The sequence below is a fragment of the Ambystoma mexicanum genome, chromosome 5q (genome assembly GCF_040938575.1).
Source record: "Ambystoma mexicanum isolate Mex_15411 chromosome 5q, UKY_AmexF1_1, whole genome shotgun sequence".
Taxonomy (NCBI): Eukaryota; Metazoa; Chordata; class Amphibia; order Caudata; family Ambystomatidae; genus Ambystoma; species Ambystoma mexicanum.
The window spans coordinates 615425235-615497323 of NC_090933.1; the positions used below are offsets into that span (position 1 = coordinate 615425235).

General features: G+C 44.5%; 1 protein-coding gene across 1 annotated transcript; it reads left to right on the forward strand.

Moving 5' to 3' along the window:
- The first annotated feature begins 26135 nt into the window (after positions 1–26135).
- CYP7A1 (cytochrome P450 family 7 subfamily A member 1) lies at positions 26136–43768 on the forward strand. The gene is made up of 6 exons (XM_069622336.1): positions 26136–26215; positions 31385–31625; positions 37793–38403; positions 40108–40238; positions 43171–43349; positions 43469–43768. The coding sequence occupies exons 1-6, from the start codon at positions 26136–26138 to the stop codon at positions 43766–43768; spliced, it is 1542 nt and encodes a 513-aa protein (XP_069478437.1).
- Positions 43769–72089: the final 28321 nt, after the last annotated feature.

Sequence of the window (72089 nt, forward strand, 5' to 3'; positions counted from 1 at the left end):
GTGCACCACCAAAGACTATGAGAGTGCTCGTTCTCATCATGCAACACTCAGCTTCTTCTGTAACGACTTTGTTGCAACCCTCTGTCTGGATATGTGAGACTGCTCCTCTTTCCCAGCTGCTAGTTCTGGTCCATTATCATCTTGGCCTAGTCACGGGCTCAGAGACCGTGTTTTGGAGCTCTGCAGCTCTGATTTGTGAGGAATTATGAAGACTTGTACATATTTACTTTGCTGGTGTTACTGCAGTTCAGGGAAAGGAATGTCACTTGTATCTTGGTGGCCTTTGCTGCAGGCCCTGTCCCACATGGTTGCCCTCCTGTTCGTGCTGAATTCAGCTCAGTTCAGCCTTTACTGAGATGGTTGTGGCCTACTGTAATTTCCCTAAGCCATATCATGGCTTTTAACTTGGTTGCGCTGTTCTATAGTATCCATAGGTTAGTTGTTTATGGCTCTGTCAGGTCCCTTATATGCTCCTGCAGTTTCATAGGGTTATTTGCATATAAGCATCTATATAATGCATAGAAGTATCTGCAAGCTTTGCACAGGATCTCTTGCTTCTCGCGGTTTCTGTGTTGCTGCAGTGAAGCCTATGGCAAAATAATAAAGGCAAAGACACAGCACTGCACGCATGTGTTCTTCGTGTATTCGGGTGCATGATTGTGTTCCGATGAGCGGATGGCACATGTGCTTCATGTCTAATGCTGCTATGTCGTGGTGTCTCTAACGACATTGAGCACGTCTTCTTGGCACTTTAGTGGAGGCTGTCAATTGAAGTGTCCTTAATGGCATCAAGAGGCTCTTTATTCACTCTGGATAATGTTGGTACTGCTTCTGGGCTATAGGGTTGGCTGGGTGGGTAGCTTTCAATGTATTTGTCTATCATGGGAGCGCTGGGAATGGGTCCAAAATGGTAAGAGCGATCATGGTTCCTTCGGTTCTTCTTTCGGGCTATGTGTCTGGTAGGACCATATCTCGAAAGGCCCAATTCTTTTCTCTGAGTCGCCAAATCTTTGTTACTCTTCTGAGGTGTCCATAATAATTTGTGTGATCATCGAAATACCAATACATGTAACAGTATACCCCTTCTGGGTTGCACCAGACCCACTTCCCTTCATAGGCTCTCAGATCTTGGGGATTGTCCACCTTTGTCCCTGCCGGAAATAAGTCACACTGCACAATTCTCTGCCTTAGTCTGTCTCTCTCTCACAATGTCATCTGTCACTCCTCCGAGGTTCACGTTCATCAGTATCTGCATTCCAATTGCTTCTTCTGCTGTCTTCTTATACCTTCCAATGCATAGCTTGATCCCACACAGGGATGCTGCTCCAAACACGAGTGATCCAGTTAACACTTTCAGTCCATCTGACAGCCATGATGGCATCCACGAGCAGAGGTATGCCAGCCAACTCTTGTCTTTCCCTGTCCCACATGCTTCATCCTCCATCTTCGCATGCATTTATGCCAATTGTGCAACTGCATCTGAGAGAGTTCCATTATCTTCATTGTTAGCTGGTGTGAATGTGCAACATGAACTCCTGATCTCAGCGCAAACTCCTCCTTCCATTGCTGTGAGGGGATACAGAACATATCTATTATGTAGCACCATCAACCTTATTGCTCTGAGCTCTTCCTTTATGGAGTTGAACCCATTCACAGTCAAAGCTTTTGTTACCATCAGCTCCTAGCGAGTGATCTGCAACCCTTTGGTGTTTGTATATGTCTGTATTCCTGGTATTAGCGAGGCAAAGAACATTTGTGTTCTGCTGACAGCCTGTGTTCTTCTGGCACTTGGTCCAATGCTGCTTCTGATTTGCCTGAGAAGTAATTCCCCCCTCTTTTCATCCTGCTCAATCCTTCTTGCTCATCAGCCTCCTTGATTTGAACAGGTGGGACTACCTCTAGTGACCTTTTCTTCCACTTGTTGTTTTCCATCTTCTGGAAGTCATCAAGCTTCACGTCTTTCTTGGGTACCACCAATGAAGGCATGTTGATGTGTACCAGGGAGCATACACCACCCCAGTTATGTGGCAGTTTCTCGTATGCTTTAGACCTGCATACCCAATAGTGATCCATCAGCACTGCCGTTCTTGCTCCGATTGCTGGGATATTCTCAATCGTCTTGCACTCCACATTCTCACCAACGTCCACATCGCCATTGTGCTGGTAACACAGAACTGGTGTCTTCAGGGGAATTATTGGCATCCGTCCAGCTTTGTTCTCTACCCATACAGAATCTTTACATTCCTGTCCCATGCCTTCAGACACTTGTCATTCTCTTCTTGCACCTTGTTTACTGCCGATTTGGCTAAGGTCAGTGCCTTGCTTCCCACCACCCCATCTTCCCAGCCATCGTTAGTGTAAATACATCCGTAGACCAATATATGTGGCATTTCCCAACATCCAGGCTCTCCTCCTATCTCCTTCACTCTCAACCAAGGACCAAGTAGTTCCTTCAGCGTGATTGTCTTTGTCTCTCCTGTCTCAGGCCCATCAGTTATGCACAGTAGCCCTTCATCAAGCTCCCAGTAATTATTCATCATGTATAATGTCTTGATGTAACTATTCTCATATGGAAACATTGCCTTGGGCATCCATCTCAATGTTTCTGTCTTCCCTTGGAATCTTCCTCGTGTCTGCATCATTGTGAGATACATCAGGCACTGTGCTCTGGCTGCAGGTATTTCAGTTGCAACAAACGTCCTAGTAGCACTCATAGCGTAGGGGATTAAGGAACCGACATAACAGCTCTCCCCAGTTGAATCCGTACCTACTTTATACATGTGTTTATACAACATGTTGTTTGTGACTTGTGCTGTGTCTGTGAGATACATGTCCACTCCCTTCATGTCTGCATCAACACTGCGCTTAACTCTCCTTACCTTATCCGCAGTGACTTCTCTTCCAACTGCTTGGGTTGGGGTAATGGTAGAAGGGGATACAGCAGTAATACTTAGTGCAAAATAAACTTGCCATGTTATAATCCCCATTATCCCACTTGGAATCAATAGACACGCCATAATTGTAAGTATCTTTATTGTCTCGACCATGACCACTCATGCTGCTTGATCCTTGCAGCTGGGGAGATGATAAAGTTGCCCGCCTGAAAATCACACAGAAAAGCGTTATTGTGTTAGTATTGGTCAGTACCTTCAAGCTCCATGAACTAAATAGTCACCTATGGCGAAAGCAAAGACCTCCTTCCAAACTGACCTTATCGAGGAATCCCTTAATGTGGGTAGGACTGCGTAGGCGCTGTGTTCAAGTTGTGGGTATGCCTGGGCCAAATATTCTATGACTACATGGAAATATACTGCAGGGCATCGGGCTCTGAATCGTCTGAGTCTGATATAGTGTAGACATTGGTTGGAAAAGGCTTCTGGGTGGTCAGTGGGAGCTAGCAACAGGATAACCCTCAATACGGTTCTGATAACATTTGCATCAACCTGCATGTGCGAGAAAAGGAGAACAAAACAGTGTTTCAGGTGTCATGTGCACCAATGTTTCAGTTGCTACGTCACAACCTCTGTGTGCTGAGGAAAGAGAGAAAACAACAGACTGTATTTTAGCTGTCAATATACATAAGCATTTTCATCGCTGCATCAGCTGCTTGGGATCGACAGACCATTGGATGGCCAGGTCTCCCTAACTCAGTGAGATCTGCACGCACTTGTAGTTCATCAAGATCTCAATGTTGGCCCTGTCGATTACTGTTGCTCTGTTACCAGGAAAGGCCACAGCTTTGTAGGGTTTCACGTCCTGGATATAATTCCACGCTGTCTTTCCCTCAAGTCTAACTGCTCTGTCAGACACGGCTTCTACTATATGAGGTCCCATGAACCTGGGCGCATTCCAGCGTCGGATAAAGTTTTTCAGGAGAACTATGTTTAACACCTGCACTAAATGTTTGTTCCCAGTTTTTTGCTCTGAGTCATCCAACTCTGGCTGTTCGTTGTCTTCATGCCTTCCCTGTGTCCTTTGTATCTGGCGAGAGATAAAAGAAGCACTAGAAACCAAGGAATTTATGTATTCAAACATTTCTTGACCCAACACTTCTGCACTGTTTTCACAGTCCTTCTATGCCCTAGTGGGAGGAGCCAGGGGAAGATGGATGCGCCGTTCTGTCACCACCTTGTGTGGTGTTAAATGGTGGTCAGACCCTGGCTTGTTGCGCAATTCAAAGAGTTCCAGAGGCAAACAGTGAAGCCAGTTGTTCTTGGTGCTCTGCTGAGTTTTAGCAATGCACTCCTTCAGGAGTCCAGTGAGGTGTTCACACACCCAGTTTTCTTGTGGGTGGTATGCACAGGCAAATTTGTGCTTGATGCCTAACAGGGTCGTCATGTGTTGAAACAGTCCATTGGCAAAGTGAGGGCCACTGTCAGACCGAAGGACCTCACATCCGCCCCATTGTGGGAAGACTTCCCAGACTAGAAATGTGGATGCTCTAAGGCCGTCAGCATGTGAACAGGGTCCAGCCTCCATTCACCTAGAAAATGGGCAGACAACCACTATCATATAGCAGTATCCTTGACACACTTAGATCATGTCCACGTAATGCAAATGTTCCAAAGCTGTCTTCAATAAGGCTAATGGCATGACCACCTTCCCAGTGTTGTTCTGTCGCCATAAGGTGTCTGTGGGAGACAGAGAGCACCCTCTCCTCTCGTGGTGCAGCTCCCTGCAATTCCTTAATCTGGGTTTCTGATAGACAGTTGTAACCGTCCCTCATCACCATATCTTCACTCCTCCAGGAACCTTGGGTCTCTCCTTCAGTTCCCACAGTTCGCCAAAATATGCTGCACATTTTTCCTTATAGTCTGCTGCTTCGTTCCCCCTTGAGATAGCATCTTCTCCTTTTGTGTGTGCCTGGCATTTCACTAGTGCCAACTCTCTTGGGTATGCAATTACCTCGATCAATTTACCTAACAAGAGCGCATGCTGTACTGGGGTCCCATCTGCTCTTCTGTACCCCTTCCTGAGCCATTGCGCCAATCCTGAATGGACTGTTGATGTGACATAAGCACTGTCAGAATATATTGTCACCCTTTTGTCCTCGCTGTGTTCTAGTGCCAATATAAGAGCCACTAGTTCAACTGCTTGTGCTGATTAATGAGATGGTAATCATGCACTCACAACAACCTCGCTTATCCGGTCCTCTTTCATTCTTACTACAGCAGCTCCAGTCCTTTTGATCCCATCTGTCTGATCAATAGTCGATGAACCATCATTGTAAAGCATGTCTCCCCCCTCAAGTGCCTTTTCCTCCACCTTGCGTGTCCCACTGAATTGCTCTATGTTCTTTGTGCAGTCATGAGCACAGTCACCTGGCTGAAGCACGTCTGCCAAAAATATTGCTGGATCTACTGTCTTACAGCGCCATCTTCAGTGCCACATTTGATAGTATGACCTCATATCCTGATGCCCTCTGTATTGTCAATGTGCTCTTTGGCTTATGCAGTATCGCAAACAGGGCATACTCAAAATAAAGAGTGGTGGTGCAACCCATAGTTACTACTGATGACCTCTCCACTGCGAAGGCTGCAGCTGCCAAGGATTGTTCGCAAGGGTAGTGTCCTCTCATCACTGGCTCAAGCTGTCCACTGTAGTAAGCAATTGGCTCATGGCCCATGCTTGTTTTCTGAGTCAGTGCCACCTTCATCACTACACTGTCAGTGTTGGAAAACAGGAAGATTCCTTTTTGTAGTCTGGGGTCCCTAGCACAGGAGCACTAAATATGGCCAACTTCAGGTCCTCAAAAGTGTCAGTCATATTTTTGGTCCATGTTAGTGTCTTTGTTCCCCTTTGGGCCTCTTTCCGTGCAGTCAAGAGTGTCCTGATGTATGTGCTATAGTCAAAGACCCATGCTCTGCAGTGATTGCATAACCCCAGGAATCGTTGCCTTTCCCTCACTGTTTTGTGCTGTGGTGTGGCAAATATCACTCCTGCTCTCTTTCAGCAATGTGCCTGCCATCTTAAGATATCATCTGTCCAATGTAGAGCACCTCCTTCTGACAGTACTGCAATTTGACCTTGTCCACCTTGTCAGCTAGCTCTGTCAGCATGTGTACTGAGTCCATCCTGCATTCATCTTCGGTCTCACTGCAGATAAAAAGGTTGTCAACATACGGTAAGACTGTGCTCTCTGTCTCTATGTTGCTTAGATCCATCTGAATCAATCTGTTGAAGATGGATGATGATGGGGACTCGTAGTACCCCTGTGGAAAACGAGTATGTTTCCACTTCTGGTTTTGGTACATAAAGCTTGACAAGTCTTGTGAGTCTGGGTGTATTGGTACTGTTACGCTCACCTGATATCCCCGGGGGTGTCAGGAAGGCTCTGAGATCTGGAACCCTGGATGCGTAGTTGCCCAGTGCTGAATAATGAATCTGCAATTACAGAAGGGAGAATTTGTGATAACTGTCTCTAATGGGTGAATCTCCCACCTCCCTCTGACCGATTCCCTTCCCACTGGGTTCTTTTCTCACCTTAGTTATTTGTAGGGTAAGCTATCCGTCCTGCGTTTCTTGTGCAGGGGCACTCGACGTTTGTTGGCGAGCTGCCCGAGTTGCTTCACTGGTCCAGTACGCCTTCCTTGGACCCAGGCCTGCTGTGACCCCGAATCTGCTGGTAGGCAGGTAGGTTTGTTAATTGTAAGTCTTTGTTCTGTTTATGGTGGGAATTCATTAATGTCTTTATCTCCTTCTTTTCAGGTGTGAAGGTCTTGATGTTGGCGTGCCGGATGGAGAGGCACGTTTCTAGGTAAGAGAAAGCACGAAATGCAACACCTTTATTGTCTTTTAAAGCTAACCTGTGTTTTCTTCTTCTTCTCTTCACAGGCCGCTGTGGTGCTGCGAGTGGATGAGAGCGCAATGAAAACCAGGCCCCTGGAATCCGTTAAGGTAAGTACAGCACTGTGCGGTTGTTTAATATTGAAAGCGAACCTGAATATGTCTCTTTTCCTTTGCAGATATTGCTGTGGTGCTCCGGATGGAAGCGTGGCGTAGCGCGATGGAATTCGGGTAAGACTTATGGAATTCGATGTTTTGGAAGTACGCGTTCTAATATTGTTTTTCCCTTTCTTGTTATTGCAGGTTGCAATGTTCGAACAGCAGCTCTGGTAGCGGTTCGCCAGAAGTCCTTCAGCTAGTACTCACAGGTGCAGGTGAGTGATGTTTCTTCTTCTCTCGGTTTCCACAGATTGCAGCCCAGTTGAGATGCTGAGTGCTGGATGGTGTTTTCTCAGGTAAGACAGAATAATCTTGTTCTTGTTCTTGTTCTTGCAGGATTGCAGGAAGATGCTGAAGACCAGGAGCTGGACACGGTGAGCGTCACGCTGCTGGTTGCAGAATAACACAAAGCGTGTTCTGCAGTCAAGGTATGGTTTATATAGCCCAGGTAAAGTAGTACCAGGAAAAGTAGTTCCAGGCCTGCCACACCCAAAACACTGGACCGCATGGCTTGGTTCTTAGAACTAGACTGTGTGGGTGCTTCCATGTTGGATTTAAAGTCCCATGTACATAAATGGGACCTAGTTTGAACAGCCCTTCCTTCCTGCAACTGAGCCTGGTGCCAAAGGCGCCAGGACTGGCTCCAGGAGCCCTTTTGCAGTGGTTTTAAGGCCCTCAGGGTTCTGTTGGGAGCCTGCTTGTGGCACAACTTGCGCCCCCTCACAGTGGTCATGACAGGACTCCCCCCCAATCCCCGTCTCATGGTATCCTTCCTGTCTGGTCCGGGTTTGGTGGGGTTATCCAGGTGAAACCTCTTAATCAGACGTGGTGTGTGAATATATTCACTTGGTTCCCAAGTTCTGTCTTGAGGCCTGTACCCTTTCCAGTCCACTAAATAGTACAGCTTAGATCCGGTACGTTTTGAATCCAGGATGTTTGCAACTTCAAATACAGGCTCTCCGTCGACTAACACAGGTTTTGGTGGTGTTAAGACTCGGGTTCCTGGTTTACAGGTTTTACAAGTGACACATGGAACACCGGATGAATTTGCATGCTTGGTGGTAAGGCTAACTTGACGGCCACCAGATTTATCACCGGTTCGATGGTATAGGGTCCTAGATATCTTGAACGAAAGGTCCGGGTACCTTTAATGGACACATGTTTTGATGCCAACCAGATTTCGTCTCCAACTTGGTAATCGTGAGCTTTCATTCGATGCTGGTCTGAGAATTTATTTTGTCTGTCTTTGGCTTGCAGTAAATGTTCATTTACCCTTTTGAAGGCTTGGGTTATGCTTGTGTGTAGGGTCTTTACCGCTGGCATTTCCAAGGTTGTGGGGGAGTCTAGTTCAGAGGTACGTGGTTGTCTTCCGTATATTGTGTAGAACAGGCTTTGTCCCGTTCTGGTGTCTATGGAGTTATTGTATGCGTATTCCGCTATCCATAACAAGTCTTTCCAATTCTCTTCCACTTGATGCAGCATGCAATGTAGATACTGTTCTAATGTCTGGTTTGTTCTTTCTGTTTGTCCATCCGATTGGGGGTGATGGCTAGTGGATAATCAAACATCGATTTGTGCCATGGTACAACAGTTCCTCCAGATGTTGGATGCAAATTGGCTTCCACGATCTGAGATTAGGACTGAGGGGAAACCATGCAGTTTTATATTATGTTCAAGAAATGCTTTTGCCAGACCGGTAGCGTTAGGAAGTCCTTTGAATGGAATGAAATGTGCCATTTTAGAGAACAGGTCTATAACCACCAGAATGGTATTAAAACCTTGGCAGGGAGGTAAGTCCGTAATAAATTCAAGAGAAAGAGTATGCCAGGGAGCCGGTGGAATATCCAGTGGTTGTAGGAGGCCAGCTTGTTTCTGTTTTTGTGATTTATTCTGTGCACATATCCCACAGGATAGAATGAATCGAGCAATGTCCTTATGCCAGGTTGGCCACCAATAATTCTGTTTAACCTTGGCTAGAGTCTTAGCAATTCCGGGATGGCCTTTGATCAGGGAATCGTGATAACCAGACATGACCAATTCTTGCAGATCTTTACTTGGTAGATATAGTCGTTCCCTGAAGTAGGGTAATCCATCCAGAACTGTGTGATGTTCATTTTGGGAATTCCATTTGTGCAAGATCTTGGGGTTCATTAAGGTTCAAATCTTATCTTGAAGTTCACTCAGAGTCAGTGTGGTGGTGAGTCCCAGTAGTTTATCACTTGGGATGATGGCAACAGGGTCCAGGGTACTGTTCGTTTTCTCTTCAACACCCATACAAGACAAGGCATCGGCCTTCCCATTCCGAACTCCCGGTCGGTATGTTATTACGTAATCGTATTCTGCGAAGAATAGAGCCCACCACAACTGTCATGACGATTGGGCTTTTGCTGACTTTAGGTATTGAAGGTTTCGGTGATCTGTGTTACTGTGATGGTATGTCTGGCACCTAATAGATACTGCCGCCGGCTTTGAAGGCTGATTTTATTGCCAACAATTCTTTGTCTATAATTGCATAGTTAAATTCTGGTGGTCAGAATTTACGTGACAAAAAGGCCACAGGGTGTAATTGGCCTGTCTCTGCATCTCTTTGCGAGAGAACTGCTCACATAGCTACGCTGGAAGCATCAGTTTCCACTACATAGGGGAGATTAGGGCGAGGATGTCGTAAAATTGGCGCAGAGGTGAATCTTTTCTTGAGTTCTTGAAAGGCCTCTTCTGTCTCTTCAGTCCATTGGAAATTGTTGTTGTTTTTTCTCAGTAACGATGTGATTGGGTGGACTCTCTGTGAGAAATCTGGAATAAATCGGCGATAAAAATTTGCAAAGCCGAGCATGCTTTGGGTTCCTTTAAGTGAAGAAGGTGACGGCCAATTAAGGATGGCATCTACTTTGTGTAAATCCATCTTGACTCCCTTTGGCGAGAGAACAAAACCGAGGAACTCAACTTTGGTGACATGGAAGGAGCATTTCTCGAGTTTAGCGTACAGTTTGTGCTGGCAAAGTTTTGCATGGACTGAGCAAACATGTTCCACATGATCTCTTTCACAGGGGCAATACACCAGGAAGTCGTCAACATAGACCAGGGCACAGACATCGATTAATTCCCGTAATACATAATTCATGAAGTATTGGAACGCTGCGGGAGCGCTGCACCGCCCGAAAGGCATTACCTGATATTTGTACAGGCCATACTTGGTGCGAAACGCGGTTTTCCATTCATCCCCTTTCTTAACACGTACAAGGTGGTATGCTCCTCTGAGGTCTAGTTTGGTGTAGATTCGGGCATCCTTGACTTGGTCGAACAGTTCCGGGATAAGAGGAAAAGGGTAGCTGTTTTAAACTGTGATTTGATTAAGTGCATGGTAATCGATGCAAGTCCTCAAATCTCCTTCTTTCTCGGGTACAAAGAAGAAGGGAGAGGCTGCCGGTGACTTTGACGAGCGGATAAACCCATTAGCCAGGTATTGATCCAGATAGGACTTCAAGTGGAGATTTTCGGTTTCAGTAAGTGCATACATTCGACCACAAGGAACCTGTGCACCAGGTATCAGGTCAATCTGACAGTCATAGGGCCTATGTGGCGGTAATGTGTTAGCCTGTTCCTTCTGAAAAACATCTTGATAATCCGGATATTCTTTTGGTAAGGTGTCCATTGGTTCCGCGATCCCCAATGATATTCCTTGAACACATTTCAGGTTCGGCTGTGGTATAGATTTCGGGTAGCAAGCATGGGCGCATTCGTCAGAAAAGGTCAGTCTCTTTGCACGCCTGTCTATGTGGGGATTGTGAGTTACAAACCATGGCATCCCTAAAATCAACCGGAACGGAGGAGCTTTGATGAGGTCAAACGTGATTGCTTCTTGATGTCCATCCTGACACAGAAGGGTAATTCTGTTGTGCATTGGGTTACTGGTCCCGAAGCAATTTCTGTACCGTCAACAGTAGTTACCTTTTCTGTTGTTGGTTTTGTGCATAAGGGAAGTCCCATTTCTGTTGCCAGATCTCGATCTATGTAATTACCAACAGTTCCGCTGTCTATATTTGCCTCTATGGCATGCATCCCTGACGGTTGTTGGTGATTTATCAAGGTTACTGGTAGGGCGAAATGTGAGGTCTGTGAGTCATCCTTCTCGCTCGACAAGCGGACCTCTGCGCTTGCCGGGCCTGGTAGTTTTCCGTTTCATTTCCATCATCTTCTTTCTCTGTAGCGCCTACCACCTTCCTTGGAGGTTTCACTGGGCATTCTTTGAGGTAGTGACCCGATTTACCGGAGTATAGGCATAACTGTAGCTGTCTCCTCTTGTCTCTTTCAACATTGGTTAAAGGGGGTCGTACTCCTCCAATCTGCATGGGTTCTGTGGTATTTTCTGATGGACGTTGAACATTATCTTTTGAACGTACGTACATGGCACGATTTTCGAGTCTACTTTGGTCTGTTCTTCGATCCTGTAATCTGTGGTCCAACTGAACTACCAGGTTGATAAACTCTGCACAGTCTTTAGGTGGGTCTACCACTTGAGCAAGGACATACTTCAGGTCTCCTCGTAGGCCCCGATGAAACAACGTGGTTCTTTTTATCTTCTGGCCACCCCGCTTCTACAACCAGTCTATTAAAGGTGGCAATATAAGTCAGCAAATCTTGATTCCCTTGGCGGAAGGACAGGAGTTCGTTATCAAGAGCTTGTCCATGCAAGTGTCGAGCAAATAACTTTTCCATCTCCTGTTGAAAACCCCTGAAGTTCTGCAGTAATGGGTTATCCCGGTTCACTAAAGGTACCGACCAGTCTGCAGCACTTCCACTCAAATATGATAACACAAAGGCCACCCTCGCCTGGTCGTTTGGGAAAGCCCCAGGCCTACAAAGAAAATGGAGGCGGCACAGGTTCATGAATGTTGAGTACCTTCTGGGGTCTCCATTAAACTGTTCTGGTGGTGCCAGGGGTACTGCTCTCGGCAACGTTATCTGTACTGGATTGACTGATGATGGTGTAGCAACGGATGGGGTGAATCTGGGAAATGGAGCCTGCCCTGCCTGTGTTTGTAGTAGCTGTTTGCTTAGTTCATCAGTATGGTCTTTTACGACTATTAACTCTCGTTTTAAGGCATTGGTTTCCTGACTGGCTGCGTGTACCTCGGCGCGTAATTGTCCAAAAAGCTGGGCTAACTGATCAGTTTCAGATGTCTCCATGATGCCCAGGTGGATAAGGTTTAAAGGCTTTGTGATCTGTTATGCTCACCTGATATCCCCGGGGGCGTCTGGAAGGCTCTGAGATCTGGAACCCTGGAACCGTAGTTGCCCAGTGCTAAATAATGAATCTGCAATTACAGAAGGGAGTATTTCTGATAACTGTCTCTAATGGGTGAATCTCCCACCTCCCTCTGACTGATTCCCTTCCCACTGGGTTCTTTTCTCACCTTAGTTATTTGTAGGGTGAGCTATCCGTCCTGCGTTTCTTGTGCAGGGGTGCTTGACGTTTGTTGGCAAGCTGCCTGAGTTGCTTCACTGGTGCAATACGCCTTCCTTGGACCCAGGCCTGCTGTGACCCCGAATCTGCTGGTAGGCAGGTAGGTTTGTTAATTGTAAGTCTTTGTTCTATTTATGGTGGGAATTCATTAATGTCTTTATCTCCTTCTTTTTAGGTGTGAAGGTCTTGATGCTAGCGTGCCGGATGGAGAGGCATGTTTCTAGGTAAGAGAAAGCGCGAAGCGCAGCACCTTTATTGTCTTTCAAAGCTAACCTGTGTTTTCTTCTTCTTCTCCTCACAGGCCGCTGTGGTGCTGCGAGTGGATGAGAGCGCAATGAAAAACAGGCCCCTGGAATCCGTTAAGGTAAGTACAGAGCTGTGCGGTTGTTTAATATTGAAAGCGAACCTGAATATGTTTCTTTTCCTTTGCAGATGTTGCTGTGGTGCTCCGGATGGAAGCTCGGCGTAGCACGATGAAATTTAGGTAAGACTGATGGAATTCGATGTGTTGAAAGCGCGCATTCTAATATTGTTTTTCCCTTTCTCGTTATTGCAGGTCGGAATGTTCGAACAGCAGCTGTGGTAGCGGTTCGCCGGAAGTCCTTAAGCTAGTACTCACAGGTGAGAGATGTTTCTTCTTCTCTCGGTTTCACAAGATTACAGCCCAGTTGAGATGCTGAGTGCTGGATGGTGTTTTCTCAGGTAAAACAGAATAATCTTGTTCTTGTTCTTGCAGGATTACAGGAAGATGCTGAAGACCAGGAGCTGGACACGGTGAGCGTCACGCTGCTGGTTGCAGAATAACACGAAGCGTGTTCTGCAGTCAGGGTGTGGTTTATATAGCCCAGGTAAAGTAGTACCAGGGAAAGTAGTTCCTGGCCTGCCACACCCAAATCACTAGACCGCATGGCTTGGTTCTTAGAATTAGATGTTGGATTTAAAGGCCCATGTACATAAATGGGACCTAGTTTGAACAGCCCTTCCTTCCTACATATGAGCCTGCTGCAAAAGGCATTAGGACTGGCTCCAGGAGCCCTTTTGCAGTGGTTTTAAGTCCCTCTGGGTTCTGGTGGGAGCCTGCTTGTGGCACAACTTGTGCCCCCTCACAGTGGTCATGACAGGTACAGAGAAGAAGGCATTCTTCAAATCAATAACTGTGAAGCAGAAGGTGTTCACTGGGATGCCACACAACATTGGTGCTGGATTTGCTGCTACTGGATACTCTGCTTCTACAATGTGGTAAAGAGGTCTCAAGTACTGAATAAAATGCCATGACCCCCTGTTGGCCTTGTGCATGGTGTACACTGCCGTGTTGCATGGAGACTCAGATGGTACCAGGATTCCTCCCTCAACTAGGGCATTGATTGTCTCATAAAAGCCCTCATCTGCCTCCTTGGTCAGGGGATACTGTTTTACTGTTAGCAAAATTGCTCCTGGCTTCAATTTGATCTTCACGCCCCCTATGCTCTTTATGCACCCCTCATCATAAGGACTTGTGGTCCATAAGCTGTATGGTATCTTTGCCATCTTCTCCTCGAAGAATGAGGGTGGTGCCTCCAGCGCCATTGCCATTCTCTGTGGTACCTCTCTGTAATGAATCTGTAACAAGAACGTTACACTCATTTCAAACATCTCCACCTCCTGTCTTCTCCAAAGAGTTCCTCATCTGTCACTGTGGTCAGCCTGCACCCCTCTGCAACTGCAGTGATTGCTCCCCACGCCCTCCCAGTTTCATCTGTTGCATGCACTGCAATCAAATCCTCTCTTGCCAATACTGCGTCGATCTCAATGGACACTATTGTTCCCTCTGGCTCACCCAATGGCGTCTCTGGCCTGCACAGGTACTCGCTTGGTACTTTCCACAGCTTCACTGCGATGCCTGGCATCCATGCAATGGTGATGTCTGTCCCATATTGGAACATCTCTAGGTCTACTGGCACCCCCTCTGTACTGTGCACCTACAATATGCCTGAACAATCTGTTTTACATTCAACATGCATATGCCTGGTGTTGAGCATATTATGCCCTTGTCTGTGAATAAGATGGTCATGATTAGTCTGCTCATGATGTCCCGTCCCAATATGTTGACAGGTGTCTGTCGAGAGTAAAGCATGGGTAGCCATAAATCGTGATCTCCTATAGATAGGGAGATATTATCAGTGAAAGGAACCACTTCTCGAGCCCAAGAGAATCATTGAGTGTTCATGGCATTGCCTGACAACTTAAATGTTTCTTCTCTAATGCATGACCTAGTCGCCCCAGTGTCAACAAGAAAGGAAAAACTGTTGTTACCTATCGCCACCCCTATGTGAGGTTCCTCCGCAGGATTGGGTGTGATCGACAAGATGGGACCAATCAAGTACATCTGTGGGCTGTCCTATTGAGGGTACATTGACAATCCGTTCCCTGTGAAGGGGTTGTTTCCAACCATGGTAACCCCTCCCAGTCATCTAACTGGTACTGTCGCCACTGGGTCCATGGGCTCCGTTGTGTCCCCATCCTGTACTTGTGCTAACTGCTGTGTATTCCCTCTGATTTGTGATGCTTGTAAGTACTGTGGTAATGGTGCTGCCATTTGTGGTGCTTGTGTCTGTACCTGTGGTTGTATTGGTGCTTGCATTTGTGCTTGTGGCATCTGCTGATATGAGCCTTGTATGTGCCCTTGTTGTTGCTGGCCCTGAGCATAATAATCTCCCTGTCCCCCTTGATACTGCGGCAGCCCCTGATCCCCCCAATTCTGCTGAATTCCTTCAAATCGGCAAGTTCTTGAAATATATCCTAGCTGGCCGTCGGTCCAACACTGTGATGGTTCCCTCCCCTGCCCTTGGAAACCCCCCGAAAAGTCCCATATGTTCTGTGGTCCCTGTTGCCCATTTCCCACTTACAAATCTCCTTGAAAGCCCCCTTGATTGTGATGTGCCTGTGGTCCAAAGCCACACCGCCTTTTCAAATCCTCTCCTCCCTCGAAGCCCCCGCTGAAACCCACCCTTTCCCATTGATCCCCCTCTCAAGGGCGCTGCAAACTGTGGTGGCTGCTGACACTGTTGCTCCAGTGCTGGCACTTGTGGGGTGGTGCTAGTTATGACCGACCCTTCCATTGCATATTTTGATAACTTCCTTTGTATTAGTTTGGCCTCATCCTCATTTCTCTCCTCTGCTTTTTGCTTCACCTTCTCCTGCCACAGTCTACAATGGTGTACTATTGTGAGCTGTATTCAGGCCATCCTTTTGCTTCCATCCCTACCAATTTCTTCAAACTCTTCTGGACTGGCTCTGGTAGTCCCTGCACTCAGATGTGATAAAAGATTGCTATCGTTTTGTCTCACAGCTCTCGCGTTTCAAGGCGCCAAAGCTCTTGAATCTCCTGAACATATTGAACAGGGTCTTCGTCTTCACACATTTTGTGTGACGTAATTGCCCATATGTCTGGCGTGTCTGGGTACTGTGTCCATAATGCTTGCCAGACTGCTACTCTGCAATTCACAAATGGGGACCCGTCATGTGCTGCGTTCTGTATCATCACCCCTGTAAACCCAGCCCTCTTCCATATGTCATCGGCTGCGTCACCCAGTATCAAAACCAACAGTCCCTTGACATCACCCACTGCCAGCTTTGACCCGCCGTCAGCTTTTCCATCTCATAAATCCACTTCCCAGCTCTTGGGCTCAATGATGGTATTCTGCATTTAACATTGTCCTTGTCTCTGTGCTTCCAAGGCACATACTGAGGTCTTGTTCCTCCCCTTTCTACCCTTTCTAATAGTGCCATCTGTGAGTTCACTGCACTCTCTTCTGTCATCCTTTGATACTGTCTGATTTGAATAGGCCCCCTTTGTCTTCAATATCTGTGTACATGTCTGCTGGTTCTAGGGTGGGTACTCGTTTGCTGTCATCATAAGCCCTAGATGGTTGTCCCCTGGAACACGCTATCGCTGTCTCCTCCCTCCTGCGTCCTGGGAGACCTCTAAGTCTATTGACATATGAGTAGTCAGTGGTGAATTTGTCATTATCCTGCTGTGCGTGCTCCTCTATATTGGCCCCCCCTTCTCCTTGCCCCTGGAACCTGCACTCCTATGATGCCCACTGGTCTATCCCAGTGGGTTGTGATCTGCTTCACTCTCCCCGCTTGTCTCCACTATGTCTGTCATCATAGTCAGATCCTGTGTCCATGTTGCTACAAAAGTCCTCGGAGAATACTAATCTCCTCGATGTCGAGTCTGTGTTAGGTTTGATACTGAGGTCAATATCTATCAAGTTATATTTGCTGCCTCCTGCCCATGCCCCCAGGCTTGCTCCACTGCCTCCCACTGTGCTCCTGCCTCCCGAGTGTGTACTGTCTGATTCTACTCGCCTTTCTTCCTCATGTTTATTCCTTTCCCGTTCTAGGGCTACTTGCGTACTGACCACCCTTATTGCTTGCTCATCCTTCTCCTTTCCTGCTCGTTCCCTCGCCATTCTGTCCAACTTCAACTTCCTCTGTTCCCTTTCTGCTAACTTGCATCTTTCTTGCTCTGCTATCTCCTTCTCCTCTCTGCCTTTTCTATTTCCTTCTGCCTTTTCTCCCTCATCTATCTCTCTGCCCTTTTCCTCTCCTTAAGATCCCTTCCTGTTCTTTCCTCTCACTCCTTTTCCATGAGTGCCTTCTCCTCCTCCCTTCTCCGCTCCCTGTCTTCCCATTCCAGTTTCTCTTCTCAGCTCCTTTCCCTGTCCTTGTGTTCCAACCTTACTTCCCTGTCCTTCTCCCTTCTGTCCTCCTCCTCCATTATGTCTGCCCAGTCAATTGTTTTGTGCTCCCTCTCCAGGTGCTCAATCGCTTTAGTCGCCCCTTCTGCCTTCCGCGTTGTCTTCCCCTTGACTTTCAAGAATATCTGTGCGGCTATCCATTTTTGGACCACTATACTTGCAAATCTTTTCCTTATATGGGAGAAGAGCCCTGCACAAATGCTGAAGGGGGGTAACTCCCCCACTATATCCCTGATACATTTTTGTCACCTTTTACCTGACCTCAAATTGAGGCTTTCGATAAACCGCTGTTCAGGGGATAAAAGTCACAATGCAACGATAATACGTTTCAATTTTTATGAGCCTCTTTGGCTCTGCACCTTATCTGGTGTGCTCCGCGTACAGCCTCTACTTCACAGTCGCTGCCTCCTCAGGCACACAACCACAAGTCTGTGCATGCGCCTTCCACGCACCGCCCCTGGTTCACCTCATCTACCAATCCAAAGTTGTCAACAATAGCTCCTCACCGTCAAACACGCCGTCCTATGCAACAACCTAAGGGTGACGTCACCAGGCTAAATCACGATACAGGTAGATGGACGATCGTGCACACACAACAATAACCCATTACTCCAACCCCACACAAAGCCCACAGCTGCCTTCCTGCTTCTCCAGAGCAGAGTATAGCTCTTATTCTCTTGTGATCGAACCGCACCTGTTGCGTCGCCTAAAATGTGAAACGCCTGTCTCCAGGTGACTTAACTAGTCGGCTCACCTTCCACAATCTAGCATAGCTCCAGCTAACCCTCACAGGAATACCATCATCTATTACCCGAGCTAAAACGCCCAACCCATAGGAATACCTTTACCCATAAATTCTCTTCATCCAAGCCCTCTAAGACCGAATGAGACCTAAACATAGAAAAGGGTACTTCTACCTCTGCTCCAGTCCCTATTCACAACTACGGCACTAGACAATACTATGACACACTAATAGGCAATACTCCACTAGTATTTAACAATACTCTCTGCCATACCCCACAACATTCAATACCCCCCTTGCTCCCACAACTGCTTTTAGTCTAGGCCAATACTAACGTTCCGTGCTGCACTAGCACTACTCGGCTGCCGGCTCCCCCATCAAGGCGCTCCCCTCCCCGTCCTGGTCTGCTTGGGCAACTCGCCGATTCCGGGCAGGATGATTTACAAATGTCTCCCGAATGCCTTTTTAATGGGTACGCTTTTCCTGTTCTTGAATACATGCAAGGGTCCCACAGCCTCTCATGTTCGGCGGCGAAGGGTTTCGCTTGGTGCCGGGCAACCATCCCTCTGCTACCACCTTGTTTGGTAGGAACTCCCAGGTAGGTTTGGGGGCTGCTAGGAGTTCGCGGATTCAGAACTCATGGAAGGCCCAACACCTTCCTTTGCCAAAGGGAATGCAGGCCTAGACAGACAGCAAGATCAAATTGTTATTTATTACAGCCAAAACCAACAGGCATCGGTACACATAAGAAGGAATCCAGGCACTTCTCAGTGATCTCTGGCTCGCAGGACAGTTTTGTAGAATTATTACATCACACTGACATCACAATCTGGGCTCCTCTCCAGCAAACCTATCGGATAAGTGGATTGGGCGTTGAGTGGTAGCCCACCTATAGCAGACCCTATATCTGTTAGTTGACTGGCTCTCCCATGTAAGATGGCTGGCCTGGATCATCCCCAAAAAATACTACTTCTACAATGTTGCAGTGCAAGGGTCTTACCATTGGTTCTCGCCCGTTGTTAACCACCCCTAGGGTACTGAGCTCTGATGGGCTAGAGCTGACATTCCCCAGGTCTGGGATCCGAAAGGTTCTCAACTCGAGGTGTACCTTCTCAAGGTAATAAGAACAACTATGTGTCTGCATTTTAACATGTGTGCACCACCAAAGACTATGAGAGTGCTCGTTCTCATCATGCAACACTCGGCGTCTTCTGTAATTACTTTGTTGCAACCCTCTGTCTGGATGTTTGAGACTGCTCCTCTTTCCCAGCTGCTAGTTTCGGTTCATTATCAGCTCGGCCGGGTCACATGCTCAGCGACCGTGTTTTGGAGCTCTGCAGCTCTGATTTATGAGGAATTATGAAGAGTTGTTCATATTTACTGTGCGGGTGCTACTGCAGTTCAGGGAATGGAATGTCACCCATATCTTGGTGGCCTTGGCAGCAGGCCCTGTCCCACATGGTTGCCCTCCTGTTCGTGCTGAATTCAGCTCAGCTCAACCTTTACTGAGACAGTTGTGGCCTACTGTAATTTTTGTAAGCCATGGCATGGCTTCTAACTTGGTTGCACTGTTCTATAGTATATATTGGTTAGTAATTTATGGCTCTGTCAGGTCCCTTAGGTGCTCCTGCAGTTCCATAGGGTTATTTACATATAAGCATCTGCAAGCTTTGCACAATGATCTCTTGCTTCTTATGGTTTCTGCCTTGCTGCGGTCAAGCTAATGGCAAAATAATAAAGGCAAAGACAGTATTTAGGTGTATTTGACCTCTAACTCATAGCACTGTACACATGTGTTCTTCGTGTATTCGGGTGCATGATTGTGTCCGGATGTGCGGATGGCACGTGTGCTTCATGTCTAATGCTGCTATGTCGGGGTGTCTCTAATGACACTGAGCACGTCTTCTTGGCGCTTTAGTCGAGGCTGTCAATTGAAGTGTCCTTAACGGCATCCTGAGGCTCTGAAATGGTAAGAACGATCAATCATGGTTCCTTCAGTTCTTCTTTCGAGCCATGCGTCTGGTAGTAAGGGGGGGGATCCGTTTCCTGTTCCTTTCCTTTTCCACCCCAAAAAAGAAAGAAAATAAATTGTTTCTGTATCCCTTTGTGAAACCTTTCTGACACCTTTGTGAATACTTTTTGAATCCCTTTCCCTTTCAATTCCTTATTTCATGCAAATAACATCAAAACAGGAAACATGGAACTCTTTGTGAAAATCTTTGTAAAACACTATGGGCCTCATCCCGAGTTGGGAGATAGCCCTTAAATGCTGCGGTAACGCTATTACCGCCCCACTTAAGAGTCCGCCCAATCATGAATCTGGCAGCATTTACCCCCAGCTATAAGCTGGGGGTAAATGCTATAAACTGGGGGTAAATGCACCAATTTAACGCCCATTTTCGGGTACAATTAGCGCACTGCTACAAGCGCGCACTAATTGCGCCGAAAATGCCCCATCGGGTCCAATGGAATACCCATTACCGCCCAACCCTTGATCCGGTGAAAATAGCGCTGACCCAGTGGTGGTAACGCTATTAGCCCGGGTGGTATTGTGGCTGCAATACCACCGGGACACCGCCCATCTCGTGATGAGGCTATATGTGTTTTAATCTCTTTCCCTTAACTTTACCCCTTACACTGAAAAACTAAAATAGATAAAAAAAACCCTGTGAGAATCTCTTTATCAGAAACCCATGTGGCACCTTTTGTAATTTTATTTATAAAGCCCCTTTCCCTTACTGAATTTTTAAACCTTTTCCCTTAACCGTCCTACTTCGATGATAAAAAAGAAAAAAAGTAAAAAGAAAACCTTTTTCACGCTTTTTCTCCTTACAGCAAGTTACTATTGACAAAAACATCAGGCTGGATTTCAATGGGAGAATTCCCTCTTTGATGAGGAGGTGGTGTTTTTTGGAATTTACAGCAAGTGTTGTTGGACAGTATGCACAGTCGATTAAGATTAGAGTTAGCATCTTGTCTGAGGATGTACGTGTCATATGCTTGGGGTATCATGTAGGTGGACAGCCATGAAGCAAGGGAAAGTAATAGAGCAAGTAAGAGTTGGAAAGGGTGAAGGCACTGCAGACAGCATCTGGTTTTCTCCAGGGGAGTATGGTGGTTGTGGTGCTGCACGGAGCACTGGTAGCAGTAGAGAAGCCACTGATAATGTGGCAAGCAGGAGAAGGAACACTCTGAGACAAATATGGGATAAGAAAAGGAGGAGATTGATGGGGGAAAGATGTCATATGAAAAGGTACAGATGAAGGGTCTGCAGGAGGTGGAACATAAGGAGGCAGTGATGGAGAGGTAGAGCATGACAAGTCAGAGATGGGGGCCGCATGAGCGGGAACACGAAGAGGCAGGTGCAGAGCATGAAGAGGAGGAACACAAGGAGGCATGTGTGGAGCAGGAGATTGAGGATGAGGAAGAGGGGGAACATGACCAGGCGGATGCAGGGCCTGAAGAGGAGGAACACAAGGAGGCATGTGTGGGGCAGCATATTGAGGATGAGGAAGAGGGGGAACATGACGAGGCGGATTTGGAGAAGCTGGTGGAACCAGGGGAAGAGATGAAACATGAGGAAACGGATGTAGACAACAGGTAGAGCCAGAGAGGAGGATTAACAGAAGGGGGCAGATCGGTGCCAGATGTTGGAACACAAGAAGCAGGAGGTATTCAAAGGGGCAGAAACTACGGCCACTATGAAATGATGGTGGGTTTTGATCTGTTTTGAACTGTGACTCCTCTGGGAGCAAAGACACACAACTCTATTTCAAACTTCCTGCTGACCCCCTTGTACCTTCCATCATCCCTGACTGCCTTTCTGCCATCCAGTCCTGGTGCACCTCCAACGATCTCTGCTTCAATGCCTGTAAAATTTAGATCCTTCCCATCGGTACCCCTGCTCCCTCTTTCTCCCCTTCACTCTGGCCTTCCTCCATGGGCTCTCCCCCTGCTCCTTCTTCTGAAGCCAGAAACCTTGGAGTCATCTTCAACGTCCTCTCTCACACTCAGGACATTGCCAAGAAGTCCCACTTTCAGCTCTTCCTTCTCAAAGGAATCCTCCATTTTCTCACTTTCCCCCAGAGGCTCAATGTTACCCAAGCCCTGGTTCTTTCTGGGCTTGACTACTGCAATAGCCTCCTCCTGATTCTACCTTCTTCCATTCTTCAACCCCTCCAGCTAATCCAGAATAGGGCATTTTAGCTTATCCTTGGCCTTAAGCCAAAGGACAGCATCTCTCCTGCCCTAAAGAGTCTTCACTGGCTCCCGGTTGCTGCACAGATTAAATTAAAATCCCTATGTATCATCCACAAGGCAGTCTGGGTCCGGGGACCACACTATCTTCAACTTTATCTTACTAAATGCTCTCCCTCCAGACCTCTACGTTCCTCTGGCACCAAATCTTTGTGCGTAAAGCATTTTGCTAAATAGAGGGCAGGAGGTTGATCACCTTCCTCAGCTGGTTTCCTCCTATAGAACAACCTCCCCCTCCTTCTGTGGCTTGAACAGGACAGGACTTTCTTAAATTCCCTAAGCTCCTCAAGACTTTCCTCTTTACCTCCTCCTTCCCATCTTCTCTCCTCTGCTAATCTCACAGTTGCTGTGATTGTTGTCCTGGTCCCTTATACATCCTTGGGGCCCCTGACCTCCCACACCCAATCGCCCCAGCTTCTGTCTACCCTCAGCACTTGCCTCGGCACACCCTCCGCCCTGGAGGCTCTCACTTACACCCAACACAGCTCCAGGCAGAGTAGCACTCATCATACCATGCACTTCATCTGTTGCTCACCCATGAGCATGTATACTCAAGCACCTACCCCCTCTGCCCTCTTCCTTGCTGCACTTGCACGTTCTGAATACCCACAAGGCATAGTAGGCTCGTCCTTTTTCCTTTATCCCTCCACTGTTTTTTTGTATATGTTCAGTTTTTATTGTGTTTCACCCCCTTGTTCCCTCCCTATGCTGTGTGGGCGCTTTGAAACAGTATGTGCTTGCTGTATAAGCGCCTAACAAGCAAACAATAAATAAATCATTAAATAACCCAACATAACAGCACTGCAAAGGTAGCTTGTGACACATAAGATATAACAGTGTGTGCTCCACACATACACACACATGTACAGCTCTGCTCCTCTGCTACTGCTTATGCACTGATCATGATCCCATGGTGGAAGCCCCCCTGAAGGCTTTGGTTGTGCCCCCGTGTGGTGAGCATGCCCAAAGTGGTGTGAGTTCCCCCCATGCTATGGAATCTGCTCAGTGTTTTCATGAAATATATCTGACTGTTGTCTTCCCTCTTTGATGATGTCTGTACCCACTGTTGTATGAGGACCTCCCAGGGAATGAGTTCCCCCTTGTGCTCTGTGTGTCCTTCCGTGTTGAGTTGCCATGCTGTGGAATGTGCTCAGAGTGTTTTTAATAGCTCTGGTCAATGAATTTGGCAGCAATTTCCACCTTCAATGTGTTAAATAGTGGTACTATAGTTTAGTTTAGTTTAGTTTAGTTTAGTTTAGTTTAGTTTATACTAGAGCCAGTGAATTCACTTTACTAGACATGAAACTGACATTGCATTGCAACATCAGCTTCTAGGTCTCTCAGCTTCAGGAAATGAGAAAAATGTTGGTACTGTGTTAGTCAAGTTTTAAATTCAAGTTTTGATACCTTTTTTGGCCTAACTGAAAATATTACACTGAGATGGTAGCTCCATTAGCTTTCTTCACCGGGTGGCGGTCACATGAAAAATGAGCAAAGAAAATTCCACACAGAGCTGGACATTGCCTTTACATAGTAAGAAGAAACTTTTGCGTGCAGTCGTGTTATGTGGAAAATAGTAAGGGTCCTTCTAAATTGCTGCTCTGATTTTCTTTGCAATATCATGTACATAAAACAAATGCATGCTTTGCAACCAGTGCAAAAATGTGTTAGCAACTGATTTGTGTCCGGGTAAGATCTCAGGTGTTTTGGAACGTAGCGTTTTGGGGCGTGGCCTGGGTGTATGCATTAGGTTGAATTTGTTGTAAGCTTGAGGGTTATGGTTGCGTGGTGCGATCTGTGGCCGATAGTATTTACTTCAGCATTGGGTTAGCGTGAGGATGTGCATTAGTTAAGGGGTGTTGGTCTGTGGTAAGCAGGGTTTCTGGTCATTGCGTTTAGTGTGGTCTATAGTATGTGAAGTACTGTGGTATGGTTTACCGTCTGTTATGGTGGGGTGCACTTAAGTTTGCAGATATCGCACAGTAGCGACGTGTCCCCTGGGTGAAATCAAGGAGCAAGTATTAATGCGTAGTAGAGTTACACCGGATGCAGTCATGAAGCTGTGTCTCTCGCTCTCTGGAGTGGGACATCCTTGACAGCAGTTCCTTTGATCCGGAGCAATGGGATAGCTATGGGATAGATGTTAAAAGGTATTAGTGGAACTGATTTGCTTCAGGTTTTTAAATAGCCAGGTGGTCAGGGATTCCCAGGAAGTTAGGTGGTCCTGTCCGAAGTTTGGGGTGATTTCCAAAGTCTGGTGGGCATGGATGTAAATGGTGAGCCTCCTTGTCTCCTTCTGAACTACCGGGGCACTCTTGGCAACGCTATGCTGCAGGACCTTTGCGGTCTCACTCGATGGTAGAGTGTGATTTTCCTTTCCATGAATTCAGCTCCACGCCCCTCAAGGGCGCCGTGGGTGGTGCAAAGAGCTTGTGCAGACGAATTCTTTCATTAACACTCCCAATGCAACTTTGAGGATGACTAGTCCAAGCAACAGTTAGGATGCTTAAGTCATTTTATTGATGTCGATGTTATTTAAATCAGACTGAGTTCACCATGGCTGGTGTAGTGCCCCACTTTGCCAAATGTGTTGTCTTCTAAATCTGTTAGTGCGTCATCTACTTGCCCACAAGCCGCCTTCTATTGCCTTCAATGAGGCTTCAATTCGGCTCTGCGAAAAACAGTGCTAGGCACAGTGCCCCCACAAAGACACACAGAGGCACCGGGGAGAACATTGCGCACTGGGATGCCGCGTTGTTCTCCTACTGAAAGCTGTGGGACTGGGCATGGCATTGCCTTTCTCACGGTGCCTGTCTGCCCTGTCTCTGCAAGGCTCACCTGCAGGCGTTCCCAGTGTAGCTGCCAAAGGTGCACGACTGGGTCATTTAATGAAAATGTTGACAAATGAAGTGAGTACCTGGGCATACGATGAATATTCGTGGCCATGATACACATGCGTTTGATGGCCAAACCTGTCAATGATGTTCACACACCTTTGCTTTAGATGGTAATACCTGTTCAAGTTGTATCTAGAGTTTTGATGCCAACATTTGCCAATGGGTGAGCGAACCAGGGATTTTTATGGCATTTCCTGATATAAAACAGCAGTAGATACAATATGATGTGAGCATCAGAGTATATCATAGCTGGTAAATGCTGGCAGTGCCTGGACATGTAAGAGCAGTAACTGGCAAATGCGTAAACAATGCTTATGAAACAAATCCAAAACTGTTGAAAAGGCCTAACTCCGCCTCACAAGCCAGGGTGCAGCTGGATGTCCTGCCTGGTGGGTGGGCACACAGTGGTCTCTACCAGGATGTGTCTGTTGGGCTCATTCCATTTTTCCATTTCACCCTCCCGGTATAATTCAAGGGAATCATGCTGTGGGGAAAGACTTGAAGGAATTCGGAGAAAGGTCTTCAAACTTCCTTGCTGCGTGTCAGATGTTCCAGGGAACTCCCTTTTCCAGCCTTGTCTTCAGACAATTCTGCAATCCCACAGCATATTTTCAATAGCGCCTTGAATCATGCTGTGGGCCTCTGTGAGCTTTTCACGACTGTGCTGGGCCACCAGGCTATTTGTATCTATCACCTGTGATAGTACCACATTAAGCAAGCTGGCTTGATCGATAAGAACGTATCAGAGAGACCTTCAAATGATCAACAATTACAGTTCTCTGATTACTTTGGAATGCCTGCTTATACCTGTGGACCCGGCTCAAGGCCACCATGGCAATGATCCAGTTTCAACCTCTGAAGCCTTTGCAAGAGGCAGCATCTGCCCGAGCCAACACATACTAAAGCTGTACATTAGCCAAGAGGTTAAATAATAGCTTGGCATGCTAACCAGGGACCCGCCCACAGACGCATCACTCTTTCTATATAAACAGTAGGGATCCGCTGTTTGCCTTGCAGCTTCCTGAAGTTTGCACAGCACCTGTGCCAGCTGTCTCGTCTCGTGTCGGTCGCTTGTACTTAGAGGAGAGATGCTGACGATATCGCTGATCTGGGGACTGGTGGTGGCGCTGTGCTGCTGCCTCTGGCTGATTCTAGGCACGCGCAGAAGGTAAACACTACGCCTATGTGTTAATTCGGGCTGCTGTTCTGATGCTTATCTGCAATTGGGAGCATATGCCATTCCCTATCAGAGTTCTTTCATCACGTTTCTTTCCAATTTGCAGTGCGTTATTGTGCACTGGTCCACAGGAGCCCTCTGAATGCAAAAAGATGAAAGTGAATTGACCTAGCCACTCCCATACCGTCCTTTAATCATGTTTAAACACCCAGACATGTCTCCATAGACTTCAATGGATCCAGCCGAATGACCATGCCATAGTTTACCACCGCTGGCTTTCCTTTAATTACCCTTTGAACCATCCGACTGTTAAGCTCTTTAGCAAGGCAACAGGTTGTGAGGTATGTGTGCGCCTCAGCTCCAAAGCTACAGAGCCCGGCATCACTGGGTCACCCCCATCTCACTGGATGCAGAGCCAAACCACTCTCGGGAGTGGTTTGGGAGGATAGCTCAGGGGCAACGTGCTCGCCTTGGAAGCAAAACGACACAGACCAACACATGTTCGATCCCTGCGTCTGCGCTTAGAAACCTCTGGGTATGAAGCGCGTTATAAAAAACTTAACATACAACTTACCATACGACACCATACTCTGGGTTCCCCATCTGTCTCTCTGGATGCTGAGCCTACTGAGTCTATGTCATTCTTGGCGGGTTTATATAGCCCAACCCTGGCTAGCAGACAATGGGCCACTGTACAAAAAAGGGCAGGCAGAGCTGCAGGTGGGATTAGAGGGGGCAGAGGTGCAATCAGGGGGGGGCATTGGGCAACTAGATGTTCCTTGAAGAGCAGGGTCTTGGGGTCCTTCTTGAAGAGCAGGGTCTTCAGGTCCTTCTTGAAGAGCAGGGTCTTCGGGTCCTTGCTGAAGAACAGGGTCTTCGGGTCCTTCTTGAAGAGCAGGGTCTTCGGGTCCTTCCTGAAGAGCAGGGTCTTGGGGTCCTTTTTGAAGAGCAGGGTCCTCTGATCCTTCTTGAAGAGCAGGGTCTTCTGGTCATTCTTGAAGAGCAGGGTCTTCGGGTCCTTCTTCAAGAGCAGGGTCTTCGGGTCCTTCTTGAAGAGCAGGGTCTTCGTGTCCTTCCTGAAAAGCAGGGTCTTTGTGTCCTTCCTGAAGAGCAGGGTCTTTGTGTCCTTCCTGAAAAGCAGGGTCTTTGTGTCCTTCTTGAAGAGCAGGGTCTTTGGGTCCTTCTTGAAGAGCAGGGTATTCGGGTCCTTCTTGAAGAGCACGGTCTTTGGGTCCTTCCTGAAGAGCAGGGTCTTCGGGTCCTTCTTGAAGAGCAGGGTCTTCGGGTCCTTCTTGAAGAGCATGGTTTTAGGGTCCTTTTTGAAGAGCAGGGTCTTCGGATCCTTCTTGAAGAGCAGGGTCTTCTGGTCCTTCTTGAAGAGCAGGGTCTTCGGGTCCTTCTTGAAGAGCAGGATCTTCGGGTCCTTCTTCAAGAACAGGGTCTTCGGGTCCTTCTTGAACAGCAGGGTCTTCAGATCCTTCTTAAAGAGCAGGGTCTTCGGGTCCTTCTTGAAGAGCAGGGTCTCTGTGTCCTTCCTGAAAAGCAGGGTCTTTGTGTCCTTCTTGAAGAGCAGGGTCTTTGTGTCCTTCCTGAAAAGAAGGGTCTTTGTGTCCTTCTTGAAGAGCAGGGTCTTCGGGTCCTTCTTGAAGAGCAGGGTCTTCGGGTCCTTCTTGAAGAGCATGGTCTTAGGGTCCTTTTTGAAGAGCAGGGTCTTCGGATCCTTCTTGAAGAGCAGGGTCTTCTGGTCCTTCTTGAAGAGCAGGGCCTTCTGGTCCTTCTTGAAGAGCAGGATCTTCGGGTCCTTCTTCAAGAACAGGGTCTTCAGGTCCTTCTTGAACAGCAGGGTCTTCAGATCCTTCTTAAAGAGCAGGGTCTTCGGGTCCTTCTTGAAAAGCAGGGTCTCTGTGTCCTTCCTGAAAAGCAGGGTCTTTGTGTCCTTCTTGAAGAGCAGGGTCTTTGTGTCCTTCCTGAAAAGAAGGGTCTTTGTGTCCTTCTTGAAGATCAGGGTATTCGGGTCCTTCTTGAAGAGCAGGGTCTTCGGGTCCTTCCTGAAGAGCAGGGTATTCTGGTCCTTCTTGAAGAGCAGGGTCTTCGGGTCCTTCTTGAAGAGCAGGATCTTCGGGTCCTTCTTCAAGAACAGGGTCTTCGGGTCCTTCTTGAACAGCAGGGTCTTCAGATCCTTCTTAAAGAGCAGGGTCTTCGGGTCCTTCTTGAAGAGCAGGGTCTCCGTGTCCTTCCTGAAAAGCAGGGTCTTTGTGTTCTTCTTGAAGAGCAGGGTCTTTGTGTCCTTCCTGAAAAGAAGGGTCTTTGTGTCCTTCTTGAAGAGCAGGGTATTCGGGTCCTTCTTGAAGAGCAGGGTCTTCGGGTCCTTCCTGAAGAGCAGGGTCTTCGGGTCCTTCCTGAAGAGCAGGGTCTTCGGGTCCTTCTTGAAGAGCAGGGTCTTCGGGTCCTTCTTGAAGAGCAGGGTCTTCGGGTCCTTCTTGAAGAGCAGGGTCTTCGGGTCCTTCTTGAAGAGCAGGGTCTTCGGGTCCTTCTTGAAGAGCAGGGTCTCCGTGTCCTTCCTGAAAAGCAGGGTCTTTGTGTTCTTCTTGAAGAGCAGGGTCTTTGTGTCCTTCCTGAAAAGAAGGGTCTTTGTGTCCTTCTTGAAGAGCAGGGTATTCGGGTCCTTCTTGAAGAGCAGGGTCTTCGGGTCCTTCCTGAAGAGCAGGGTCTTCGGGTCCTTCCTGAAGAGCAGGGTCTTCGGGTCCTTCTTGAAGAGCAGGGTCTTCGGGTCCTTCTTGAAGAGCAGGGTCTTCGGGTCCTTCTTGAAGAGCAGGGTCTTCGGGTCCTTCTTGAAGAGCAGGGGGAATAGGGCAAATCTGCTGTGTGTTGATGTGTTATTTCAGATTCTGGTCTGTAGCAGGAGCCCCCACCCCATCCGGACACCATTCTGGCCCTCATAGGGGTCCAGTCCCACAGTTTGAAGACCACTGCTCTAGACGGTGGTGTGATCGATGTTGCAGAAGCCTGCGAGCAATCTCTCCTGACCTGTAGGATGCCACCTTCGAACGCACTCTAGAGTCTCAAAACGATTTGCACCTGGGTATGGCAGTTTGGACTTGGAGAATATTTTGTAGCAGGTGAGATGCAGCCTCTGGGAAAGATGGGGGTAGCAGATTGGCTTGTAGCCTAAACTCAGAAATGTCAAAGCCAGTTAGCTGCAGTACTCAGAATGTAATCCTTCTGGGAGCAGTCCAAGCTATTGGCCAAAAGTGTGCACAAAACGAAAAAAATGGAAAACCGACATGCCTCGGTGTCTATCGCAAGTGGTATATGGAGATGTCCACTCATAAAAGCCGGAGAACCGGGGTCGTTATGGTCTCCACTCTATTTGAAACCGCTACACACAAAATACTCTCCTTTAACAAAATATTTATTTATTTCCAGCACTGCAATTTAAGAAGCAGAACGTGTGAGAAGGGGGTAAGCGAGAGAAGGCCATCACCCCCCCCCCCGTCCCTTCTAATTTCTATAAGATAGTTTGGTTGGGGGAAGCCCTTGGGGGGGGACAGAAACAAAGAAACTGCAATTCAACAATCCACTGTCTAGAGGGCGCAGTAAGTGTAGATTGACATCCAGGGTAAACCTGGAGACTATGCTGAGTATCCATGTGTTCAGTAGATAGGACGTCGGACAGAGTAGGTGTACATGGTTTTGTGTCCATGTTTTGTATATTCATATATGAATGTGTAAAAGGGATCTCCTCACAAGTAATGGATATAGCCACATACTAATAATTACATTTGCACATCAGTGACTTCTGCGCTTTATCACTTGCTGCGGAAATAAGGGGGCAGGAAGACTAAGAGATTTCCAAATAACTCTGTAGAGATGTATGTGTATTTAATATTAATATATTCACCTCTACTCCGGAAGTAGTCAATTTTGTTTTGTGTACTGTAAACATAGTGTATTCATAAACTTTTCTAAACCCTTGGAAAAATCCCCTTAACCATCTTCTTTCCTTTTGCAATCCTTAACCTGTCGCCTCCCAAAAAATAAAAAAAAACTCGTGATTATATATTTCAAAAGCTACGAAGAAGAATAGAAAAAAAAAGTATTCTTCATCCTACTTGACCTGCGCGGCGACTGAGGAGGATGTGAGAGATGGGGCGATATTGGCCCATGGTTAAAAAAAAAAAAGGTTGCTTTGCATAGAGAAAAAACAGTGTGTGTAGGAGGTATTTCAGTCTACGGTGGTAGAAGACATAACGTTTCACAGATGTTTCACATTATATAATCCGTCCTCATATAGGATATATCCCGCTTTATTTGGGGCAGGGTGCACACATGCAGGGTAACCCTGAAAAACGATCATACGAGTTGTAATCATAAACATTAAGAGATACATACCCATCTTTTATTAGGCACAAAGCGTGCACAAATAAAAGGTAGAAGTTATTCTTATTGTGCTACTTTTCCAAAACGATGCGCTCTGCCCATCAAGGCTTATACCCCAAAAAGTGCTCCGAATACAAAAGCACAAAGGGGGTAACTGGGAATAAGTGTGCCTGCTACATTAAAACAGGGGCCTGCAATTCAAGCTTTTGACATTTAGGGGAATAGATGGGTGAGAGAATGTGGGCTGCATGGCCGCGGCAGCGGTGTGTGCCCGCTGCATGGGTGGCAAGTTCCCTGTTGAACTTTAGTGCACCGCGGGCGGCCGGGCACAGTAGCTGTTGCGAGTGGCACTGGCAGCGTTATCAGGAAGGCGTGGCAGCTTGCACTTTAGTTTACTTTACTACACGTTGGGGTGTGCAATGACCCCTACGGGAGGGGCACAGACATTAAAGCCAGGAACATTAGCTGAACCCATGTTTCAAGTTGAGGAGAATGAAGTTTTACAGAAGAATACGTAATGCGTATTATTTTATCAAAACACAAAAAGGCCAACGTTTCGCGAACGGCACAAACATGTCTAACCAATTATACAATCGAGTCTCAGTCAGCTGTTTTATAATACTTACAAACAATGAAACATCAAGTGCTTATTTACTTTTATAAAAACCGATTTGACATAACCCGCATCCACCATTTCATAGAAATGACGAGTTGAAAGAAGTATTCACTGTTGAACATTCGAAAAATGAAAATACGATGTATCTGGTTTCTGTGTTTTAGACGCCCTGAAGAACCGCCTGTGGAGAACGGCTTCATTCCATACCTGGGCTGCGCGCTGCAGTTTGGCGCCAATCCCCTCGAGTTCCTCCGGGCCCGCCGTAAGAAGCATGGTCACATTTTTACCTGCAAGCTGGCGGGAAGGTTCGTCCACTTCCTGACTGATCCCTTCTCGTATCATTCCGTGATTCGTCAAGGAAAACATTTTGACTGGAAAAAGTTTCACTTTTCGACCTCTGCAAAGGTACAGTTCCGCCATATTATCGGTCATAAAAACACGGCATTACTGGTCTTGTTTGTATGTGTTATAAATAGTAGGCTGCGCTGATTCACAATCATGCTAGAAGTCTGACAGTTATTTATCAGGTTACCACTGGGCAAATCAGATCAATTATGAGCGGAGGAAAAGTAAATATATACGGTTCTTGTCTGTTTATAAGCGAACAGTCTTTTTTTTTTGTCAGAACGCGCGCCCTGCGAATTGAAAAGCGTTGGCGTGCTGAAGTAGATTTATGCTGTTTGTAACTTTAGTGCTCATGAAAAGTGGCTCCTTCTCGCCCTGGGAGCGTAATCCTCCACGACAATGCACGCTTCACTAGAGCAGCATGGGCGTATGTATCCAGTCAACTGGGTGTGGAAATACACGAGCATACAGTGCATGGCTCTCCAGATACTGCAAACGTGACCCAAACATAACATTTTCATGGATGTTTCTGTTGATTGCAAGAGCGAAGTATGGTAACACGTAGTGTAATGTAAGTGGCCTCGTACATCTTCCTCCTGCCACTATTCGTGGTCTCGCTTTTTCTGGCTCTGTAAGAAAAAGTGATGGGAGGCAGGCGTTCATTAGTGGGAGAGGCAGATGTGAAACCTGTGGTGTTAATGAGTTCAGTTTGGAAGTACTCGGTTCCTGTGCCAAGTCTGCTTTCTATGGTTTTGGCAGAGACATTTGGAGTATGTTGTCCGTAGGGAAGAGACCAAGATCTGATAGACTACACCGCTTTGGGTCTGGTAAGCACCTGATGTGCAAACATGTGATAGGGCTAAGGACTAAACCATAGTTGTGGTTCGGTCAGTGTTAATGTGCTAATGGCTAGATCTTAGAGGGGAATCGGTTAGGTAGGGGAACAGGTGAGTAGGCCTTACAAAGAAAAACACACTACTAGCCTGCACTCCCACCACTGTCTCATGGCGACGGATCACATTCACTAGCTCACATTACCAGTGTCAATCCCTCTCTCTCTTTCTTTCGCTCTCACATCAATACATTGAATCTCATGCGCAACAAAACAAGCATCTGGGAGTTAGCAGATGAGGGGGAAAGGGCAGTCTGGAAACTTCACTCAATCACCACACGTTACAGCTAAGGGTTATGGAATGCAAGAACCTTGGAGTCAGAGAAAGGGCTACTTGAAATTGAATGCTTTAGTCCCCCATGCTCCCTCTAGCATGCTCAGGTGCTGTTCTCAGTGGCCTGCTGGGAGTTCTAGCCATCAAGGTAGTGCCTGTCTTTGGCCCTACACAAGAACGCGTTTTTTGAGGCACTGCTGGTACCACTGGGGCAGTAGTAAAGTTGTAATTGGGGGAATTTCCAGGCATGCCGCCAGCGATTGTGGTAATTATCTGCAGCGATAATCCTGTTAAGAAATCTGCCCAATCTGAAAGGCGGCCTTTGATCTCTTGCTCACTCTAATGCAAGGGCTCTTCCAGTTGCTCTAATCTGGAACAAACACAGAATTTGCTCAGCTGAAAAAAACACAGATGTGAAGCTTGTAATGTGTTGCAAATTTTAAAATATCTTATAGGTTCAGAGTCAGTGGTACAATGCATATACATTGCCAATCTCCTGTGAAGGTCACAGCAGTACTCTAAGTTAACCAGTTGATGCTACCTATAATCAAGGTAAAATAAGGTCGGATAAACAAACACCAATATGCAGATTGTAATGTGGTATTAAGCACTCATTTCAGTGGCTGGAACGGGTGTTAACGGCCCCACGGCCCAAGTTAAAAGCCAGAGTGAAGTGCAGCATTTAACGAGGGACTCGGGATGATAACACCCGTTCCAGCCCCTGGAACAGGTGCTTAACGCCATTAGCACCCTGATTACCAAAGCGGTATCCCGGGGTGCTAAAAAAAAGGATTTAATTCACTGAACGTTCCCTTTAATGAATGAAATCCTTTTCCAAGATGGCCACCCTGGAAGGGGATGGCGGTGCTCTTCATAGCCCCTCTTCCCTTTCGATGGCGGCCGTAGAAGCAGAGAAGAAGGGAAGCAGCTATGGCGGCGGCCTGCGCTGCCACAACAAACAAGTAAGGGGGAGTGGGAAAAGTGCAAAAAAAACAACAAGAAGGGAATGGATGGTGGGGGAAGATGGCGACAGGGGGAGCCAGCCGTCAAGTGCCATGGAACGCAGGCTTTCACCAGCGGTTCAAGCCACGTTCCTAGTCACCTGATTGACTGGCTCCCCCTGCCAGGATGCTAATGTGTTGGAAACATATTTTAAGCAGTTCAATAGATTGCATGGGAAACCTAGTTCTTAGTTTAAAATAAGTTCTAACATGCAGATAGATTGATGCTCTCCTGTTTTAAACTTGTGCAGCACACAAAACCAGCACACAGACTTAAACATTTTCTTCTCAATTAATGGCTGCAATGCGTCACCAAAAAGGTATTTTAGAAGAAACAAATCTGTAACACTGCTTTAATTAGCTATTCCATTGGGAGTGGGAAGACTGCTTCAGATAACAACTGTAATGAGATATTACAGTTACAGTTGTGATGTCATTTTCCTATTTCATGTGACTAGTGAGGCCACAAATAGAATAATATAAACAGACTTTTATAAGGCTATTGCAGGCTGCCATGTTTTATAAGTATGAACTACATAGCAGGCTGTAATACCAGGACCTGGCCACTCCTTTTGCAGTTTCTACCTCTCTTGTTCCCTCTGAGGCCCTCTGTACGGCTCTGGCTGCTCTCTTCACCACTAAAACTCAGGACATCCTGTTGTCTCTCGTCTTCCTCTCCCTCTCCCGGCCCCCCTCTGGCGCCTCTCCCTCTCATTTCTCCTCTTTCTCTCCGACAACACCGGACAAGGTTTCTAGACAAGTGCGATGTATGAATGTGTCGCCCAAACAGGTGCTTCCCTGCTCCTCCAGAACCATCAAGAACCACATTGACACCCTTGCACCAGTCTTGGCCGATTTCTGTAATAATTCTTTAGCCACTGGATCCTTCACCTCCCTCTTCAAGCACTCCCTTGTGCACCCCCTCTTTATAAAACCTTCTGCCTATCCTAACTACAGGAGTTGTCTCGATTCACTATTGTCTCACCATCACCGACCTGTTGCCAACTCTTGGATTTTACTTTATGGACAGATTGACTTGGTGTTTCACCTTCTCAACTCTCATGCTGGACCTCCCCAGTATCTCGCACTCAGGGTGGCTCTGAATCATGCTGTGCCCTTCTTGATTCCTTGCCTACATTCTCTGTTCTCTGCAACATTATCAGCCTCATCACGAGTTTGGGGGTAACCCTTAAATGTGGTGGTAACGCTATTACCGCCGCATTTAAGGGTCCGCCAAATCACAAGTTTGGCTGCATTTACCCCTAGCTCTGAGCTGGGGGTAAATGTGCCAGGAATTTGCCGATTTTCAGCACAATTACAGCGTGGAAATACCGCCAATGATAGTTGTGCCGAAAATTCCACATTGGGCCCAATGGGGAATGGGGAATTCCCGAATGGGCCCAATGGGGAATTACAGTTCCATAAAACCTGTGATGCGGCGTAAATAGCGCCGGGGGGTTTGGAGGTAACGCTATTAGCCCTGGCAGTATCCCAGCGTAATACTACCGGGATACCGCCCAACTCGTGATGAGGCCCTATGTGTTTTACTGACCTCTGAAACTGTATTCACTCTCCCCTGTGCTTCCCTGGTCTTTTTCACTGTTTATTCTCTGTTCTCTCTTCCTCTGCCTTCTCCCTCCCTCCTCACGCCCTCCCTTTCTTTTCTATGCACTTATTCTGTCAGAATTGTTCCTTGACCTAGTATGATAGCAACAAGGTTTGAACCCCCCCTCCAATACTTGTTCTCCCCCCCCCTTCCAGCACTATCTGAAATTTCATCAGTCCTAGTACGATAGTCGCTTGTTTTGTTTCTCTTCCTCCTTCTCATCCCTTCTCCCTCTCCTCTTGTAAAATTCCGGCTCTACCAGAAATGTCGTTAGGCATAGTATGGTAGTCAGCTGTCTGTTTCCCATTCCTTCCTATCTGTGTCTTTGCACTTGCTCTATCTGAAATGTCGCCAGGCCGAGTGTGATAGTTAATTCCACATTCTTGTTGTTCATGGCCTGTAAGAATGTCATTATATTTTTCCCTTGATCCCTCCCTTGCCGTGAAACGCTTTGAAACACATTGGTATAGGCGCTACATAGACTATCATCTGATACCTGTCCGGCATACTATCACCCGATCTCTATCACTCCTTTCCTGAGCAAACCCTTGGAAAAGCTGGCCATCTCCCAACTTACTCTCCACACTGAATCTGTTGGTTATCTCCATGGCCATCAGTCTCGCTTCAGAGCAGCCAAAGGCATGGAAACTGCTCTCCTGAACCCCTTGAAAATCTTCTCACTAATCTTGACTCTAGACTTGCTTCTGTCCTCATATTCCTTGACCTTTCCTCTGCCTTTGACACAGTCGATCATGCCATCCTGATTGAACAACTCTGTGAGACTCTGGGCATCACTGATCAGCCCCTGAAGTGGTTGAGCTCCTTCCTCCTGAACTGACCCTCCCAGGTCCAACTTGGGTCCTTTCACTCCACCACCTCTCTCTCCACACGTGGTGTTCCCCAGGGCTCTATCCTCTCACCCTGACTCTTCAATGTCTACTTGGCCCCTTTGGCCCAACTGATCTCCACCTTCTTCTCTTACCTTCAATGTTATGCTGATGACACTCAGCTCTCTTTCAGGCTCCCCTCCCGCTGCCCCTCTCTCGCTCATTCCTGACTGTTTATTCGCTATTCAGGATTAGTCTGCCTACAATGATCTCTGCCTTATTCCAGTAAGACAGAGATGCTTCTCATTGGGACCCCTGCTCCTGCATTCCCCTCTCTCACTCTGGCCACCCTCCTTGGGTCCTCTTCCTTTGCCTTCCTGTGAGGCTAAAAACCTTGGTGTCATCTTCGACTCCACTCTTCTCTTCTCTCCTCACATCACCAACGTTGACAAGAAGGCACACTACCAGCTGCACCTCTTCAGAGGTATTCTTCCTTTTCTCACTTTCCCCCAGAAGCTCACTGTCACCAGAGCCTAGGCTCTATCTAGGCTGGATTACTGCAACAGCGTCTTTGTCAATATGCCTTCTTCTACTCTCCGCCCTCTGCAACTAATCCAAAACAGTACTGCAAGACTTGTCCTTGGCCTCAAGCCCAGGGACCATATCTCTCCAGCCCTGAAATCTCTCCACTTGCTGCCGGCGGCTGCAAGGATGAAGTTCAAGTCCCTCTGCATCGTCCACAAGGCTTTCTGGGGCCCGGGCCCGGAACACATCCAACTTTCTGTTCCAAAATACCTTCCTTCTCGAGCCCTTCGCTCAGCTACCTCAAACTCTCTGAGGGTCAGACGCTTCTCCAGGCAGAGAGTGAGGGGTAGATCTCTCTCCTCTGCAGGTGCCTCTCTCTGGAATGGCCTCCCTGCCCCCTCTCAAATTTGAGCCGGACCACCTGAAGTTCCGGAAGCAGATCAAGACCTTCCTTTTCACCTCTGCTTTCTCTCTCTCCCCTGCTGACCTACCTGTCTCCTGCACCGACTGGTTGCTTGACTACCCACAGAGTCTACTGGGTACCAGGTTCCTGCATGATCAGTCTTCCCTGCACTGCCTCTGGGCCTACCGCCACTTAGGGGTTGTAACTGTTTACCCACTGTCCCCTGCGTCCTTGCACTTATCCAGAGCTGTGCTGCCCTGGCTGCACTTATCCAGAGCAATGCTGTCCTGATTGCACTTCACCCTTTCCCTCTCCCTGCCACTTCCCCCTCCTCCCTTCCCCTGCACTTTACATCATTGCACTTGCACGATCTGAATGACACAAGGCCTAGTAAGATCGTTTCTTGTCATCCCTCTGTCTTCCCCTCTTGGCTTGTTGCGCCTAGAAACACTGCAGGTGCATTAGAAATTACATATCATATCATAAAAGACTGTCAATAATGTTCACACAAATCCTTGATACATATATGTATATGTATCATATATTCACACAAACTTAAGTATATAATTATATAAATTATAAATTGGCAATGTAAAAATACATGTATTTGTGTCTGCTTGCTCATGTTTGCTGTAGTGGCAGTGATTATTCTACAGTCTACAATATTTTCGTGATGCCACATATTTTTTGTTCTGATAGGCTTTTGGACATGGGAGTATGGATCCCAGTGATGGATATACCACTGAAAACCTGCACCAGACCTTCATCAAAACCTTACAGGGGGATTCCCTTGGATCTCTGATTGAAGCCATGATGGAGAACCTTCAACTGGTCATGCTTCAATCAAACACTGCCAGAGTAGTTTCCAGAGAGTGGCAAGTTGACGGGCTATATGCCTTCTGCTACCGAGTAATGTTTGAATCTGGATACTTAACTCTCTTTGGCAAAGAACTCAGCTCATATGGCAATAAGAACGCTGCAAGACAAGAAGCTCAGAGGGCACTCATCCTCAATGCTCTTGAAAACTTCAAGGAATTTGACAAAATATTCCCTGCACTTGTAGCAGGTCTACCAATCCATGTCTTCAAGACTGCCTACAGTGCTCGAGAGAAGCTGGCACAGGGTCTGCTCCACGAGAACCTGAGGAAACGGGACAACATCTCAGATCTGATATCACTCCGAATGTTCTTGAACGACACACTCTCAACATTTGATGACATGGGAAAAGCAAAAACCCACCTGGCATTACTGTGGGCTTCACAAGCCAACACATTACCCGCCACTTTCTGGAGTCTTCTATACACTATTAGGTAAGCAACCATTTGTCATCTGTCAAAGACTAGTCTTTCAGGGGAATGACATACTTATAGCACTGCTCCCATTGTTCTTGGGAAGATGTAGCTATTCTGAATTTTTTGTACTGTCATAATAAGTCCATATGAAGATCCTCCACCTGAAAGTAGCACATCTGAAACTAGCATAAGGACATATTGGCCACTTTACCATTTCACATCCTTTGTCTGTGCAGTTCTTGATGCCACTCCTAATGCTTGTCAAAGAATGACATAAGTAAACCATTGCAAGTCCAGCTATACCATGGAAGAGTCTCAAAGGCATCTCCCATAATCCATTGTTGTGTTGTAACAACAAAAAATAACCGTTGTAACAACAAAAAATAACCGTAATGAAGTGAAGGTTTATGAGTCAGTTCTTAAGGGCCCGACAGACTCTTTTTTTTCCTACCGACTTCCATGTAAGAAGTCTGCCATAATGGGATCCAGGGTGTGTGGGACAGTGTTCTCTCCCTCAGTTAGACTTAATGGTTCATGTCCTTGCCAGAGATTGGTTTTCATAGATGTTTACCAGATAGCCATGCGCCTGAACCATTCAATGGAAACCCATAGGTTGCTGGTCAATAGGCACATTTAAGAAAGGTGCAAAATAGGAGATATACATTCAGGGGCCGATTCATGGAATTATTTGCATGAAAATCATGGATTTGCACGCCATTCTGCATACAAAACCCTGTTCGTTGATTCATGAAATCAACTGCACAGCACGTTTACTTAACTTGTGGGGACCTCTCACAGGCTCTGCACGTCTCTGCGAGCAGTCAACTGCCTTACACGAGACACTGCGCACAGTGTGGGTGAGGCCTGCGCAGAGTAGTGGACTCAGAGAATGAGGAAGAACAAGGGAAAAAGTGGGCGCTACTAGGGACGGGCCATAGGCAGTCCATAGAACGCCCACAAATGCGCATGACAATGCGTATTCCTGGATGAGACCATGGAACTTCTTGCCTGCAAAATACCCACGCAATTCCCTCCATCTCTCCGCCACCCGAAGGCAGGCTTAAGAACACTTTTTCATAGGAATCGCAGCGTGGAGGTGGGTTTGCATGTCGGATTAATGGGTGCGTGTATGTACGCAGCTTGAAATCCATTCAGACTTAGGGGCACCCGTACGCAGTGTAGTGTGGTGCAGGAACGGTTTACAGGGGTTCGCATGCAGATTTTCAGAGTTTTACCCGAGTTATGATACATTGTACAGCATGTTGTTGGGGTGCCAGTATCAGTTACCCATGCGGAGGGTCCCCAAGATGCAGGCCCGATTGCGGGGAATCCCGCGCAATGTTTGAAGGGTGCATGTATTTGCACCCAGGGCAGCACGCAAAGGTAGCTGTACTGGCTGTTTTTGCGTTGTGTGGGGCATGTCAGGGGCGTTCAAGCCGCGACTTGCACACACGGTTACTTTGTGCAGAAAATTCCATGAATACGTAAGGCGTGCATTTTTTATTCTGCATGCAGGCTTGTGCAGTATCGTTCTCGGCGTGGGGCCTTTGCGGGACACATGCACATTTTTCCATGAATCAGGCCCAAAATGTGTTTCTTAATGATTAATATATGTTAGAACTATGAATACAAAACATTGGAAAAGGCTATGCTAAGCAGAAATGCGACCATTGTATATGGCTCACATGGACCTATTAACTGTATTGTTTGCTTTGATTCCAGAAACCCAGACGCCTTGAGAGCTGCCACGGATGAAGTACAGAAAGTTCTGGAGAAGTCAGGTCAAAAAGTCAGCTTGGACGGCAAACACATCTCTTTGACTCGAGACGATCTAGAAAATATGCCTGTGTTAGGTAAAGGCATTTTTGCATTAAAGCTTGGTATTAATAATAAAACAAGTGTGATGGAGAACTATATAGAGCCAGTAAGCATACGTTCAAAATGTGGGGCACATTTAGAAAACTGTACACACTCCCCCTTATCCTTCTGTGGGGTTTCTTGTGATCTCATGCAGAAGGGATGTACCCTAGCAGTTCGGTCTGGTCTGCCTTTCTTGGAGGTCAAGTCTGATTCGCATTTGGTCTTTCACCTTCTGTAATGGCCCGGCAAGGGTTGTCCAGAGCAATGTTGTTTTTTTCCATACCTTCCATCCAGCAACTGTCAGTATTGTAAATATATGGATTCAAGGCAGGAAATCCCTTCATTGTGTGATACCCTCCATCCCAACCAATCAATGTTGCTTCCGCTGTCAGACATCTTGCTAACTAGGCCTAATGTGGTGTGTCCACTCTCTCTGCCCCTACCAAGAATAGCATGATCAGACCTTGCTGAGGGCATGGTGCTCTTGTGTTGTAATCATCAACAAGTATGTTTAACAAGTTCAACTTTTCCGTAATATCCAGTACCATGGATGCATTAAATAGCAATACAAATAGCATTTTCCATCAATCTTTGGTTTGTCGCACAGCTATTACAACGGTACTGATAGCACTGTAGTCATTTTCCCGCTGGTGATCTTTCCTATTTGATTTATTGGGTCTGCAGTGGTATGTGCCTGAGTGACCCTGACTGCTTTTGCCTAGGTTAGAGATAAGGTAATCGAGCAGGAACCTCATTACCTGCTAGCTCTCAAAACATTGTAGAGAGCAGCAGATTGAACGTATGGTCCTTAATCAGTAACACATCATGCAAATTGATTGGGCTGCAGAGTAACTCTTACACCAAATAATCAGACCGACTCAGGAAGTTGGCAAAACTGCATCCAACTGTTTTATTATCAATTTTCTAAAACAGGGAGTTACAACAGACATCAACGGACGTCATTTTTGTGTACTCAGCGCAAATCACATAACCACAATTCTTAATACTAAATATTCATCATAAGTGATGTCAAACTGCGTGGCAAATAAGAAAAAACCTACAGGGAGTTGTGGTTGGCTCAAGGGAAACATCTAAGTATACTTTCAATAAGGTGTCTGGTTGTGATAGGACATCTACTATCAGGTGGACAACCTAAGCCTGCCTCTATTGCAAGTCATCCTCGACACTTATTAAGTACGCAGAATACTATTGGTTCTTAAATTATAAGGCCCTTTGTTATATGTCCCTCTACAATTGGTTGACACTCTCATACCATGTCTGGAACACCCGGCAAACTAGCAGCACGTAAGCTCAAACCCAGGGGCCAATGGGTCGACATGACTTTTGCTTCCCACCCAATTAGCCCCACATCTGTCATCGTCCATGCCTTCTGCCACGCAGACTGTCTTTGAACTTGACCTTGCAGTCGTTTCTCCTCTCTGGGAATAAAAGGGAGTATGGGCACATGCTTATCACAGTTCTGGTCGGCATGCCCACCTCCTATTTCCATCCTTGGTTCACATGACATGAGACCGTGATTCGGGCCATTTCATAGCCTTTAATTGTCTTGAATTATTAAACTTGACACTCATGGTGTTCTTTCCTCATGCCTCAATCAAGGGATGATTCGGCTTCTCACATTCACTGCCTTGGAGAACAGATAACCAGTTCTTGGCTGCTTCCAGTCTTGACATCAGGCCAAGCAGACTTTCTCGCTTCCTTCATGCTCTCAGCTAATTCTTTGCTTCGACACAGTTTTCAATCCCCTTTTTCTCTGTGGGTATGAGTTTACTAAAATTGTGACACCGATGTCTAGTATATATATATATATATATACATATGTATATATATATATATAAAATGGCAGCTTTGTCTGCAGTCTATTCACTACATATGGCCAGCTTCTATGATCACTTAATCTATTTGCGTTGCAGTGTCTGTACAATCATTGAACAGTTTGCATTGTCTTCAGTGCCTCACATATATGCATACAATCTTCTTTCTCCACACAGGAACGTTTACTCGGTTCCTTATTTCACCATCAGCTTCTGTAGGTCCATACATCTTCTTAGTGCGCCACAATCATCTCTTGTGATGTCATCAGCTTCTCTTTCTCTTGTTTTCACATTCCTTCACTGACCTTTTCCAAGAGATTATCATCTCTTCGGGCATACATCTGGTATGGTTTTCTTAACAGATACCTTTTCTCGAACATTTGTTGTGGTATAGTTACAATTACTGGTGTCAAACATGGTGCAGGTTCAGGCTTCCAGCATACAGGTAACAGAGGGGCAGGACTTCCTGCAGAGGCATTTGGCTTCTCCTCTACGAGATGATCCCAAAACATCCATTCACAGTGTGTAAGGTTTCGCGTTTAGCACCTTTTGCCCAAAATCACCCTGAGCATTGAGTACACATATGACGTTTCAGTCATCAGAACCTGAGCAGTATCAGACGGAGTAGGGTTACAGATCTCTTCTGTGTTTCCTGTAGTGTGGCTCCATGCAGTGTGCTAATGGAGGTGAATTTCAAAGGGAGTAGCCATGTCTTTGTACAAGGACCTACACCAAAAAAGCTTGTACTTCACACAAAGAACAGACAGTTGGTTTTGGGAAGTTCACCATATGTGTTTTTCCGACTGGTAGGGCTCAAACTGATTGGGTAGGTCCAATGGTCCTCTCTCACACCACCATCACCAACATATGGTTCACAACCTAACTTACACCCCTAGTTAGTGGTGTTGGTGAGCAGATCCGATACTTCAAGTCAGAACTAGCTATGTTTATTGTCTATTTAATTATAAATCAGTCCCTCTGGAAGTTAACAACCACTGAGAACCCAGCTATAATGTTGAGACAGTGACCTGAATCCTGAATTTCTATCTTGTGGGAAGTGTCCTTATTTGTTTTATTGTATTTTCTCTAGATAGCATAATAAAGGAGGCCATGAGGCTGTCAAGCGCGTCCATGAATATCCGTGTGGCTAAAGAAGACTTCACGTTGCACTTAGACGGCAACGAATCCTACAGCATCCGGAAGGACGACATAGTCGCTCTTTATCCTCAAATGGTGCATTTGGACCCAGAAGTTTATGAAGACCCACTGGTAAGAAATTATCTCTGCTCCAAACTCTACTCCTGCTAGCTCAGGTTGATGAGACGAGCCTTGTCGTCCCCACTCTAAGGTTTCGCGACTCACCTGTCATTGGTCTTTTTTCCTTACAGACCTTCAAATACGACCGCTATCTGGATGAGAACGGGAAAGAAAAGACAGTGTTTTACCACAAGGGGAGAAAGCTGAAGTACTACTACATGGCATTTGGGTCCGGAGTCACAAAGTGTCCAGGGAGGTTCTTTGCCGTCCATGAGATTAAGCAGTTTCTCTGTTTGTTGCTGTCGTACTTTGAAGTGGAACTTGTGAACAAGAATGCTACATTCCCTTCCCTGGACCAATCTCGAGCAGGACTGGGTATTTTACAACCAATTCACGACGTCGAATTCAAATTCAGGTTAAAATCACTGTGAAAGGGTCTCAGGTTTGCAAATGGACGCGTCTTAAGATTGCTGAATTTCTAGGGCAGAGCGTGCGGTCCAGAAATGTACAGATGTTAGGTTCTTCTCTTCAAGGTCTGAACCTTCTGCCCAAAGATGTGTTGTCATGTACAGTAAGTGAGAGATTCATGTGCGTATTTATAGTGTGAGTTAGAACAAGATTGCAGGGTATGTCATTGTTTGAAATCTGATGTCACATAATCGAATTGTGTATATATATATATATATATGTACAGAAAATGTGATTATATATGTGTATGTTTTCCATTAACACATGCTACAGTATACCAATGTATATTTTCAGTCAGCTGCTATATTGGTTAACATTTTCTAGATCTGTAAATTGTGTAATAGTTCCAATATATTGACTAGGCATGGAAAGGTCCTTCAGTAGTACTGGGTGGACAATGTGGTGCTCAGTAACCAGTGGAGAGTCATATGTGAGGGCACGTGCTTGATACAGGTCTACACTTAGCATCAATCACCAATGGTGGCGGATCCGAATGATGCAGGCGCTCGTTGTGTCCTACCTTGCCTTCACTCCAGGGTGTTCTTGCACTTTTAACCGGTGACAAGAATCCCAATGAATGTGCAAAGTTAAGCATGTGGCTCACTCTGAAAAGGATGCCTGGGCAGATCCACATCTTTCCACACATGCAAGGCATGGCCTTGTCCCCATCCATATTGGGATATATAGCTGCTCTGACCTCAGAGCAGTGATATGTGGCTACCTCTCTGTTACTGACAGCAGTTTGTTTGTGTTTTTCAAAAACCCAATTTTTGTATGTTTTCACTGGTGTCGGTGCTGGAACCGTAAAAAGAAAGCTTTTTTCACTGGTTCCTGGATGAGAAAATAGTTACAGCGACACTGAACATCATAATTCTGTTCCCATTATCAAGTGGTATGTATTTTGGACCTGTACATTAAATAGGAATACAGCAAGGGGATGGCCGTGGTACATTGAACTGGCAAGGGCACAGCTTCACGTGCAAGGCCACCTTTGCTCACACCAACGCCATTATGGTGGCTTACTCTCATTGGCAGCAGCGGACATATGTGCACAGATGTGGTGCTATTCACAACTGGAGAACATTGATTGCTGTACCCGATCTATTCCCTCTCTGCTTAGTGCAAGAGACCTCTACTTCATGCATGGTGCATGTAAGCATAAACCTATGTTGCTATGGCAGTCTCTGTAAACAACTGCTCTTATTTTGACATTGCACAACTGATTTAATTTGACATTGCAGGTGGGAAAGGGGAGGGTGTCAGCCACATTGTAAGATGTATATTTTTAATTTGTCTACGTAGCTAATCTGCTTTTATTGAACTTTTTTTGGAACAATGCATATGACTACTAATAGGGCCCGGTTTGCATCTACCTACTTTAAGACCAATTAGATCAACTATTCCATGCATTTGCACCAATGCAAATTACATGTGTTCCACACTTGTTCAGTAATATCCTTCCTTTATAGCCTGGACAACTTTTCATCGTCTGCAAATGGTATTTAAGTCAAGTGACACCTGTTTTCTATTGAAAATTGTTTTCCAATAACGTGACATTGTTTTCTTCATGTGTATGGTTATTTATAATAGTTTAAACTATTTTGTAAATAAAGTTTTGTATTTAATTGACTTTTTGTCATTTGTTTCACTTAATGAGAGTGTGAACTATAGTGTCCCTTCACCTCCAATAGAAGGAAAGTTGGTGTGACACTGGGTTTCATGGCTCCCCCCTGATCAATAATGCATCAGTGGGTAGCATGCCAGTCCACCCTTTCTCTATTGCGAAATGTATTAAAAGTGTGTTATTTTCTAATTAAATCTAAATTGGAACCGACAGGGTGATGAAGAATGTGTTTTTGCTATTCCATACAGTGCAGACCTAGCATGAAGGAACAGTGCAGCGCTTTACACAGAAAATGTCCATGAAGGAACATTGCAGCGCTTTACAGAGAAAATGTACTGCAGCAGGAGAATCTCGCACATCAGGTGCTGTACATGCAACAACGTGCTCTGTGGGGCCTGCTTGCTGTCGAGTTACAGAAATCATGTGATGTAAGGGGAATGGGAACACGCAATGGGAAAGGTTATTTGGGGTAGTGCTGTGACAGGACTAGACAGCAGGAGATTCATTACAAGTTTGGTGGTATTAGCGGTGCTAATACCACCAAACTGAATTACTGTTGCCACCAGTGGTAATGGGAAATGATTGCCTGATTGTGTGTGTTTCTGTACTCCCAAACAACACCACCATTGCCACCATTGTGAGTGGGGGTATCACCTCGACTTTCCAGCAGGTGTTTTTTTTTGGTCTAGTTTTCAAAACCCATAATCAGACAGAATGCCAAAACAGGTAGCATTGCGAAGTACTGCCGGTTTTACCACAGCTGCCATATACACGATGAGGCCACAGGTCTCCAAATTCAAAGGGCATGATCTTAAATAAAAGACATCTACTACATGAAAAATCATAATATAACCAATAGGTTTAATATACAATAATATAATGAATTTGCATACCATATTTTTGCTAAAAAAAACCCATTGATGTATCTAACAATATGATAAAAGGCCAGATGTATGTTTGTCCTTGTATGTTTGTCAGATGTAGTAGCTGCGCCTGTTGTCAGCACTAGAGCAAGCTGTTGCCCATGATACACAGAGACAGTGCCAATTCACATAGCTTTGCCCATTGTCACCGCGATAGGGAGCTGTTGCCTTAGGATATGTGGTGGTCCTACCTACTATGTCAATGAAAACCTGCACTTTGGCCCGTGTATGCAAGCTCTTACACTAGTTAATACATATTCACGTACACGAGTTTTAGGTGGAAACAAGCATTTACACTTAGTTGTACAGATGTCCTCTGTCAAATGTAGTTTTTCAGTTAGGGAGCTCCCTTTGTGCAGGTAGATTAATATTTAGATAAGGCAGTTTAGCATTAAAAGAGCCAGGGGATGGACCAGGGCACAACCTGCACCAGTGCATGCAGCAAAGGCGAGCAAAGGGAAAATGCTGCTGTTCGTGGGTTTTACTGCTCACAGAGCGCCAATAAATGAACACACTGAAAAGGAACAGAAACAATCTCACAGAGAACAGCAGACAATACAGGAGGCAAATAAAATCCTAAACCCTATCAGACCCAGCCCCTTTCTCTGCAACTTGTTGTCCTTCATTAAATAAACTACGTTCATCTATTTCTGCGCCTTTATTTATTTGTATTTATTTATTTAGTACGTATGAAAACACACAAAGCCCATGGGCATATAGGGGCAGGTTACAGAGGAAAAAGAACAAAGCAGTAGGAGCAGGGGATGGCCCATAGGTGAGGGGGAGCACAGTGTCAGTTAAAGAGATAGGTTTTAAGCTGTTTCCTGAAGGTATTGTAGCAAGGTTCATTTTGCAGATAGGGAGGATGGTCGTTCCAAAGAGCCGGGGCATGGACTAGGAAGCTCGCACCTCCTTATTTTTTCCTGTTGTATCCTGGCATGACAAGCCTATGTTTCTAGGCTGCTCTAACCGATCTGGTCGCAGAGTGGATTTTGAATTTTTTGGCCAGTTAATGGGGGTCCTCCCTGGCAATGTATCAGTGGGTGATAGAAAGGATGTAGAACTGGTAGCCAGTGAGCAGCCTTTCTGGCCTCCGAGATGTGGGCATGTTTGCGGATGTCCGTGCAGCCAGGAGTGCATTGATTGGAGTTGTTTGGAGTTTGTGCAGGGTTTTTTTTATATGTGCCACAGAGTAGCGAATTGTAATAATCAAGTTTGGAGACTATTAGGGCATGGGCATTTTGGAGGTGGTTCTGAGTAGTGATGAAGGGTTTGCTAGTGTTAATGAGTTTGGTGGTGTACCCTGAATAAGAGGCGATGAGGCTGGCGTGGTGGGTCATGCAGAGCGAAGAATCCAGGTAGACGCCTAGGGTCTGGACATAGGATGCCACAGGTATTTTATGGCCATAGATGATGAAGGTTTTGTAAACCTCATGGACACTAGCCAGGCAGGCCAGTGGCCAATGATGAGGAGCTCAGTTTTCTCATCGTTGAGGCTGTGTTCTCAGAGTAACAAAAGCTGGAGACTGAGTAACAATACATGGTCACACAGCTGCTCTCATTGGGGCCCAACCTGGGCAAGGAATTGTTCAGAGTTCAAAGCGGTTAAATCAGGTATCAAAGGTAATGTGCTTGTTCAAAATAAGAGAGTCTGATAGTTGTTTTAATCAAAGTGATGATTTATCCAAAGGAATTCAAAACAAGGCTATCACTGATGAATTCTTAGCGAGGAAGCAGCTGCCACAACTCATACGTGGTTCAGACTAAATATGCCAATGCATTTCGGAAATCATTTCCTTCTTCAGGGCAAGTCTGGTGAATTACAGGTAAGTAACATTTTGCATCAATATCATAAAACAGAACACACATAATTGTAGAAAAAGTAAAAATAAAACATACCAATCAGTAGTGATTTCAAAGGTGATAAATCAAAGGAAGAAATAAAAGACACAATGAGTGAATTGTCAATGTGAATGACGTGAACAAGGAAAATGTGTAAAGCTAAGTTTACCTTGATGGTGTGGCAAATGGTACAAGAGAGAACAATGTTCGTAGTTCATGCCCAAAATTAAATGGGCCAACAGAATGATATTTTGAACAAGCACATTACTTTTGATACCTGATTTAACCGCTTTGAAATCTGAACAATTCCTTGCCCAGGTTGGGCCCCAATGAGAGCGTCTGTGTGACCTAGTATTGTTACTCGGTCTCCAGCTTTTGTTGCAATTTTGAGTGAGGGTGTCTCCAGACTTGTCACAGCCAGCTCCTTCTAAACCGTATTTTGAAGATTTTGCCCTTACTTTTATATTGATTTTGAATTTGAAAGATTTTTTACCTCGTGGTGCCCACTCATTTCTCTGCTTGTTTATTCTCAGAGTGTCTTTGGGATAATCGCTTGTTTGATAAGTGAGGATTTGCATGTCATCAGCATAGTGTCTGATGCCGAGGGCATCAAGGTGATCGAATAGGGGTTTGGTGTACACGTTGTAGAGTGTGGGTGATACACAGGATCCTTGTGGTACACCATAGAAAGTGAGCATGGGCGTGGTAGCGGCTTCCCCAGTGAAGACTTGGGAGGATCTGTTGGCCAAGAAGGAGGAGATCCATTTAGCAGCGTCCATGGAGAAGTGTGCTGAAGTGCAGAGAGTTTGACATAGGATCTCGTGGTCTACAAGGGCAAATGCAGATTACCAGGATGTGGTGGAGCTCAAGAAATGATTGGATCTGCAGGTATGCAACTCTGTCTATGAGTTTCAGGAGGAAGGCAACCCTTGTGATTGGTCGGTAGTTGGTGAGGTTAGCTGGGTCGAGAGTAGGTTTGTTTAACAACAGAGCAATCCAGGATTCTTGAGCGAGACAGGGACTGTGCAGGTGGAGAAGGAAGTGTTGATAATGGTGCCGATGAGGGGGAGAAGGGGTTTGCCTATTCCTTTACCAGAGAGACTGGGCGGGCATCTCCCTTGCAGCAGGAAGGCTTGAGGCCTTTGATGGTGAGAGTAGAGGTGCTGATAGGTTGGAACTGGAACAGGGGGATGGCTATGGGGATATGGGGCCATGGCGAGAGGGAACTGGAGGTAAAGGGGCTGGCAAGGTAGACTGTTTGGCTTTTATTTTTCCTTGTAGTTCAGAAATTTTGTCTCTAAAGGTGTCTTGGATCTGCTTAACCAGGCATTGTCTTTTATGAATGAAGGGGGAGGGGAGATGGGAGTCTCTAGTTCCTTAAAGATAGCAAAGAGTTTGCAGGAGCTGGCGGGGGCTTTGGAAATTCTCTCGTTACAGGTGGCAGCTTTCGAGGTGAGGATAGATTGTAGTGAAGAGAGATGTTCGGGAGGAGGGCTTTGTTAGCCATGATGGGCTCTTTGCACCACGCTGCTTCGAAGGCCTGGGGTAAACCAAGAATTGGGGTGTGTACTCTGTTTATTTTTGTAGGTTTGAGGGGGGCTAGCTGGTCAACAGTTGTGTGTTGTAGTGCTCAACTAAGGTGGTGGTATCTGACGTGGATGGGATGGGTAAGTTGGGTAGGTGGATAATCTGATATTTGGTCAAGTCGTGGGTATTGCATGCCATGACAAAGGCTGGGCTGGTTGCTAGCTTGATGGGTGTGGTGGGAATGGGAATGGAGAAGGCGATTGAGTGATGGTCTGAACATGGACATGGGTGTTGGATAGGATAGTGATGTTACTATTATGGACCACAAGCCCATCTAGGATAGGACCCTGGGGGTGGGTAGGTTCTATGATTTACTGGATGGATCCTATGGCTTTCAGAGAGTTAGACAGGGTGGTAGCCTCGGTGTGGGAAAGGTCGCTGAAACCGAAGTTAAGATCACCTAAGAGAAGATGCTGGGTGGTGGGCTTAAGATTGGATGAGAGGAGTTGAATGAGGTCATCCTCGAACGTGTGACTAGGGCCATGCAGTCGATAGATGAGGTAAATGGTGATTGTGGCGTTATGTGAACATTTTAATTTGGTTCAGAGTAGTTCACAGTTCGGTAGGAGGGAGGTGTTGATGGCATGCTGTGGGAGGGAGTCCTTATGGATGATGGTGACTCCACTGCCTTTTTTGATCGTGCTGTCGCACCAGATTATGTTATAGCCTGCTGGGATGGCTATGGATAGTAGTGGTCCAGAGCGGGGGGTTGGCCAAGCTTTGGTTAGGCCAAAGGGGCCATGGTCGTATGAAGGGATGAGATCGAGGATCTCATTGGCATGGCCGGTCAGGGATCTTGTATTCAGGAGGGCACATTGGATGGGTGTGGTCAGAGATTGTCTGGCTACGGAAGGGCTTCTATGCCCGGGAGGGGGCTGGGCGGTATGGTTAGGTCGGTGGGGTGCGTCAAGTGGTGGGGCATGGCCAAGGCTGGTGCGGCATTGAAGATTGGTATTGCATGCTGCGATGCCAGGTGCGAGGGCATTGATGATGGGATGGAAAGTGATGCTAGGTGGGCAGCCCGCTCAGTTAAGGTGTAAGGGCGTGTTTTCATAGGCTGTATGTTTTGCAGATTGCTCTGGCTGGGCAGTGGTGGGAAGGCCTTGTGGGCTTGTATCTGCTTTGCTGGTATACATGCAGCAGGACTGCTGAGAGGCGTGCAGAACCTGGTGAGGCAGTGGGTTTCATTGTTTTTGCTGACAAGGGAGCAGGTATAGGTGCTTTTGGGCAGGCCACGTGGGCCCGGTCTGTGGGGTTCTCCTGAATCTCCTTACATGGGTAGTAGGGAGAGGCGCCAGTATCCGTGGAGCAGAGTGGTGGGAACTGCTAGGCAGCCAGGCAGGCGCAGTGGGGATGCATTTGGCCGTGTTAGCAATGGATGGTGTTTTGCCATTCAGGGGAGGCATAGCGGCTGGTTGCGGCTGGGACGGGGGAGTAGCTGCATTCAGCGAGCTTAGCACATGTAGAGTGGGTAAGAATAACATGGCTGGGGGAGGAATGTTTGTCAAGAGTTTCTCACATGCCACTCTAGCTGCCGGCTGGATGCCAGGGCTGGATGGCGAAGGGCTGACACACTGGATGGTGATTAGTGGGGGTTGTGTGGCTGGTTGGAGAACACCTGTATGGGGAACTCCTAGCTAGCTTTGGTATGCAAGCGGTAAGTGAGGGGCACTTGCCACAGGTTCAGTTAAGGGTATAGTAACTTGTGATATAGGAGTGCGGCAAGCAGGGAGTACTAGGATGTGATTATATGTACTATAGTGATCCAGTCATAGGGGGGAACAAAGGGGGTGGGTTTGGGCAAAATAGATGGCCAATTTAGCATACTGTGGACAGCAGGTAAAATGCAGATAGCCATCGGGCGCATAGGAGATGACACAGTAGGCTTACCTTGGGAGTTGACTGGATCGGAGTGGCAAGCAGGAGACATCGCTGCATCACGGCATTGCCAGTGGAGACCGGCAAAGACGATGTGAGGCTTTAACTCCTGGCCTCTGCTCTGGGCCTGCTGCGTGCGGTTGGGTGGGATCAGGGCTCCCATTTTCCACAGAGGCCATCCAATGGGGAAGAAGTCTAGGCAGAGCCTCATAGGTGCTGCTTGTCTTGCTGACCACGGCGGCAGCCATATTTTCCACCCTGGGTACTTCGTAGTGCTTATGAGGGGACTGGAGCCGGTGGGGGCTTGTTGTTCTCTGCTGGTGCGCCTTCCTTACTGCACCGGCAGATATAGAAATGGAGCTTGTGCAAAGGATTAAACACACATATCTTTTCATTAAGTGGTTTCCTTCACTGACTGTCGGATGTTAGATTTTCATTCTACAGGATGAGCATGGCCAGCAGCCCACAAGATGACCACTTCACTCCTCACATCTATTATATTTATATATAATCATGGCGATTCAGATGACTATGAATTTCTTCCTGCCTAAGAATTAACTTTTAGCATATGAGTGGCAATCTCTTTTCATGATTTTTTGTGTGTCAAAACGTGACTTATTTGTCAAGTGAGCACGTTGGAGATAGTGGTGCGCCTCAGCAAACAGCTGTTGCAGTCGATTGCCGGATTCATCCTTTGTCATTACCAGGCCAGAGCGTTAGTGATGGGGTGCTGGGGTAATATGGACATTTAGGCCCGTTACTATATGTGACTTCTGTCATGTTGCCATTAGTGTGTTGGCCGGTATGTGATCCCGACTGAGCGGAGTGCCTTAGTACGTATTTTGGATGATGGGAAACATCTGAGGAAGCCAAACCCATCATCGAGCCCCTGCTACTGCTACTGTTCAGCATCAGACTTAACCACAGACACTGCCGATGGGCATAATAGATTACATACACTACAAATACTGCTGACAATTTGATGCCAACTTCACACTATGTTTATTTCTCGCCAGAAGTCACGGTAGGTTCAGCTATCACAGTATTGTGAAAATACTCTGTCCATTAACCCAGTATTGTTTAGGTGGCTGCATTGTGTTCGTACATGGCTTTTGAGGCCACGCCCCTTGACTTGTTCCTTATTAAAGGGGCTCAGAGGCCGTTATCCTTCAGTGTCAATCCTTTATTTAATACCACTATTGGTTGTCAAAATTATTTTACCGGCTGAGCTGTATTGCGAGCAAGCATCTAATTTGCACTCTACTGGCTGCTCATATATCTGCATAGTTTCTCATATAAGAAAACTCTGATTTTATTTGTGACTTTTTATCTGCTACCTCGCTCTTTATTTTTCATCCATCATGGAGGTGTCTGGCCCTTCTCATCTGGAAATTAATCTTGAAAAAAATGCTATCAGAACTTACCAACATCCGAACCTCAATCAGTGTCCTTGATAAAAGTTCTCTTGCCTTTCAAGAAGACTTGCAGTCCTTTAAAAGTGAAAGTAAAAGCTTCTCTGGCAGATTGGATGGAGTTGTGGAGCGTGTCTCATCAACGGAATATAGGTTTGAGGACCTGGAACACATGCAAATTAGATTGAAGCAATTAGAAGATGGTTACACAGAACTAGAAGATCGTAATAAGAGAAATAACCTGCAAATGTATGGCATTCTGGAAAAAGAGGAAGGTGACAATCGTGTTAAGTTTCTGGAGTGTTGTCTCCCAAAAGCCCTTGGAATTTATTTTTCTCCAGTGCTACAACTGCATTGAGGGCACAGAATAAAGCCCAGGTGTACATCTTCTAATTCTTCCCCAAGACCCTTTATTGCCTGTTTTATCTGGCATCAAAAAATTAGGTTGGTTTATCTCAAGCAAAAAAAGCACTGTCAATATTTTACACAGGTAACAAAATCTATTTTGCTCCAGATTTCACAAAATAAACTCAGACCAAACAGAAACAATTCTTGGACATCCAACCCGGCTTAAGAAATTGGATTTGAGATATTTATTAGAACCAGCTAAAATGATTATGACCATCCCGAATGGCTCCCGAAAGAAATCTTGGAACCTGATGCTCTTCTTCATTTTCTATATGAAATGGATCTTAATCCTATCGAAACGTCTTTTCCTCCATCCTCTTCTACTGTTGATGCTCCATCTCTTGGCTGTCACTTATCTCAAGAAAAGGTAAAACCAATAAACACCATGCTCTTCATAGTCGGTTTAGCAATTCTTCATCTTCTGATAACAACGAATCACTGGACAAATCCAGAGACAAATCTCCTGCACCTATCAAATCTACAGAAACGCCTCTGAATCAATTGGCTGAATGAATTCTGGCATGTCAGTTTTCAAATTCCCTCATTTCGATGACACATTGACTGATTTATACTTTTACGTATGCATTTTATATAACTTGTTATGTGTTTACTTGCCTATTTTTAGGCAAAATTTGTTGTTCTCACATACCCTGAAGTGCTCATTTCTAACCTTTGTCTTCTTTTTACTGTAGGATGTGGGGGCCTGGTAAAATAGTGGTCTCATGTGTCCGTCGACTGGTCTTCCCAGTTTTGGATTATACATTGTATTTTCTTGTGTGTCTGTATTATTCTTGTACCGTCTCTTTTCCTTTATATTGAGTTACGTTATGTCCATTATTGTCTGCCTTTTGTTTCTCCCCTTTGTGGTCTGTCCTGAAAGCAAGGAATATATTTATTTTTTACTTTGTCAAAAGTAATAATTGATGAGGAACTCTTTCGAATCATTACTCATTATACATCCTTTTACATTTTGTACTGTTTTAAGCTAATTGCAGTTTACGATTTTAACATATATTGGCTCATCCCATTAAAAGACAAAAGAAGTTACCCATCTTGCTTTATTAGATATTGATTTTGCATGCATTCAGGAGATTCATTTGGATTCTATTGAAGAAAACAATAATTTAATCAAGCAATGGATTGGTCAAGCTTATTAGTCTCCTGCTCTTCGCAAAAAAGCTGTTGTGGCAATACTTATTTTAAAAAGTATCAAATATCAGCTGAGGAAAAGATGCTGATGGTTAACTATCATAATTGATTTACTGATTAACCATATTCCTGTCTCTATTGTCAACCTCCGGACCCAGATTTTTGGTCTCCGTTTAGCTCTAAACTGGCTTCACATAGCTATGAAAGACTTATATGTTGTGGAGACTTAAATCACTTCAATCAAATAAGAGACATTGCCATAGGTCGTCGTTCCAATTCCAGATTTGCTAGCACTAAGACTTATAAAAGTCGTAATGATTTTTATACAAGATATGAGTTTTATCTGACTCCTGGCATCTTGCTAACCCCAACATTATTGATTTTTACATTTTACTCCCATCTAGATTCCTCCTTCTGAAGATTAGATATATCTTTCTAAATCCTGCACTCACCTCTGCTATTCAAATATCCCAAATTGGTTCTCTTACCATATCTGATCATGCTCCTGTTCTCACCACTTTGGAATAGCCTCCCAATCCTGTTAAGTCAAACAGATGAAGGTTCAATTCTGTTCTTATTAAAGAAGAAAAATCTATTGACGGTGCTACCTGATTCACCTCGGAATTCTTTGCATTTAAGGTTTTAGTATTCATTTTGTCGAATGTAAAGTAAAATAAATCCTTTGAGAAACATGCCGAAAATTTGATTGGAGAAATTAAAATGTTGGAATTATCTTTCTTAAGAAATCAGAATGATTCCCTTTTGAAAGAGTTGCCTGAGAAGCGCATACAGTAACTACTCTACAGAGAAAGCTTGTTATACTATTCTTTGTATGAGATGTAGGTATTATGGGGAATCAAATTAAGCTGGTGAAATGTTCACTTTGTATCTAAAACATATGAGAGAAGAGAATGTGATAACACATATGAAATTAGAAGATGGATTGCTTCTCACTAATCCCAAGAAAATCTCTGATGCATTCCTGGATTTCTATACTAAACTTTATAATACCGAACCTTCAATCAAAAACAACAATATTGAGGATTTCTTGTCTCGTATTTCTAATCCCAGGAATCATCTGCCTTGACACCCTCTCGAATTGGATGAAATTAAAGGGACTATTAAAGATTTAAAAAAGGAAAATCTCCTGGACCTGATGGCCTGCCCACTGAATATTTTCCTTTTCTAGTATCCTCGCTCCCTTATTACTTCAAGTGTGTTCCCATGTTTTGGGCTTTAGTATGGGCTCCTTTTCGGAAGAAACTATAATCTTATTTCCCACACCAAATACAGATCCATCTTTAATTAAAAATGATTGTTTGATTTCATTGATTAATACAGAAGCGAAAATCCTAGCTAAAATTATCTCCAATAGACTGGACCAATATATGCCCTGTTTGATCAATATAGACCAAACTGGATTTATTAAAGGCTGGTGTGGCTCCTCTAATACTCTTTAATGTACTAGCTTCCCAAAATTCCTACTTGGGGCAACGCATTTTGGTAGCATTTTCAATCATATACATTGGCAATATATATTTCAGTCACTTAAATGGCATGGTTTTCCTTCTAACTTCATAAACCTTATTAAGAAGCTATACACTGAACCCTCCTCCAATATCTTTATCAATGACACTTTAAGTTATTCTCAGCAAGGATGCTCCTCATCTATACTTCTCTTTGTATTGGCTTGAGAACCCTTTCTTGAAAGTATTACAGTGAATAATAAAATTATAGGAATTTGTATTTACTCAATAACTGTTAAATTGCCAGCTTATGCAGATGATACTTTGCTATACATATCTAACACCCATATTCTTCTATTCCCAATTTATTTACTTCCATCCAAAACATTTCAGAAGTGTTGGGTTATAAATTCAATCGAGATAAATCAGAAATTCTTCCTTTAAATAGTTCCCTGATAATGCATGATAATGATGCCTTTGGGATGTCATTTTGCTATAAGAGCATTAAATAACTTGGAAGTATTGTCTCAACAGATATTTAACACACTCTAAAAGTTAATGTAGAATTCCTTATTACAACTATTGAAAAATGTATAGATAAATAGTCCCTGTTCTATTTAACTTGGTGGGTTAGACTGCATATGATAAAAATGATCTTTGCTTCTATCATTTGTTATACACTATCAATGAATCACATTTCTTTACCCAAAACATTTGTTTAAAAAAAATAGACTCTCTACTTCTTACATTTTTATGGAATAGGAAAACTCTGAAAATTGTGCATAAAAATGTAAACTTCCCAAGGAATTAGGGGGAGTCAAGTTCCCTAATTTTGATTCTTACCATAAATCCTTTGTAACGAAGCAACTCATTTTATGCCTGCATTCTTAGAAACTACCAGATACTTCCCCCACCTGCTGAAAGATTGAATTGGATCTTTTGGCTTCATTTCACGTTATGTAATTCCTTAACATGTCCTTGTGGCCTCGCTCCAATATATTCCCTATGTTAGGTTTTCTTAAAATTGCCTGGCTGGATCTAATTAATTCTGCTTCGGATATGTTAGACCAAGATAAAATTGCACTTTTATTTAAAAAGAATTTGCCATTCAAAGTGGCAACCAAACTCATTCACAAAACGTACAATCAGGGGATTTCATGTATTCATCGTATGATGTATTACAATTCCCTAATTCCTTTTCATACGTTAGCGTACATCTTTGAACTGAACAATTCTGACTTAACTATGTACAATGAGACTACCAAAATTATTAATTTGTCCTGGCCCAACCTTTCGCAAGTACCTCGCTCTAAGGAAATAACAGAGTCTAGCTAGGATTTCTACTAAAGCTTCCGACCTTTATAAACTATTTATTCCCAACAATAATCTTTCTCATACTGAATGCTCTTAAACTGATGGTTTGGTTAATGATTTTGCCTTTTTCTACACGTCTGACACTTGGGAAAGTTTTGATTATACATTTTTAGAATCTCTAAAGCTGCTAATCTCACCCAAACTGATTTTCTTTTTATTTTGAACAGTTTATTTTACCGCAAAACATATCACAAGATTTGCTCCTAATTTGCAGAATACCTGTTGGTCATGTAAAGAATCTAATGCTGATTTTAAACACTGTATTTTTCAATGTAGATGTGTTCTTGCATTTTGGGAAATATTTGGATGACACTGCAAAAAATATTTAATTGTACTGCTCAGCTTAATCTGGATATTCTTATTATATATTATAGGCCAATGTGGGCAATCAGGTTTAGCCACCAAAATAATGTAGCATATTTATATGGCGATTGTTGTGATTGGAATTGTATGTGGATTTATAATAGTGAGATTCATATATGTAGGTAAACATTTGTTCTGGTCTAATGTTACATATATCATATTGTAGTAGGCTCCAGGGTAAAGCTGGAAACCCCGTTGACTAAACTGATCTAACTCTTTTAAATAAATATCAATTTTTAAATACCTCACTGGCTGTTTTTTGCTGTGAATTGTGGGGTTAGATTGTATAAATGGGGGATAATAAATTCAAATCAAATCCAAATCAAATGCCCAGGAACTCAAAGCACTTTGAATGATTGAATGATTCTCTGGTACTCATCTTAGAAACAGATGAGTAGATACTAAACCCATGACTAAGGATTTCTATCAACTGTCCAGGTACTCAACCCACACCATAGAAACAGATTGCAATCAAAGGTATATGTACTTACCCTGTTTCTAGATATTATCATCAACGGGTCTGGTGTAACCCCTACAATTGGCAGCCAAAGTGTGGGAGTTTTCTCCCATGCACTTGGGATAAGAGCAGCCTATACACACTTTCTTTAAAATACAGTGTGGGGGTTAATGGCAGCAGGACCAAATGAAGTAAAAGGCCAAGTTATGCCCAAACAGTGCCGCAAGATACATGACAAGATGTGACTGCCAAACAAAAAGCCCAGCAGTTAATTTTCAAATTGTTAAACATGAAAACTCTGTGTTCTTTTATAAAGCAGAAAAGCCATGGAAATGTGGGCCTTCTGCAGATTGAAAACCACAATCAAATACTGTTTTACATTGAAATTAAAGAGTAAAAAATGGGCAGTGAAAAGTGAATGACAAAGAGCTAACATCAGAAGCCTACCTTTTCACTATGGTATACAAAAAATGAAAGGCACTTTTCACAACAAAGAACAGCATGGAAAAATAAAGATATATGCGGCTTGGGACTGTGTACCATTGAAACTCCCTGGCCAAAATCTTTTAAAGGTATATTATAATGTGAAATGAAATTTTGGCACATTTGCAGCTAAGAACAATATACACACGGGAAAACAAATTTCCATGGCCATAGTCCAGTGAATGTACATATGAGGATATAAATATCAACATTGATTGCATGATGCAAGATATTAAAAAGCTCTTGCATGAACAGTTTGGAAAGCAAGTGTTTCTATTATTCAGAGCACAGAAGACGTGTGTGAGTGTAAAGACTTTTCCACTGAAAGTTAAAAAACTGTGGCCTTCCTCCATCAAATGCCGGGCTCTCCATCTGAAAGACTCCAGCTTTGAAGTTTCGGGGCTAGAGATGAAACTGTATTCATGCATGACAGAGGAATTTATTCGTTTGGCTGGGTCAACAGAAAGGCTGCCATTAATGAGTTCAACTGGAGAGATGGCCTGCTATCAAGATTGTCGTATGAGGCCAGAAAACCATCTGGACAGCGAGATAAGATCAATTTAGCATCCATCATCCCAGCCGTTGACTATACAAGAATGTTAAGTGATTTACACCATCCTGAGTCAACAAAGAAAGCAGATGCCTATGGCTCAGGTTTAGGGGGGGGGTAAAACTTAATGTGTCATTAAAACCGATTATGCACATACGTAAATAGTTTGTCATTAGTTTACACTGAAAATCAAAATGTATTGATTTTTTTAGGAACACAGATATCATGGGGCAGCTAACAAACTGACCTTTCAATTGATTCAACTCATATTAAAAAAAACACATAACAAATGTTATAACCTAAAATGTGGTACTAACTCCCCAGAAACTTTCAAAAAGCAGAGATTCAGGAAGGTGATAGTTTAATCAATTAGATATATCTGGTTAGAAAATGTTATGTTGAGAACTGTTATCATTTTTTATTTATCCACGAAAATCTGTCGTTCATACATGCAACATCCTGTAGATGTTGTATACATCTTATTAAGTCCAGAAGGATGAGTAGAATTTAAGAAATTACAGAAAGTTGTCATGTTGAGACTATTTCAGTGCAAACATTAAAATGTGTAAAAAGTAAATGCAAGTGGGGGACTGATCCCCTCCCAAATGTGGCATTAGTAAACTGAAGAGGCCATCAGAACAGAGGGTCCAGCCCTGCAAGAAGGGGATGGAGAATAGTTGACCAGTGAAAAGGAATAGAACATAAGATGGCATATGATAATTCTGACAGTTTGTGGGTGTGATTATTGGTTGTCGCATAATAGAAATCAATGATCTGTCTGGGAAAAGAAGAGAGAACTGCCTAAAATCATCAGGGTGGAAAGATTGATGGCGATTTAACAGTGCATGGGAGTCCGCCTGACACTACCTGGGTTGGAACTGCTAATGAGATTGCTGGAGGAAAAGTGGGAAACTGAGACAGATGCTGAGATCTTTGCGAGGAGAGATAAATAGAGGTATGGATGAATGCTGGTGGCTATGCATGTATGAAGGGCGTGACCAGATCCCTGTGTTCCCGAAGAGAGGGTCCAGAAATACTGATGGCTTTCCTGAGCACCAAACTCAGAGATCCAATGTAAGTAATTGTCCAAAAGAACCAAGTGTGTTTGGGATCTGTTTGTGTTAATATCTTCCCCTTAATTAGTGCGTGGAGGTAAACTGAGTAGACACTTGGCATATTTTACTGAGTAATAATTGAATTAACTCCCATATATTCACTGAACGTGGGGAGAGGTTGGAGGTGGGGTGTACCGCCCTTTTTCCTAGCACTAATACAACCTATAGTCATTTAAAATAATTGAGTAGTCCTATTTCTTGTTCCCAACCCAAAAATTCCCTCAACAGAAAGGGTGTCCTTGTCTAAAAACAAAATTCCTAAATTGTTCACCATTTCTCAGACTTAGCCTTAAAGCAGAGGGGTGATAAATGTACACTGAATGTCAGGGTTTGTGGTGCTGGGGCAGAGACATGCCTTGCTGAATTAAATAAAGTGAAGTCCCTAATTGAAATATACACTCTCCCCTGAGAATGAGAAAGTGACCCTGATAAAAATTAGATTTTATATTGCTTCAGAGTGAAGGAGGAAAAGGTTCCCTGCATGATAAATGTGCTGTTTTTCAATTTTTTATGTACTCCACATTGCTAGTTGACATGTGCACAGGGAGATTATAAGTCAAGTGCACTGCGTAGGAGAAAATCAACATGGATATAAATGTGAAGACACTGGAGGAAGAGCTAAAACAACAGAAACAATTAACTGTCCTAAAGGGTTACAAATTAGGCAGTCACCAGACATCTGTGAAGAGATTCAAACATCAACACAAAAATGCACTAGGCACTAACATTAAGAGAAACATAGAGGCACAGAGATCAGGAACAGATGATGAACCCTTAATGTCCATGAGTGAAAAATCTGAAAGCAAAAGGGAGGCCACACTAGTGAGAATCAGTTGTTAACAGGAAATTAGGCTTCTTTATCAAGAAGGCAAGCATGACAGCAGCCGTCGAGGAAGGGGGCGTCCAAAACAATTGGAGGACATTAAAAATGCACACAAGCAGAGCAAAGCAAGGCCCAAGAAAAACCAACAGAAGCTGGATCAAACCCACATGGAACAGAAGGACTAATCATTTAACATATCAGGGTCTTGTTCCTTTCCACTTGCAAGTTGACAGAGACCAAAGGAAAACATCTTGAAGAAGGAGATCACCTTTTTGCCCTAGATTGAACTTTGTCTATATACAGCAATGTGTCAGAAAGATTAAAATCTAAATGTTTTACCACAAGACCCCTGACAAGAAGTTGATACAAACAAGTTAATCTAGCAAAACAAATCTATGTATTGGTGACCTATACCCCTAAATATGCTTGCAGGATTTACTGCAACCAGGGAAGACCAACAGCATAGAACCAGATGACCCCCTTCAAGTATGGCATTGATTCAGCGTGATCTCGGAAAAGTAAACAAGTGTAAATCAAAATTCAACCCACTAAAGAAGCACCCAAACAAAATAATGCACGTTGACTGCACTCAGTTCAGGAAAAGCACCACAATGTCCAAAGAGCAGTCATGCAAGCTACTAAGCAGTCTCTACAACCGTATACACACATGATTCCCCTGCTGACCTCTTTTAACAAAATAGGTAACTGCAGCCCAGGTTGAGAAGGGTAGACAAAGTGGGAATCCAACCTCCCACAGCACTATTACCATCCCCAAAAAGCTCTCCTCAGGCCACAAGAACTTCCAGACAGCCCAGTCTAGGGCCTTTCTCCCATTGGAACCATCGATTAAAGCTCACCTTCATTTAGCTGTGCCTGAAGTTCCTTCCAGCTTTCCAGTTTATAAAACATGGCTGTTTGCGGATGTTTGGCTCCTAGAGAGTAAGTAGAGGAGTGTGTGCTCTCCGATTTTCTTGAACATCACTTGAACACTCTTTTGCAGTTCAGGGTGGCCTTAAAGCCTGTGCCTAAGGTTCAAAAAGGCAAAACGTCTCTGTGTAAAGCCTTATAATGGACAGCCTCCCAGCCCCCAGGAGTGTTGCCCCTAATGTGGATGTCTCCTTTGACCAAGGTAGCCTGCCTACATTATTTTACAACCTTACCACTAATTTAATTCTCTAATACTGTATTCCAGTGGCTTGTTTATTAATTCACTACATACAAGGGTGACAGTCATTCTTTCTTCTTTGCCCAAAGCCAATATGGTATAGCTTTCGATGGGAGGGATTCTCTGTCAAACTCCCCCTTTGTTTCTCCCAACTCTTATTCTGCACACAGCCAATTCCTGGCTCTGAAATCACAGAGAGCAGCTAAGCTTTACCAAACACCCACTGTGGCTATCAGTAGGAGTGAATCTAATATGATTATCTGGTTAGTTGCTCCCACAGCTCTTAGCCACTCTTAAGCACCGCACTATGCCATCACACATCGAGAACATGACTTAGCACAGTATCACCACCATACTAGTAATTGCCTTTGTTAATGTCCTGCTCGTCGATAAAGGAAGCTCCCGCCCTTCTCCTGATTACATTTTCTTCTGACCAAAACACCAAAAAGTATACTTACATCCCAACAATCACTATCGCTCACACCTATGTTTTAATTTGCCTGCACATTGTCAGTTAAGTGTGTGGTTTGTGCCTCCTTGTCTTTTGACACTCTTCCTCTTTACTGTGCTCCTTTTCCCATTTTATTTTCACCCCACAGACCACGGTCTAGCTGGCAATGTCACAATTTACCTCTACACAGACAATGCTCTGTGCTTTAAGACCCCTACACTGGTGATGTGCACAGTATAAAAGACTAATAGCATAACATAACATGCCCCTTAACAATCATATTAATGCTTTCCAAGATCTGGTCATCAGAGATCCGCAGAGATTAGTAACTGATTAAAAAAAAAATTAATAATACACTTATGTAAAGCGAATCCGTATATCTGAATGATATTAGAGAAAACCAAACAATCATAGTTAGACTATCAGACAAGGGGGACAATATTGTTATTCATAGTATGGAGCAATACAAAACTGCATACAGGTGCAAAACCTGAAATAAAGGAGAAATTTGATAACATGTTGGGGAATGGATGCTCTGGCGATCTAATTGATGAAGTTGAAAGGATATTTTCTAGAAAATGACCACAATGTAATTCAATTCCAACAATTTACTTCATTCCAAAAGTGCACAGATAATTAGCCAGGTACCTGAGAAGACCGATTGTGGCCGTAAATGAATCTCTACTCGAACCCCCCTCAAAGTACATAGACAATTATATTTTCCCTTTGCAACAGCACTGCCATCATATTAAGGAAATCTCATGGAAAGAGCCACCTAAGGATTTTGGATGTCATCTCCCGTAAACTTGCGTTGAAAGTGACATCTCCATAAATGCATCCAAACACTTCTTGAAGGGCAATTATTTGAACAAATTAAAACAAAGTGACATTGTAATGAAGCAGCTTGAATTCAGCCTCAAGAATACTATCTTCATCTTTGATGGGACATATTACAAAGAAAAAGGAGAACCAGCCATCAGACCCATATTTGCCCCAATGTATGCTAATTTAACGATGTGGTGGCAAAAACAAGACATACTGTGCACAGAAGAAAACTGGGAAATGGTATAAACCATTGTAATATAGTTCAGGTGCATTGATAAGCTCCTGACCATATTGAGTGGCAATGAGGACTCATGGAAGGAATTTGTAAAATATCTAAACAATAACAACTTGAATCTTAGTTTCATAACAGAACATAATAGAAAATCAGGGACATACCTAAACATATAACCTTATCTAGAAAACCAGCATTTCAAGAGCAAGATGTCCTGCAAACCTACCAGCTCAAATGCAATTATCAATGCTGGCAGTAGTCACTTAAAAATCTAAGGTTGGCTATTCCATATGGCGAGTTAGGCTCAAAAGGAACTTCTGGAAAGAGGAAGATTTTAATATGGATGATGCCATCTTAGTAAAAAGGTTTATAGAACGTGCCTATCCTAAACAAGCATAAATGCTGCATATGACAAATCCAAAACTGACTACTGGATGATGATATTTTAATGACCAAGAAAGGGAAGCGAGCATACAGTCTGGGTCTAAATTACGATTTCCTAAATGAAAAAGATTAATTACTACCTTCAACGATAAATCAAATGAAGTAAGAAACTTTATCAACAAACATTGACATGTCTTGTTATCAGACTAGTGCTTGGCGCAAAACATTGAATAAACAAAAAGTAATTACAATCCTTTAAGGATATTTTGGTTCCAATTTCTTCCAGAGACAAAGGAAAGTAACAACAACATGGCTATCCACATCAAGAACTGGTTAATTCCAATTTAACAATTGCAAAGTATGTCAATTAACCACTTATAAAGAAGACTATATCAATTCAACGATGGCTATGTGAACTATGTATTAAGTTGCCCCTGCTAAGATAGTGCATTGGAAGCACTATCTTCAACATGAAGATATAGCTCCTGCTGCACATAAAAGCTATAAAGAAATTAGATCCACCACACCTGATGAAACTGCATTTTTTACAAAGAACAGAGGAGGAACATGAAAGATGTTTTCTTCTTTGACATAGACCACATACCAGAACACCCAACAGATTGAAACATAGACTTTACGCTCAAATGATCAGAACTGGAAGAATCATTGATCTGAGCACCAAAGATCTACCGGGACATAACATGGATGATGAACTGTTTACCTTGAGAAAGACACCAATAACATCTGCCATTTCTTTCAATAATCTGTAAGCCCAAATCTCAGAACATTGCTTCTCCTTAGGTCATAAACCAAATACATTGGTATCTGAATGTTCATCTGTTTTCCACTGTCTGATGTCTCATCTTCGCTTGAAATCATAACGCATTTATGACCCCTTTTTTGCTGAATTCATCTCCCCCTTTTATCCGTTTTCCCTTTATTCCTCGCAATTCTCAAACAAGTTTATCCTTAATTAATCACACACACACAATTTGACATGACCAACCAGCCACTTTATAGCGTAACTAAAAGTCACAAGCCATGCAATATGAACCATCTAATATGTATTGGCTGTCATAGGGTGATCTACAATCTAAATCTCAGACCCATTGTATTCTACAATTATGACACAATGACTGAGCAACGTCCTTATGGCTATTTAATATTCATTAAAACCTCCAACTCCACATGCACATTGTATAAATAGGAACCATATGAGTTGGATCAACATGATCTACCAACCTTTGATTTTGTACCTTCATGGGTTGAAGATGTTTAATTTGAATCACTTAGACTTCCATTCCAAATTTGAAGCCAGAAGTGTCACAACATTATTTTGAGGGTATTGGTGATACAACCAACGGTTTAAGCTATTTAATTTGCATATGATAGATACTGTCCTAATCTCGTTACTTGTAGGATAAACTGCACATTTTACATAATATGTTTGTTGTCTTGTGACGTGTCACACAGATTGAACCTTGTTAGGGAGAATTTTCAGTTTAGTGCTAAATTCCTCGCAGCTTAGAGACCCCCAGCTCTTTTGGTGAACTTTGGGACTTTGAACTTTTAATTCTATGTGTTTTCTGTGTTTCTTTTTGGTTTTGGAGTCTGACAAACTCCACAGGCATTATCTTTTTACATTGTGACACATAGCACCTATATTGCAGTGGCACAGGGAAGTATTTCATATTTCCCAAAGGTTTAAATACCTTATCTTGGATAAACTACTGTTTCCAAGAGCAGTGAAGTGAAATTGACTTTACTTACAGTTGTAACTTTCTAGACCCAGAACACACTATCTTACAAGAGGGTGCTGGAGGGGTTACTTAGTATCCCCTTTCTCTAGTTTCTCATGTAACAATTTTATGTTACCCTTTCTACAATTAATCGGTGGTGGCAGTGGTTTACTTTAACAGCCATTGGCAGTTTTTACGGCAGGCTGCGTTCGCAAGTGCAGTAAAGCACCCATGGGTGCCCATTTTGTCAAAATGGCCCCAGTCTTCTTTTTTCGCCATTTCTTGCTGGAAAGTCCTTCTTGAGATTTACTCTGCATGCCAAACCAGGTTTGGACCCTTTGTCCGTTTTGTCTTTGGTAGGATTCACGAGTGAAGCCTGCCTCTGGCTCCAGTATGTCTGGCAGGGGCAGAAAGTGAGGGAGGTGCCTGGAACTCCCTATGCTTAGTCCCCTTGGTTACAGGAATGCACCCAAACGTGACGGCCAGCTAGCTGTCCGTCAAGGACAGCCACCCTGCTGTGTGATTGACAGCTAGGCTGAAATGAATGGGAGAAACCTGCATAAAAGACAAGGCTTTTGGCTTGGAAGGAGAGTCCACCACTGGACGAAGGAATCTGAAGAAGAACTTGGAAGAGACACCTGCTGCAACTCCTGGACTGTTGGTTTGCCCGGTGAAGCCCTGCCGCTGTGCTGAAGCTCCGAATTCGCAAGGGCGGCTTCTCCCCTTGAGTTGGTGGGGCCAATTAACTCCAAAGTGAACTTGTTTGGACATCCTCTCAAAGCTGGCTGTACTTCCACTGCTGCTTCTGCTGCTGCTGGAACTGAAGTGCCAGGGAGAGGAACACCAAATCGAGTGGATCGCTTTTAAGTCGGTCCCGAGCACCAGGAAGATCCTCCGGATTTCCCTGAAGCAGGACTGACCAAGCCTGAGCCACCGCAACAGAATGCTGGACCCCAGAAGCAAAGACATTTTGAAGTGGTATCCGAGAACCACAGTGTTGCTATTTGCTGTCGGATGCGAGGAGCTGAAACGCTGAAGTGCCACTGAATTGAGGTTTGCCCTTTGCTGTCACCGACCGTCCCGTTGTGTTGCAGGAGTCTGCAGAAGTTCTCCCTCTTGTCCCCACGATTGAGGCACAGGAACAAAAGGATCTGCAGAGGCACACAGGAACAGAATCCAGCTGGAACCATTTCTTCTAACCAAAGGTACTGCGAAATCTGATAACTTACCTCTTGTTGTGTAGCCTTATTTGTTCTCAGTTGAGACTTGTCATGGTTGCTCCTGTAGAGGTGCTTGCATCTTCTACCCCTCACAAGCCTCCCAGCTTGTGGCGCTACATTAATTCTACTTTTTCTACAAAACTTCTAAAACATTGTGGAAGACTTTTACTTACCTGCAAGAAGTGCTTCCGCTCACCTAGACTGTTGCCCAATTTTCATTGTCTGGCCTGGCTCCCTGAATGACTCTTCTCCCCTCTGATTGTGTGTTTGTACCTTCCTTCCAGGAAAGGGTTAACTAACTTTGCATTGGGGGGTTCAAAAGTACTTACCTGCTTAAGAATAGTTGTGTGCTCTCTTGTCTTATTCATAAACCTCATTACTTTGACACCCATCTCAGTATTGCTCTAAATGTACCAGTGATATATTAATGGCCACAGTGCCCGAGGGTGTAGGATGCGTCTGTGTGCCATCCCAAATGGGTACTTGCTGATTTAGAGAAACTAAGAGTGTGTATTTTGGAGTGTATTTGTCTGTTACTATTATAGTGCCCCTTCTGAAGAAGGCTTATTCAAACTGACTGTTAAATAAATTAATAATTGTTTAATCAAGAAACCTTGTGTAAAAGTGTTTATTTGGATACTTGATACGCGAATCTCTGTGTAACCGCCCTACTGCTCACATTAACCCCTCTTGAGATAAGCCTGGCTGCTCAGCCACACTACCAACCTGTGTAGTACAGACTTATACCAAAGGTTGGGTTCCTATTGCCAGGAGGTCAAGGTTGTAGTAGCGCACCCAAAGGGTACTGCACCAAATGTTGCCTAACACACCTGGTGAGCAGGAGCAGATATCTAAACAGGCAGTAGGAGTAGCAAAACTACAAAACAAAACCTGACACAGTCAAGCAATCGCCTTTCCTTGGTAAGTCAATCAAGGTGATGTACATAATTATATGTTTATTGTTGCCCTCAATTTTAAATTGTCACATTTGACCACCTGTCACCTAATCACACACTAGTTCAGACCAATCCCTGCCCACCCGCACTTATGATAGGATCTCAAGCTTAAAAACCCTGAGTCCAAAATAGTTAAGTATTTAGTCACTGTTTCCGAACATAAAAACACAACAAGTGATATTATAAAATGTGTATTCAAAGAAATGTGAATAACATCATGTCCATGGCATAAATGAACATGACCAACCAGATCACAGAATTGACCATTGGCATGTACTAGATCTTAACTAGTAATGGAATTAATGCTATTTCGAAACCTCTAAACAAAATGGAAGAGAAGAAGGACCCAAGGAGAAGCTAAAGGTGGACTCATACGCTCATACTCCGAGATCTCTTTACCTTTCTGACTCAACTTGAAATGTGGCTAAATGGTTATGGCTGCTTCCAAATCACAGGTGACTGTGAAAAAGCATTTCTGAACGAAACACAAAATGGGTTCTATCTGCATTGAAAATTAAGGATGTTACTTTGAAGCACACCTGAAGTGTTGGCTGTCTGTTTTAGTAGTTGCCTGCAGGACACTAGCAGAGAGTATCTGGATCTGCAAACAAATCAACGTTAGTTGAAGTGGCGTTAGGGGGTTGGTTTAAAGTAATAGAACACCTGAAATTCATAATGTGTTGGAAGGTACACCAGCTTAGCTGCAAGTTCAACACCCCTAAAGGTATGCAGTCCATGAGCACACTGATGGCATCATGCCTGACATCACATATGAGATCACTTATGGAATCATGTATGACACTGATGACTACTTATGACATCATCAATGCAATCACTGGAAACTAGAGCACACTGATGCCACAGAAGACACCCCTGACTCACATCACACATGGCATCTGTGGTAGACCGGATCACACCTGAAAGTGAGAAATGTATTTATTTATTTATTTATTCACATTTGTTAAGCGCACAGCAGCCCGTGGGCATTGTGGCGCTGGAGAAAGATATGATGTTTAACAAAATAACTACTAAAAAATAATAGAGTGTATGCAATCAAGTGCAATGCACTTCATATCTGAAAATAGTCACTTTTCAATTATGATATTCAAATAGGCATGAATGAGACAGTATTGGATGAATATTTACAATAAAGTAAAGAGATTTTCTAGACCCTTTGCAACACTGTAATGGGTATTTTTGCATGATTACGTAGTCTACTAAGTTGGCTACTTGAAGTAGTAAATTTGGCATTCAAGATATGTTGAAATGCATTCAGTATGGTATGGTAAAGGCATTCCCATGTTAAAATCCTGCATTATAATCTTTTGCTACATAATGAGCGAAGGATAAGATATCTTGACCCTGCAGCATTTACTGCTTCTTTGAGTAAAACAGTTTTTTGCTACATTAGGGATAACTAAAGTATCCATGTTAGTGATTTAACTAACAAGCATTGTCTCTTTTTTGCTGTTGTTTTTGTTACATGTGCTTTCTATAAAACTGCACCCAATTGTCTGAACTATGTTGACTTTTTGTTATATCAATTGTTGAGAATATATGATTCGACTTGTTGATCTTTAGTTTTTCTGATTTGATATTCACTTTTAATTTAACCTTTTTAGCACCTACAAAATAAATATTTGTTTTATAACAGTGGGTGGTAATTTTTACATAGTGGCTGATTCACTTATAGGATTTCAATAATTAAGAAACCTGATCTTTTTGCAAACACATATGTGGACAGTCTTAGAATAAAATATCTGTCCACCCCAAATCTATGCTCTTTCAAACATAAACAGTAAGGGTACACTCGTTTGTTTTCACATAATGAACGAAGAACTAATGACATCATGTTAATAGTTTAACTATTATTTTGAAAATTAACTGTCAATTCAACCACAGAGAAAGTGTCAAGGAGTTGAAGGAGTTCCCCCCTTCTCACCTGAGTTCGATCTTTGCTGGATTTCTTGATCGATGCCTTCTTGCGTACTGCTTGTGTCTTGAATAAGGCTGCACAAGTCTCTTCCGACTCCAGCGTGCGTTCAAGTACCGGGATGCAGGGATCCAGAAATCCAGGAAATAACAGGGTGGGTAGCTAGCACATGAGTCCAGGAATCAAGAAAGGAAGGAAAGGGACAAGAATTGGGTTAGAGTGGAAGAAGCAAGGGAAACAATACCGCGAGCTACGGAGCACACGTCTGGTCGCTACTTCGCAATAGCATTGAGACGCGCGGGGCCGCGGGGGCGTGGCATATTTATGGAACATATTACGTCCGCCGTGAAGGCTGGTACGAGGCGTGTCACGTGATATGGCCATGTTGGGAGAAACAATGAATGCAAGCCCCGCCGTGACAAGGACCAGGAAGTCCAGAAGGGGCGCGTTCTGTGGGTCATGACAGCATGCCTCCTCCAAAAACCTGTTCCACCAGGTTTGCCCGGGTGTATAAGGTGAAATCTTCTGAGTAATCGAGGGGTCTTGAGATTAGAAAGTGGTTCCCAGGTATTGGAGCTTACCCCGTTTATACCTGGAGTCACATATTCGAGATACTTCATATTCCAATTGGTTGTCGACCAGTAGAGGAGGAGGTCGGTAGGATTTCCGGGAGGATTGGTGGTAGGGTTTTAATAAGGATGTGTGGAATACTGGGTGAATTCTCTTCCAAGAGTCTGGTAGACTGATCCGTTATGAAACTGGGAGATCATTTCCTTGATGGGAAATGGACCATAGCACCGAGGGGCCAACTTGTTTGGCCGTAGATGCCGGGTAGTAATTTCGAGGACAACCAGACTTTATCACCGATAGCATAAGAAGGACCTGGTCTCCTTTTTAATCCTGCATACCTCTTAGTCTGTGTTCTGGCCTTCTCTAAATTTTCTTTGGCCTCTTGGTGTACGTTGATGAGGGTTTCAATCCAGGAGTCGACAGTAGGTGCTGGTGTAGGATAAGGGAGAACAGAGGGTAGAACTGATGGATGGAAACCTTGGCTACAATAAAAGGGGCTGGTCTTAATTGCTGAATGGTCAGAATTGTTGTAGGTGAATTCAGCCACGGGTATCAGGAGCGACCAGCCATCCTGAACCTTGGTGTCGAAACATCAAAGATACTGTTCCAGGGTCTGATTAGCACGTTCTGTGGCCTCGTTGGTCTGGGGATGATAACCAGATGAGAGGGCGCGTTGGATTCCCAAAATGCGACAGAGATGTTTCCAGAATTGAGAGACATACTGAGGTCCTCGATCAGATATGATCTTGGAAGGGAGTCCATGTAAACGAAATATGTGTTCCAGGAAGATTCCAGCAAGTTTGGACGAGGATGGTAACTTACACAGGGGTGTAAAATGAGCCATATGAGTGAACAAATCTATGGTAACCATGATGGTCGTGTACCCTCAGGAAGGTGGTAATTCCACAATGAAGTCTGTAGCAATGAATTCCCATGGCCTTGTTGGCAGCGATGGTTGCATTAGAAGACCCGCCGGTCTCTTGTTATCATGTTTGTTTTGACTGCAGACAGCACAAGCTTTGATGTACTGCTGTACGTCGATCTTCATTCCAGGCCACCAAAACTGTCTTTGTATAAGACGGAGGGGGTTGGTTATGCCATGATGTCCGGGTTCCGAGTGAAGGGTATCAAGACAAAGGTTTATCATTCTTTGTTGTAATTTCTGCGTAGGAATGACCAGCGCATTGTCCTTGAATAAGTATCCTTCCTAAGTCTTAGGTTCCATGGATTCTTCCTTGAAATATCCTTCCAGAGGTCAGAGGATTGGGTTTTTACTCGATTTTTTTCCAGGGGGTTGACTGCTTGAGCTACCAAGATCGTGTGGGGAAACATCTTAGGATAGGCCTTGTCTTCAG

Coding starts and splice junctions, on each gene's coding strand:
- CYP7A1 (XM_069622336.1), top strand. CDS start 26,136: ATGCTGACGATATCGCTGATCTGGGGACTGGTGGTGGCGCTGTGCTGC. Junction 38,404..40,107: donor AGTCTTCTATACACTATTAG/GTAAGCAACCAT, acceptor CTTTGATTCCAG/AAACCCAGACGCCTTGAGAG. Junction 43,350..43,468: donor AAGTTTATGAAGACCCACTG/GTAAGAAATTAT, acceptor TTTTCCTTACAG/ACCTTCAAATACGACCGCTA.